The sequence below is a fragment of the Ixodes scapularis genome, unplaced genomic scaffold, assembly GCF_016920785.2.
Source record: "Ixodes scapularis isolate PalLabHiFi unplaced genomic scaffold, ASM1692078v2 PGA_scaffold1__304_contigs__length_218370807, whole genome shotgun sequence".
Classification (NCBI taxonomy): Eukaryota; Metazoa; Arthropoda; class Arachnida; order Ixodida; family Ixodidae; genus Ixodes; species Ixodes scapularis.
This window is the reverse complement of record NW_024609846.1, coordinates 190,916,488-190,988,576: the sequence shown is the minus strand read 5'-3', so window position 1 is coordinate 190,988,576 and position 72,089 is coordinate 190,916,488. Positions and strand designations below refer to the sequence as shown.

The 72,089-nt window shown below is 48.1% G+C and overlaps 1 protein-coding gene across 1 annotated transcript; it reads right to left on the bottom strand.

The window, feature by feature from the left end:
• Positions 1–48,206: 48,206 nt before the first annotated feature.
• LOC115316178 lies at positions 48,207–59,120 on the bottom strand. Its single transcript, XM_029975505.4, is given in 6 exon segments — positions 48,207–49,459; positions 49,757–49,876; positions 54,088–54,192; positions 56,112–56,219; positions 58,194–58,286; positions 58,352–59,120. Coding segments are annotated over 5 exon segments (1,530 nt in total). The 5' UTR covers positions 58,249–58,286; positions 58,352–59,120; the 3' UTR covers positions 48,207–48,317.
• Between the last annotated feature and the right edge of the window lie 12,969 nt (positions 59,121–72,089).

Sequence of the window (72,089 nt, the reverse complement as noted above, 5' to 3'; positions counted from 1 at the left end):
AAACTTTCGGACTTCACGCTGTCCGAAACATTGGTCGTGGATATACACTATTTCTATGGGGTAAGTCACGGTTCCGCCTTTAGATCCAAATATCGAACAAGTCCAAATTATCGGAGTCCGAAAAAAAAAAGAGATTGCGGCAGAGCGAGTTCGTTAAATCAAGGTTATTCAGTGCGAGCGCTTCGTTACATGGAGTTCACAAATACAAGCGCTTTTATGAAGATCGCATTGGGGAATTAAAAAAGTTCGCTAAATAGAGGATTTCGATGTATACAGGTTTGTTACATCCAGATTTGACTGTAGTAAACCGGCCTGCGGCTGCAGCATTGTTGCGACTCACTACTTTGTCGTGTCTGTCCGTGAGGGCCCGGCTCTGTAGTACACAGTGGCATATGACATGCGGCAGCGTCTCCTGCTGGTAACTGTAGGTTCTGCACCGCTGGTCAGCAGCCGCAGCCCATGGGTGTGCGCTGTTCAGGGGTAGTAGATTCAGCCGGGCACAGGCAAGCACAGTGTGCGCTTGAGCAGTGGGTGCAGGGCGTCGTCCAGCCTTCGCCACTCCACCTTTCCCAGGATGCCCGCCCTCATGGTGAAATTGATCGCTGGGAAGAGGAATGTCTTCACTGCATCCAGCCTCTGCCACGAAGCGACCACGGAGCCGAGTAGGCGCTTGCTAGGGTTCACGGCATCGCTGATGGTTGCATCGTCGTGGTGCACCCGGTACCGGGCGGGTCTGTCCAGGAAGCTGTGCCTGATAAAGTCCCCAATGGTCGGGACAAGCTCGTGCTCGATTAGAAAGCTGGTGGGCCTCGTGCCGACGAGTTGCTGGCCGGAGAGGTGGAAAGTCCTGCACTTGGCCGGGTTCTGCCATAGCCCGAGCTGGGAGAAAAGAACTGTCACGGTGTTGAGGCGCTGTTGCAATGTGCCTGGGTTGTTGGCCGAGGAGGTGACGTCATCGACGTAGGCAAGGATTTTTTGCTGCCCTTCGCCTCCCTGCACATCCCTTATGACCCGGTCGAGGACCAGGTTAAACAGCAGTCCGCTCAATGGGCAGCCCTGTGGTATTCCAAACGAGATGTTCATGGGCTCTGTCACACTCGCTTCACCGACGATGGATGTCGTGGTCCTCTGTACAGGCCCTCCACTATGGAGGCAAAGGCCTCCCCGGCACCGGACCCTCACATTGCGTCAACGAGGACGTTGTGGGCAACTGACCTGAAGGTGTTGGCGTTCCCTTCGTTCACAATCACATCTCCAAATTCCTTCGCATTAACGTCACAGGGTACTTTGACCTCCCAAAGTCACGGCCCTTCACATCCCGGCGTTCAACCGCGCCAAAACTTCATCCCCTTCACATCACGGCTTTCAAACTCCGCCGAGAATTCATCCCCTTCACATCACGGTGTTCAACTGCGCCAAGGATTCATCCCCATCACATCACCCCCACCTCCGAATTCACAGACTCATTCACCATCACATTACCAATTCAGTCATTCAGGTTCATTCTGACTAAATTCAACATCACGGCTGGTAGCCCTTCACGAGTTTGCAGTTCTTGCGGAATAGGACTGTGACGCCTTTTTTTGTCGGCCACTTTAAACCAGGACCTGACTCCAATGGGGGAGTGGGGTGTTTTGAGTGCGCAAAACACGAAGCACATTGATAGAGCGCATACCCAGCCAATGCCGCGCTGCAGTCGTGTCACGTGAATGTGCTCCGTGCGCCGCCGCACGGATCCGGCAGGTCGCTTGATATGGTTTCGGCGCCCGATTAGGTGCGCCCGCTCGCGACGGCTTTGGCTTTGTCTCTTTTGAAACGATATATGATTGCGCCGTATACACGAAGCGGTGCCTGCTGCTACTAGTGTCCGCCGCCTTGGTGCCGGCTCGCTGCTTCCTCGTGATCGTATGTGAGAGCAGTGTTGGAACTAACGCGTTTCAAGTAGACGTTACTGGTAACGCGTTAGTTTCTTCACTAACATCCTAACATGCTCGTTAGAATCCCAAATGACTAACAAGTAATGTCGTTATTATTTTAGGGAACCGCCTATGAAATTACGTTACCCGTTACTCGTTACTTTTGAATAAAAATGGTCGCATGATTGATTGAAAACGAAATAGTTTTTATTTTGTACGCTTTGTAAAAGTGTAAAAGAAAACAATGACAAAGCTAGCGATGTATAAGCGACGTCATTTCAAACTCCTTGAGAAGACACTTTTAAACGTTCCCACGACCGGGCTTAAAAGGCGCGAGATTATTGCTGCCCGGGACCCCTAAGCGTCCGCGCTAAGATCACCGTCGTCGTGTACCCTGAGCAGCCGTCTCGCTGGAAAGAGACATTCGTTTAGAAGACAACACTCTGCCGCCGCTCGAAGGATTTAGCCTCAGCGTCTCTAGCTACTCTAGGGGGTCACCTCATTCTCTTAAAAAAAAAAAAAAAAAATCTCGTTCTGTCAACAACACAAACGGTAAACTCTGTTTAAAAGCGCTGACATTCCCATGCTTTTAACCAAAAAAGTGTGCCAGCAGTGGCCGGGTGCTAACATGTTGTTAATTGAAAATGCGACATTGATTTGTGAAGGAATAAAATAATGTTTATCCAGATTAAGTTTGATTACATGAAGTTCTATTTTGCGTCCGTTATGTGGCGTGCATCCGGTCACTCTTTTTAGGGCGGTTTCTTCCCAGGCAGGTGCTATGGGCAAGGTTCAATTTTCCGAACCGCGCTCGCGAAGCGTTACGTGCCCGAGGACGTACATTACACATCCTGCCGACAGTGAATCTTTTATTAACCTGATCAATACAAATTTTATTATTTTGTGTTGTTTTGAATTGTTTTTTTATATTGTTGGTTGCTGGCTTGTGCTGTTTGTGCGAGTTTTCAACGTATAAATATGATCTGTACCCCACTCCTCTGCTGTAATGCTCCGGCGCTGCAGAGTAGAAATAAATAACTAAAATAATTACTCTGAACAAGCCTACTGTTGGAGAAGTTTATAGAGGTGGTTTATTATAAACAGTTGTCATACTAACAGTGAGACACAAAGTAATGACAAACCAACGTAAAAGTAACGTCCGTTAGTCATGGCAAGTAACGACACCGGTATTTTGTTACATTTGCAAAATAGTAGCGGAGCTCTGTAACGCGTTAGCTTTTTTTTCCAAGTTAACGAGTAAGCTATTTGGTTACTCTTTTTCGGTAATGGGCACAACACTGTGTGAGAGAGGTGGGCCGGAGAGCGGCGGCCGGACCGATTGGAAAGTGTGCGCTGCAAGGGGATGGGAGGGGGGCGCTGTTCGCTTTTATTGGTGCCCGCCATGCCAGCTATCTTCGTTCGCGAAGCTCACCAGACTCCGCAAAGCGTTGTTATGGTAGTGTTGTCAAAGGTAGGAAGCTCGCGTCGAGGCGGAAAGACTGAGGAACCCCCTGCCTTTTTTTCCTATCCGTGACTATAAACCGTTCCATAAATGAGTCTCAGGGGCGCGTTGGTTGGTGTTTTCGTAAGTTTCGTGTGAGTGTCTTCCGGCATGCCGCAGTGGTGCGAATTCGCGGCGCGCTGGCTGGACTTGTGTGATCAAGCACGTTTGGATTGTGATTTTTGATACAGTAACTTCCATGCACATCTGTCTTCGTGCAGGCTAGTGTTGGTGGAGTTTAGTGGCACTCATCAAGGGTAGTTGGAAGAGTTTTAAAATCATCGAGAGTAGTTGGAAAAGTTTGCTTTTTGTCTTCCGATGGTACTCTCACGTGATTAGTTTGTTCGGGTTCTCGGTATGCTTGTTTTCGATGTGCCTGTATACACATGCTTGTTTCTGTGAATGACCCTCATGCTTTGTGTGCATGTGCGTCTGGTGTATTTGCCGTATGAGGATGTAACACCTTATATTTCGGTATAAAACGCAGTCTGTTGAGGTCATTGCAACTGAAGTGACATTAAAGTGAAAATGAAGCACTTTGCTTTGCTAAATATCCTGGTTTAATTCAGGACTGTACCCAAGTAGGCAAAACAAAATCTGGCCAACATCAAAAATTGTTGAAGCAATTCTTTTTAAATGCCTGACGACATCAGCAAATTCTCTTTATGTATAAGCATCGTGAGCACAAACCCAGCCTTCCTCGACAAAGGTTATTTGGTATTACCATGATGCCACAATCCCAAATTGGAGTACTTGGTGGGTTTTTAAAGGAAAATGGTAAACCTATACCAGCCCACCTGCGCCATCAGTCCTATCGTTGACTCCTTTATCAGTCGTCAAGAGTGCGACTTCTCTCAGCTGTAGATTATAAAATATCTGCAAAACAACTTTTGACCTGGCGCACTGGGTATGAGATCGGATCAGTAAATTTTTTTCTCCGGCTAACTGGCTACGGAAACCAGAATTTTAAGACTTAATGTCAGATCTTATTTTCGAAAGTTGATTGTTATAATTGCATTTCTGCTAGTTCGCTCGAGTCTCACTAAGCCACATCTATATAGTAAAGTCAAAACTCGGTATGAATTTACCGCAACGGACCTTTAAACCCAATCTACTCTGCTTCGCTTACAAACAAGCATGTACTTGCTGCGCACACCAGGTTTGAGCTCCGCGCTTGTGCAAGAGCGCGGAAATCAAACCTTTGTAGGTCAGGCGCCTGTGCATGCAGCGTGCCTTGGACCTAAAATGGGGTGCTTGAAATCATGTATTTTTTGTTGAAGATTAGTTAATTGTGCCAAAAGTTACAGGAGCATATGAAATCCTGTTGGAGATATAGTGGAAACATCGTTCAAGTACCAAGACAATTTGACACATTTCATTTTGTTTCGTTTATTCACAAACACAAACATATTTGGAAAAAAAACATAAGAAACTACATGAACCGATAAGGTGACTTAAGATGACTTTAAAAGAGTGATGTCCTTATTCGACGCTTCATTCTATTTGATTAGCTCTCACGGGCTCAGTCACCATTACCATCTCATTCACTGTTTACGGGTTAAGGGACGCTCTCCGCGCTCTTTGAAGGGAACTGGTTGTGGAAAACAGCCTTTCTACTGCTCCAGAAGAAGTGGGAACGCCCATGCAGATTGCTGCCAACCGAGCGAGCTTCGGATAGTTTGTCTAATTCTTTTCTTCAGAAATGCAGGCTTTCCTCCTTGGAATATCCAGTTTTTAGATAAGTGTCTAGCTCGGACTGCTGTCCAACCGTCTGAACTGGGTAATGAGGTTCAAAACCTCATGTCATGAACATCCCAAGGCGGTGGAGCAGCAAGAGCAGCTCTTGATTGCGTGCCGCTGCCGCTGGTGGAAGCCAACAGGTTGAGGAACAGTGGGGGCACCGGGATCCTAAGAGAAGAAGAAAACAAAGTTCGAGCAAGGTTGCACGCACGAGTACAAAGCTTTAAGTGTTTTCAAGATGCAGCTGGGTTTCTTATGTCGCATGCCTTTCTTGTAAATCTGACTGGGTCAAAAATAAAATTGTCTGCATCGCTTCTGGAAGGTTATTCTAGCATTACTCACATTTGGCATTTTTACAGGAACTTGTATCGACCAAAGTACTGACGCCTAATTTGGAAGCCTCCTCCTACTTTTACTTAAGTGTTGAGTCATTGATCGAGACTGCAAAGTTTTCTTGAGCAGGTTACGTTTTCAATATAGTCCGTGTTCTAGTACGGCCCGTCACTCACTGGTAAAATATTGTACATGTTGCTGAAATAATTTTTTTAGACTTTCAATTACTCGCTGTTATTTGGGCCATGAAAGTCACTGGACACTACTTCAAAAAGCAGAGGTTACTTTTTCGAATACCTTCCCAAGCCAAGCGAGTATTCCTGTTTCATACGCTGAATATGACCGAAGGATGTGGCTTCCAAACTAAAGTACCGGTTAGCGTTAGATCTAAACGTGATGGCAAGGATTCATCCCTTTTTTTTTTTAGTTTCTTAGTCACATTTATTTGGCTCGAGCGTTTTTTTGACTGTAATAACATTAAGGCATGCCCCAACTCATTGCACATAGTGGAATAGATGTGAGCATATAATACCTTTTCTACATCTTTGAGCAGCTTGTTCACAGCTCCCACCGCATCTGCCTCGTTTGGTTTGTGTACACCTTCCGCGAGCGTTTTCTGGAAGATTCTCAGCTTTTGCCTTGGGTTGAGCACGCTTGCTGCGATGAGGAGTTCATCATGTAAAAGTGGCTAAAACCTTTCGTTCAGCTGCTTGAGAAGCTCGGCTTGAAGCTCGGGGAAACTAGAAAACAAAAGTAGAATATATTAGTGTTTTTTTTTTTTCCGCACGTGGCTGAACATATTAAGGAGACTTTGACATTTGTAATTAAAAGAGCTTTACGTCACGCAAGTATTTTGGAACCTCTCGCTGACCTTCTAGTAAAGGCCAGGAGAGTGACCCCACCGCTTTGAAGCTTTACACTTGAAAGCAAAATAATTGCACTGGCTTCCACTCATTCATTCATCTTAGGGTATCAAATCGATAGTGAACATAAATTGCATTCCGTAGTGGATAAGGCTGTAGCTTCTTTGTGAGTAAAACATGAAAATACTTTGAACAGCCTTTTAAACGTGCAATACACTCAGTGTTATGTAGTTGTTTGGAAAGAGTCAAGCACGCGCAGAATGGGTAAAATCGGGTCCCCCCGCCTCTTAAGTTTTTATGGATCTTTTTTACTATCTTGCTGGGATTACCCTCTTGGCACTACGTGGACTGATCTCGTATTAATCTATCCCACAAGACTAATCAGTATCCCAAAAGCCTTGAGTGTTGGCTTTGTCTGAGCTGCTGAAATACTGTCAGCTTTAAGGGTACTGTAGTGTTTTGTCTACAAAGAAAAAAAAAGTTAAATGGTGTATTTTAGCATAGCTTTTCTCCGCCTAACCAAATATCGAAACCGTTGGCCCCATAATAATCACTAAACCCTGGAAGAAAACGAAAAAGAGCAGTCAATTGCTGCCACCTTGCTGGCCGAGCCGTACCGTCCTAAAAGGAGTCCCGGTTTCGGAACGCCATTGACCCCATTGCTTGTTTCTCAAGCATGGGGGCGGGATCGCGATGAACCCTGCGCTAGAACGTGCGTTGACGCCTCTCGATGTCATCCCGTACGTGGCCAATCAAGCAGCGATGTTGCGCCATACCCCGGCCAGCCAAGCAACGACGAAAGCGCAATGTCGCAATGCACTTTCTGCACCTTAATTGCATCACCGAGCGATGTACTCCGTGACGCAGCAGCCAGCCTTGGTAAGAACCCCTTTCGTAACGTCCTGTTTTCTCTCTCCTTTCCTTCTTACACCTGCCGCCAAAAAGAGGCATGGTTTCAACTTTGAACAGTAATTTGAAGGCGTTTAAGCTAATCTGCCTAACAAAAAGTAAAATGTATGATATTAGTGATGCTGCAGGGCTAATACATGCAAATAACGTGTATTTACTCCCATTTAAAATCCATCTTCCCGTTTTGTATCAGAGGCGCGTCTAATACTTCAAGCTTGAGCGCAGAAAACCCCCCCCCCCCCCCCCACGTAGCGAACCAGGAGCTCCTTTTATTTGCCTGTGAGCACGAGATAAAGATTTGCAAACAAGCAACTATAGGCATTGCGATATCACGTACGCACCTGCGCTATAGGTCGGACTATACTTGAGCCTTTATGTCTCTCGCTTCCAGAACGTGTCGTCTGGATTTGGGCTTGATAACATGCTTACTCTGCACGCACACTGCTGTAACCATATTGTTCGATGCAAGACGCCCACGTCAACACAGCGGTTCGCAACGTACACGTGTTAGCCGGACGCGGTGTCGGCGCTTTTTTGTGTTAGTTTTCCCCAATGATTCCTATGCACCACATACTGTGAACAATATATTTTTCGTGAGCTCAATATTTTGCGATTTTGGTGAAAGCTCAAGCTTTGAAATTATTCGAGGGTGTTAATTTTCGACATGCGGTAGGATCTCAATGTAGCTTCCAATGTGTTTACATTTTGCCGGAATTGTTTGCGGGACCAATTAGGGAGTTTTCATAGACCGCGTTTCCTTCTCCGCTAAACCCTGCGCGCTAAGGGCTTTTCATGTTGAGTTCCGGCCATCTAGCGGGTTGCACAGAACTTTGCGGGACGGCAAAAATAATCTACGAAAACTCCCTATTGTTATTAAGAAATGGTGCATTTGATTGCACTTGACAAACTTAAGTGAGTTGGCGTGTTTGCTAGCTCGCCAGGGTGCAAGCACGTTATTGCCAAAACATTTTTTTTTCAAACGCTGGAGCAAATTTTTTATTTGAACTTAAAAAATTGAAACTTTAAAGATTATATTTCTGGCGTCAAAAACACATACAACGCTCAAAACTATATAATTCTTTTTGTGGGCAGTAGGTAAATGGTAATAAATATATATCTTACTTTTCAGCCAGGTAGTGCTATCTGAAGGTAGCACGTGCTAACGCACAGGTGCGCGATAGCAGTTGTGATGCCGTCCCCTTGCAGCCACTTAGTAGCGTCGCCGAGGGGTTTGAGCAGGCCCTGCGGCTCAGCCAGGCGTGGCAGGGTGAACACGGGAGGCGTTCAATCGATAGGACTGGCCGGGTTATGTCGTCGTATTTCTGAAAGATCAACCGTTGCTCAATAGGCCGCATAATAATGTTCCACAAAATGTCTAGCGCTTTGAACAGCTTTTCACTTCGTAAACCATGTCAGTGCGGAGTCATAATTTATCAGGATGTATGTACTTTCAATATACCGCATGATGTTTACATTATATGCACACTGTTAGAATTAGTCCTGCTTTATACTAAAAAAACAACGCATATAATGTTTCGCTGTCTTTCATAAGGCAGTGCTTGTTCAAAAATCTTTTTCGCTTTTATGAAACCTAAAGTACCTCTTGAAATTTATTTCAAGTAAAGAGTACCATTTTCAAATCAATTTCAGAATTACAATTGATTTTTGTTTTGTCATGTTGGGTGCTGTACATTTATTCAGAAATGAATACATTATTACAGAACTTTGTGTATTAAAGAACCAAGATTGACAACAGCATTGAAGTTTACCCTGGTTTGAGGTGATGCTACATAATAGCGTCAAAAAAGTTTGCTTGGAACACCTTTATTTTTGGCCTTCTCATTGCTGAATGCATGATCAGTTTTTGGCTGACAAGAGTACGTAAGCTCAGATACAAAATGCCGAGGGCGCACCACGTCGGCTTTTACCAATGAAAGTCAAACATAAAACTGGAAAGGGTGCTTATGCATTAAAACCCTGAAAGGGTGCTTATGCATTAAAACCCTGAGCTGCCAGTCATATTTAGCGAAAGGACTTGAAAGCTGCGGAAGTTTTTTGAGCATGTAATCGTTTTCTGCACTTTTTCTGATAAAAACGAGTACTGACAATCTATACATTAGATTTTCGGATACTACATGGTATCAGGACCTTGTTTCATTCAAAGCCACATTTACTGATATGTAATAAATGTTATACACGATCAAATACTAAAAGAAAACCCCAGGGACTTCCATTTCAAGTAGCTAGCTAGTTCATACCTACAAGTTGTGCACAGTTCTGAGCTGTCGACGCTGACCCAGTCTTGTGCCGCTAAAAAAAAACTGTCATCTGTTGTACTTCCATCAATGGAGCACTCAGTCGAGTCCAGGTCTTCATCATCACTTGGCAACTGCCATTCGTCATCGCTTGACTCAGAGTCGGGCGGTATAACTTTTTGCTTGAATCACGTAAGTGCAAGAGGGGCCCACGTGGAAATGCCGCTGTTTTTAAAACTCTGCATTGCTTCCCTTCTGCCAGACACTCTGCTACTTTTAGTCAATGCGGAACAAAAACAAGCTAGAAAACTTCGAGAATACGCTCAAGAGTACTATAACCCTGCAAATTATTGTTTTCTCGCGAAACAACTAAGCAAAAAAGTATTTTTTTGCTCACAAAGTGTCATGACGAGTTATCTCGTCATGAGCAGTTCAGGCCAAGTGTCGCCATGACGAGGTATCTCGTCATCGGCAGTTAAAGGCTTAATCATTGCGAGTGTTGAAACTAGTGGGAACAAATATCGAAACAATATCGAAATATCGATAAATATCGAAAAATATCGATATCGATAAATATCGAAAGTTGAAACTAGTGGGAACAATATCGAAACAGTCACGTTCCGCCACCGTCCATATACCTCCGCGCCGGTGCCGTCGTGTTTAGTTTTAGGTGGCTTGCAGGGCCAGAGTCTAGGCGGCAAGAAGGAGAGAGTTATTTTTTTGCGTCGCTTTTTCTCTTTTTTCCTTTCGCCAACGGTGACTAAGTAACAACCGGCCACATAACTTCTCCCTTTCTGTTTCTGTCTCTCTCCAACATGGAATACGTCGAGAACGGATCGGAACGAGAGAGCATGTATATTTTGAAATACAATCTGTGGAGTGTCTGTTTCATGTAGATCGTGAGACGGGATCTCTGATGCTGATGCCGCGTTAGAGCTAGCCGCCAAGCTCCAAGCGATGGAGTTGATTCACGACTGAGGAACTGCGCATAGGCTTGCATCACGGATTACTTCCGTTGGTGATCGGAGTAAATAAATGTCCCGGAACTCGTCAGTCATGTGTTAGCTCAGTGCACATGTGCCACCCAACGCAGCGCTGCACGTAAGTACTCCATTTATTGAGCTTTCTTTAATTCGAAGTCCGTTTAATTCAAACAAATTTTCGGTCCCCCTCGAGTTTGAATTAACGACACTACACAAGCACACATCAAAACGTGAGGGTTTCATATCAAGGCAGAATTTTGGATCCTCCCTCGAAATTGCTTGTGATTTTTGTGACACACAAACTGCTGCCGGATTAAAATACTGATACCCGGAAACTGATTCCGGTAACCTTTCGTTGCTCTTGTCTTATTTCCTTAGGACCTCTTTATTTTAGAGGCCCATAGTGACTGGAATCTTGCGAGCCGCAAAGAGTTCCGGCTGATGAACTCTACATAGTTCCGAAATCCTTTGCCCAACAAACATTTCCGCAACACACAAGCAAGCTCAAAAAGCTCACGAAGCTGTTAACTTGCCCCGTTCCAATAAGTTTTGAGGATCCACTCTTGTGTTGACGCCATGGAATGTTCGCCGAGTCAGGTACCCGAAGCTCTTGCCAATATTTTGTTTGCAAACAGGCGTTTTAAAGCTGAATGTCAAAGAAACGAAAAACCCTTAGAGATGCGACCAGTTGATCATTACTTTTTATTCAGTTGCTGATAATGCTAGGCTGCATTGTTTAAAATAACTTGCACTGATGCTCCATGGGTTGTTCCTCTGGAGCAGAACTGTAAGGCCTGGACGTCGTTAGACCTGCCTCGGCTGGAATAAAAATGTAGAGACCGAGAGATCTGACTGGGTTCTCATCTTCGTGCAAGATGGTCAACATGGTCTCGAGCTGAAGTGGCGTGGGCATGCCGTCCACGCAGGAAAAGCTCGATCGTCGTGCGTGAGGGAAAGCACTTGATGGGTGACGAGCTTGGTGTTCTCTGTCCAGAAGAATCTCAACAGAGAACTTTGCACCTCTGACGAAACTTTGCGGTGGTACCGCCACCACCTGCATGAGGTACCAGAGACGCTCGCGGAACACTGAGTGAGCCATGGTGAGAGCTTAGCTGTGGGCGCGATCCACACTCGCAGTAATGTCGCGCACAAGGCGACTCCAGATCTTGGGCAAGATTCCTGTCGCGTTGTACTACCTAGTATCTTCACCACGACAGCCGCCAGGAGCGAGGAGGCTGGGTCTGTTGGGCGGTTGACCCACAATGCTTTGCTCTCTTGCTCATTGAGGCGTGCGCCTGAAAGCGAGCCGTATGTCGTGAAAACCTGTAGTGCCACTCCGAGGTCGTCAGTGTCGTGCAGGTGCAGTGTGATGTCGTCGTATGCAGCCTCCTTCAGCTCGCCACTGCCGAGCAGGGATAGTCTGCGCACCAGGGAGCGCCGGTTTATGTTAGTGAGGAACAGCTTGGAGTGACGGGACGAAGACAGTATGCAGAGAGGACAAGACAAGGCCACGACTGCTGGGCTCAAGACACGAGCGCGTGTGTTCTTGTGCACTTCGTTCTTTATTCAATGCCTATTGCCACATCTTTCCTTCCCTTATGGAGGTTAGAGCAAAGTTAGAATTGGGCGAGTTGCATTCACATCGTCAACCAAATCAATTGTTAACAGCACGTACGGAAGCACACACACACACACATATATATATATATATATATATATAGTGTCACGGGTGGTGACCGAAAATAACAAATAAACAGGAAGAAATAAACGTTTAATGTGGTGAACTTGTGCCAAAAATAAAAGAGCACAAAAGATAATAATAGAGCGTAGCAGGCGTCGAAGTCGGCGTGGCAGCAGAGTCGAACGCTGGGGCGAGACTGACTCCGCTCGCCCTGCGGAATCCCTTATGTACCCTCGTGGCTTTCTGGATCGTTCGGCGTGGAAGGTTCGGCACGTGGAACATTCTAACCTCGAATCAGCAAGACTGTTCTCGACTTCACGAGAACATCATATTACAGTGTCAACAAAAATGCGCCTCCGCGGTCAGGAATCGAACCCTGGCTTTCAGCGTGGAAAGCAAGCGCGATAACCGTTAGGCCACGTGCGCGCTGCCTACTTGGCCAGCTGCGCGCGCGGCATTACTCCCCCCTTTAAAAGTGCATCGACCCGATGCAACCCAACACAAAACAAATAAAAATAACGGTAAACTAAAGAGTCATTTGGGACACATAAGGTCCACAGTCCTATCGAGCGTAGTACGGCTTCAGTCGCACGACGTGGACGACTTCCGGTCGTGGAGGGCGGCGTGACGAAGTCAGTGTTCCGTCGGGCATCACCTCGTAGTTCAGATCCCCGAGTCAACGAAGCACTTAGTAGGGTCCGAAGTAACGTCTCAGGAGTTTCTCGCTGAGACCGCGGTGGCGAATCGGTGTCCACACCCACACCCTGTCTCCGGGCTGGAAGTGGACGCCCCGACGACGAAGGTTGTAGCGGCCAGAGTCGACGCGTTGTTGAGCCTTAACACGGAGTCTGGCGAGCTGACGGACTTCTTCTGCCCTTTGGGCAACCACCTGGGCGTCGTCGCTTGCGTCCACAGCCGGTTCGTGGGGTAACATAGCGTCCAGCATTGTCGTTACTTTGCGGCCACACACCAGTTGAAAGGGTGTCACTCCGGTGGTCTCTTTTGCGGCCGTGTTGTAGGCAAATGTGCCGTACGGCAACACCTCGTCCCATGACTTGTGCTCCATGTCGACGTACATGGAGATCATGTTGGCGATGGTTTTGTTGAGTCTCTCCGTCAGCCCGTTGGTCTGCGGGTGGTATGCCGTGGTGCGACGATGGCTGGTGTGGCTGAGACGAAGGACTTCTTGCGTCAGCTGGGCCATGAATGATGATCCACGGTCTGAGATCAGGATTTCGGGAGCGCCGTGCCGGAGGACGATGGACTCGATGAAAAACTTCGCGACTTCAACAGCCGTTCCTGATGGAAGGGCTTTTGTCTCGGCGTACCGCTTGAGATAATCGGTTGCGACGATTATCCATCGGTTTCCTTGCGTCGACGGTGTGAAAGGTCCCAGTAAATCCATACCGATTTACTGGGATGGGGCAGGTGGCGGCGCAATAGGCTGAAGAAGTCCCACCGGTCTCGTCGGTGGCTTCTTCCGTCGTTGACACTCGTGGCAAGATCGGGTGTAGTGGTGTACTGTCTTCGCAAGCTTGGGCCAGTAGTACTTTTCGCGTATCCTTGCAAGAGTCCTGCTGTAACCAAGGTGTCCCGCCGTCGGGTCATCGTGGCAGGCTTGAAAAATTTCTTCTCGAAGACTGGAAGGGATCACCAACAGCCACGCGGTGTTGTTGTCGCTGAAGTTCTTGTACAGCATGCCTTGTCGGATGGAGAAGGTTGGCAGTGTTTGTACAAAACCGCGGGGAACGCCGCTTCCTTGTCCTTCTAGGTGCTCGATGAGTGCTCGGAGCTCAGGGTCGTCTCGTCGGGGTGCTGCCATGTCGCTGACATCCAGAGCGTTGAGGAAATACTCATTGTCGTCCTCTTTGGTGCAGGCAGGACCGGCCTCGACTGGGGCCCTTGACAGGCAGTCGGCGTCATTATGCTTCCGTCCGGACTTGTACATTACGGTCATGTCGAACTCCTGCAGTCGTAGGCTCCACCGAGCGAGGCGTCCGGAGGGGTCCTTCAGATTCGTCAGCCAGCAGAGCGAGTGGTGGTCTGTGACCACGCGAAAAGAACTTCCATACAAATATGGGCGAAACTTGGTTATTGCCCATACGACAGCGAAGCACTAATTTTCAGTCGTTGAATAGTTCCTCTCCGCGTTAGACAGCGTTCAACTTGCGTATGCGATAACTCGCTCTGCTCCGTCCTGCACTTGGACTAATACCACACCCAGTTCGGTGTCACTGGCGTCGGTGTGGATCTCGGTTTCAGCAAACTGTTCAAAATGGCCAAGAATCGGGGGCGTCTGGAGTCTTTGTTTGAGCTCGTCGAATGACCTCCGATGTTCTTCTGTCCACTCGAACTTTACGGCGTCCTTCGTGAGGTGTGTCAGCAGTGCGGAGAGCTTGGCGAAGTCTCGAACAAAGCGCCTGTAGTAGACACAGAGTCCGAGAAATCTTTTCTTGGCCTTCTTGTCAGACGGCGGCGTAAATGCAGCTACGGCGCGGGTCTTCTCGGGGTCAGGTAGAACACCCTTGTTGTTCACGACGTGCACAAGGAACTTTAGTTCCCCATAGGCGAACCGACACTGTTGGCTGGAGTGACAGGCCGGCGGTCTTGATGGCTTGAAGCACGGCTCGAAGTCGTCTGTGTTCGTCGAAATCTCGTGAGAATACCACGACATCGTCCAGGTAGACGAGGCAGCTCTGCCATTTCAGACCTGCCTGCACGGTGTCCATGATGCGCTGGAAGGTTGCTGGTGCTGTACAAAGTCCGAACGGCATCACTTTGAATTCGTACAGTCCGTCGGGAGTGACGAAGGCAGTTTTCTCCCGGTCACGTTCGTCGACTTTAATCTGCCAGTAACCACTCTTCAGGTCCATCGACGAAAAATATCGGGAGTGGCGCAGTCGGTCTAACGTATCGTCGATGCGGGGGAGCGGATAGACGTCCTTCTTCGTCACCGCGTTCAGTCGACGATAGCCCACGCAGAACCGCAGGGTTCCGTCCTTCTTTTTCACAAGGACGACTGGGGACGCCCATGGGCTTCTTGAGGGTTGAATGATGTTGTTGTCGAGCATCTGCTGGACTTGATCTTGAATCACTTTCTTTTCCTTTAAGGAGACTCGATACGGCGACTGATGGACAGGAAGTGCGTCTTCGTCGGTAACAATGTGATGTTTCGCCATTTGTGTTTGGTGAATCTTCGATGTCGTAGCGAAACAGTCACTGTATTTGGCAAGGAGATCAACCAGTTGCCGGCGCTTCGTAGCTGGGAGCTCGAAGTCGATGTCGAGCGGCGGCGGCGTCGTGCTGTTCTGCTGTGGCGACGAGGTTTCCTCCGAGATTGCGGTGACCACGGCTGGCACCTGAAGCTCCTCGACGTGGCCCACGGTGGTACCCTTCGTTAGGTGCTGCGGCTCATCTCGATGTTGGTCACAAGAACAGTTGTTCGTCGTTCTTGGAGATCCGTTACGCCTCGTGCGACACCAATTCCTTTTTGGAGGAGCAGTTGGACGCTGCCCTCCAGAAGGGCCTCACCGTGCATGGCTGCGTCGGTTATAACGGTGACGAAAACACTCGACCGCGGCGGTAGGTTCACATGGTCGGCGATAACTTGGATCGCGGTTGACGTCGTGTTGGTCTCCACCGGCGGTAAAACAGGTTTTCGCAGCGTCAACTGGTTTGCCCTGAGGTCAATGACGGCGCCATACTCGCAGAGAAAGTCCATTCCGAGGATAACGTCCCTCGAACAGTCTTGCAGAACGACGAACTTCACAGGGCACGTTTCACTGTGGATCTCGACGCGAGCAGTACATCTCCCGACTGGCGTGATGAGATGTCCTCCGGCGGTTCGTATTTGGGGTCCATCCCACGGCGTCATGACTTTTCGCAGGCGGCGAGAGAGCCTCCCACTTAAGACTGAGTAGTCTGCTCCGGTGTCCACAAGTGCCGATGCGTCGTGGCCGTCGATTATAACGTTTAGGTTGTTGGACACCGATGCAGGGACGTCTTTGTGATCCGTAGCTTCGAGAGAGTGGGAGCGCTCTGTCGTTGTTGGAGGCTCTTTACTACGGTCGTTTTCGGCAACGCCACCTCCAGGCGTTGCCACACTTAGTTTTCCCGGCGACGCAGGGGAGACACGCTTTCTCGGCGGGGTCGTGACACTAAGGACGCTGAACGTCGTGGCGATGGGGAGCGGGCTTCACGGCGGAGAGACGATACTGGGGAGGGCGAGCGTCGGAGATACTCCTCGATGTCTTGGGGGCGTTCACCGTACCTCAGGCGTGGGTCGTTCGGGTGGAACCCACGCAGGCCCATTTGCCGGTAGGGACAACGGCGGTAGATATGGTCTGCCTCCCTGCAGTGGTAGCAGATGGGTCGTCAATCCGCTGTCCTCCGCACGTCGGTTTTCCTTGGCGCCGGCTGTTCTCGGCGGTCGTACTGACATACTTTGTCGTTGCGTCCGGGGTACGCCTGCGTTGGTGGGTCTCGTTGTTGCGCCACCAGGTATTGTTGAGCAGTTGGCGTCGGTCGTCGGGCCACTGCGGCGTAGGTCAGCGTTGGCTCATCGGCTGCGGCCACGCTGGCAGGAGTCTCCGGTTGAATTGCCCGCTGAACATCTTCGCGTACCACTTCGGCTATCGACAGCGAAGCCGGCTGGTTAGCAGCAGGCAGCAGCTTCCTGAGTTCTTCCCGGACGACGTCCCGGATGATGTCGCGGGTGTCCGGGAGGCTGCAGCTGGACGGCGAGAGGGCAGCGAAGCCGGGAAGTCTCTGGTAGTGTGAGGCCCGTGCGTGAAGGGCACGTTCGATGTTGGTGGCCTCAGTAATGAAACCTTGGACAGTCATAGGCGGGCTCCGCACGAGGCCCCCGAAGATGTTTTCTTTCACGCTGCGCATTAGGACCCGCAACTTTTTCTCTTCGGAAGCCTTTGGGTCGGCGCGGTTCATGAGGCGGAGAACGTCTTCGACGAAGCTTGTGATGCTCTCGTTTAGTCCTTGGTGTCTTGCTTGGAGGAGTTCTTTGGCACGCTGTCGTCGCTGTTGGTTGGCAAAGGTGCGTCGCAACTGGGCCTGGAACTCTTCCCACGTCGAAATCGACGCTTCGTGGTTCTCGAACCATTTGCGCGCCGTGCCTTCCAGAGCGAAGTAGACGTTCTGAAGGCACTGCTCTGGTGTCGACTGGTTATGGCGGGCCACTCGTTCGTAATGCTGTAGCCAATCCTCCACATCCTCATGGGCCTCACCATGGAACGGCGTCGGGTTGCGTGGGGCGACTGGCATGAAGACGACGGATGGAGTGGTCGAGGTTTGCGGCGACTGGTTGTTCATCGTCGTCCTGTTTGACTGCACGATCCTGGGTGGCAAAGGTCCAAATTCCGGGTGTAGGCTTTGAATTCGGCGACTTAATCGAGTCTTGGTAGTGTCTTCGTCGGGTCTTCGGGAGCTTGGTCTCGGACTTGCACTGCGGGCCCTGGGAGGGGTACGCTGCAGGGACATGCGTTACCCCGCACCTCCACCAAAATGTCACGGGTGGTGACCAAAAATAACAAATAAGCAGGAAGAAATAAACGTTTAATGTGGCGAACTTGTGCCAAAAATAAAAAAAGGAAACAGAAGATAATAGCAGAACGTCGCGGGCGTCGAAGTCGGCGTGGCAGCAGAGTCGAACGCTGGGGCGAGACTGACTCCGCTCGCCCTGCAGAATCCCTTATGTACCCTCGTGGCTTTCTGGATCGTTCGGCGTAGAAGGTTCGGCGCGTGGAACATTCTAACCTCGAATCAGCAAGACGGTTCTCGAATTCACGAGAACAGCACGTTACAGTGTGAACAAAAATGCGCCTCCGCGTTCAGGAATCGAACCCTGGCTTTCAGCGTGGAAAGCAAGCGCGATAACCGTTAGGCCACGCGCGCGCTGCCTACTTGGCCAGCTGCGCGCGCGGCAATATGTATATCTATATATATATATATATTGATATACATAGATATATATAGAAGAACAGCGAGACAAGGAAAGTGGTGTAACTGAAGGCACTGATACGAGTCAGATTTTATAAAAGACCCGCGCGATCCTGGTTCTTCTTTCTGGTCTCCAGGCTTGTCGTCTTTTTCGCTACATTTGCCCCACGCTTAGGGGGCTGCCATCCTGGCAGCAGTAGTTGTAGAGGGGGCGGTCGGGTCGGGTGGTACATACGGTCTCATTCGTGATACATGAACGGTCTCTTGATGGTGACGGCGGTGACCGGTGGGGAGGGGAATGGGTTCGACGCGGTAGTTGACTGGCGAGGTAGCTGTCAGCACTTTGTATGGGCCATGATATCTTCGAAGAAGCTTTGAAGATAGTCCAGGCTTCTTGATGGGCATCCAGATCCACACTAAATCCCCATCGTTGTAGGTGACAGAGCGGTGACGGGCGTCGTAACGACTCTTTTCGACGTTCTGGTGCTCAGATGTGCGACAACGGGCTAACTGACGACATTCTTCAGCTCGGCTGATTGCTTCATCAAAGGTTATGTGCTCCGTGATATCTGGCCGATAAGTTAAGATAGTATCGAGCGTACATGATACTTCGCGGTTATACGTGAGCATGAAAGGTGAGAAGCCTGTCGTAGCTTGAGTAGCGGTGTTATAAGCGAAAGTAATGTATGGGAGAATTCGATCCCAGTTATCTTGATCCTGAGAGACATACATCTAAAGCATGTCAGAAAGGGTACGATTAAGACACTCCGTAAGTCCATTTGTTTGGGGATGATATGAAAACGTGCACAGATGAATAACGTTGCATTCTCTCAAGATGTCTTCGATGAGTTGTGATAAAAAAAACTGTTCCTTGATCACTCAGTAGTTCTTGAGGCGAGCCGTGACACAGTATACACTCCGTGCGGGAACTATAAGGGGCGCTTTGAAAAACGCGCGCAGCGCCGCTAGCGGAGGAGCAGGCGTTCGACTGTGAGGCGCGTTCAGCAGCCGGCGGCGCCTTTTCGTGTGCCAAACTGTGGCGGCGGAAGCGCGCACGGATGAAACTTCTGCTTTTTGAGCCCATACGTTGAGGGTCACGTTGCATGAGTGCTGGGGCAGAAGGGCATTTAGCTGTTCTCGACTTCTTACATATTGAATTTGAGTCGTTATTAGGGGTAATTTCTCTAGTTGCGGCCGAAAAAGGAGTTGGAGCAATTTTCCGAAAAGCAAGACGGCCGCCACCATAATTGGTGGCGGCCGTCTTGGACTGCTTGAATAGCAGTTTTAGGACTGCTGGAACGGTGATATAGGAGGCGAGCGAGATGTTCACTAACTTTGTGCTCGAAGTGTGCCAAGTTTCATTAAGACAGCAGGTGTGAAAGTTATGTTTCTAACGAATAAAGAATAAAGCTGTTCGGGATATCCAATATTGGACCCAAAATGTTCTGTTATAGCGGGCTGTGCAAATTGCGGATTTGGGCACACAGGTGCTTGGACTTGACAGTAACATGACACACCACCTATTATACAAAGGTGGCATAGAAAAACCAGGTGGAAATTTGGTTTGGGCGGCGTAAGTGAATGGGAAACGGTTTTGACCGTGAAAGGGCTGTCAAGAGAATACCACTTGTCGTGGGAGATGGAGACTTTACGGGTAGGGACTAGTGCACTGTACTTCCAACTAAACAACTTTACGAAAGGTGGTTCCAAAGCCGAGAAAACAAACTTGTCGGCCAACACACGGTTTGGCCGCCAAGGGCTTTTGCGGTCAGCTGTTGTGTAATAAACCTGTTGTGCGTAGTGCTGATTTTCGGCGCACAGGTACTTTGACTTGACCGTAACTTGGCACAACACTTATTATAACGAAAACAGTTGGCGTAGCGAAACCAGGTGGACATTTAGTTTGGGCGGCGTAACTAAATGGGAAATGGCTTTGACCGTCAAAGGCTGTCAGATAATACCACTCACCGTGGGAGGTGCACACTTTGCAGGTAAGAAGGGACTAGTGGACGGTACTTCCAGTTCGAACCACTTTGCGTTAGGTTGCTCTAAAGCCGAGAAAAAAAAATTTGTCTACAGAACTTGTGGTGTCAGCGTTTCCACATTTAAAAGGAGGTTGATCAAGAGAGAAAGCACACCACATAAACTTCCATACTCAAACGTTGATCCAGTGATCCTGATTTCATTGTTGTTTTCTTTAGATTTATATTTGTCACTTTTTTTTTTTTACCGTTCGAATCTTTCTTCATGAAGTACAGATTGCGTGCCATACTGGTCCGGAGACATCGACGCGTACGATGGCGACGAAACTTCTTTGGAGGGCATTCCTCCAACGAAATTGGCACTGCATACCCGCGAGTGTGGGATGGCATTTCAGTTCGTCCCATCGGCGCTGACACATGTAGGCATTACTGGTACGAAAACAAACGCAGAGCGCAAAGTGGCACTGTAGAATATGTCCGCTGTGTCGACACAGTGGCAGACATGATTGGGAGACCAAATTTCTCGCGTCGTACGGCACAGGTCCATCGTGTTCTCTGTCCCACACAACATCGGCGAGGTGAAAAACTGTGAAACTTTGTACCCCGAGATACGACGCATAACTATTGAAGCACTTAATGACGCAGCACAGGTAGCACTTCATGCTGTGAACCCAGCGCAACCGCACCGCTCCAACTTTAATGCGTACCAACGTACGCGGCGTGGTTTCGGTTTCGTTTTCTCTGGGGTTCTCACTGCCTACCTTCGGTACCGGCCGCGCGGCGGCGCGCCAGTTGCGTCGCACGGAGTGTATAATGTTTAAGAGAAAGCTTGCAACTTCATGAGAACCTGCGGTGGGCAGGGTGGCAGTCTCAGCGTATCGCGTCAGATGGTCAATTGCGACGACCACCCAACGGTTTCCCTCAGATTGTTTTGGTAGAGGGCCATACAGATCGATTCCGACTCGTTCGAATGGCTTGTCGGGACAAGGTATGGGTTGGAGCAAACCCGGCGGACTCGGAGGTGGTTTTTTTCGTTGTTGGCACAATAAACAGGAGCTGACATATTTTTGCACAAAGTGACACATGCCGGGCCAGTAATATCGGCCACGTAAACGATTATATGTCTTCAAGACCCCAAGATGTCCCGACGTTGGGTCGTTATGGAGGCACTGTAGCAGCTCGGAGCGAAGCTGTCGTGGTACTACTAAGAACCATCGCTGACCGTCTGCTGAATAGTTACGATGAAACAAGAGGCCATCTCGGACAGGAAAATGCCGTGCTCGTTTGCAGAACTTGCGGTTGTTGGAGATAGCAAGGCCTGTAATATGTTGCACCAGGGTCTGGGTGTAGGGGTCTTGGAGATGGTTTTGTGCCACAGCATCCAGAGAGAGAGCAGCGAGTGTAATCGGATCTTCGTCCCCGTCAGGAGCAATCGTTGGCAAAGGGCAACGTGAGAGGCCGTCAGCATCTTGATGCTTGCGTCCGGACCTATAAGTGACGGAGAAGTTGTACTTCTGGAGGCGGAGAGCCCAACGTCCCAAACGCCCCGAGACGTCTTTCAACGACGTTAACCAACAGAGAGCATGGTGATCTGTGACGACACTAAAATGGCGTCCGTACAAGTATGGTCGAAACGTAGAAATAGCCCAGATAATAGCTAAGCATTCTTTTTGGGTTGTAGAGTAATTACGTTCACACTTTGACAGGGTGCGACTGGCGTATGCCACAACTCTCTCGGGTAGGGGTGGTTCGCGTTGTATTAGGACTGCGCCGAGTCTATACCCGCTGGCGTCTGTTTGGATCTCTGTATTGAGTGAGGGGTCAAAGTGGCATAAAATTGGATCGCCCGTCAGGAGAGCAGTTAGCTGATTGAAGGCAGACTGGCATTCTGGAGACCATTGAAAAGGCTTTGTTGTATCATGTAAGGCGTGTAAGAAGGCAGCGATCGTTGCGAACCCTTGGACAAATCGGCGAAAATAGGAGCAAAGACCCAAAAAGCTGCGAATTTGTTTAGCTGTAGTTGGGATGGGAAATTCTGCGACTGCTCTAATTTTGTCAGGATCGGGTCGGACACCTTCCTTCGATACTACATGTCCGAGAACTCGAATTTCTTTTGTCGCAAAATGGCACTTCTTGGTGTTCAGTTTCAAATTTGCGTTTGCAGTACACGATAGAACAGTGGCCACACGTTCGAGATGTTTTTCAAACGTCTGTGCAAAAATGACAATATCGTCTAGATAGCAAAGGCAGATTTGCCACTTCAGACCTCTAAGAACAGTATCCATCAGCCTTTCAAACGTGGCCGGAGCATTACATAGTCCAAATGGCATCAGGTTAAATTCATAGAGACTGTCTGGTGTGATAAAGGCCGTTTTAGGTTTATCGGTTTCTTTCATTGGGACTTGCCAATATCCAGACTGTAAATCCAGGGAGGTAAAAAATTCAGCGCCCTGAAGGCAGCCGAGGGCATCGTCAATGTGTGGCAATGGATATACATCTTTGGCGGTTATCTTGTTGAGTCGTCGGTAATCTACACAAGCGAATGCCGCCGTCTTTTTTTTTTTACTAGGACAACAAGAGAGGGATAAGGACAAGACTCTCTGATTACTCCTCGTTGTAGCATCTCTGCGACTCTTTGTTCTATGAGTTGCCTTTCTTTCATTGAAACCTTGTAGGGTCGTTGACGAATAGGAGCTTGGCCTTGCGTGTCGATGGAATGTTGACCGGTTGAAGCGGCGCCCAAAGGTGTTTCATGTAAGTCAATTACGTCTTTGTACAAGTTTAGGAGAGTTGTCATTTTTTGCCTGTGAAGATCGGTAAGATTCCTATCGATGGTAGAGGAAAGCCGCCCGGATTCATCATCATCTTTGGTGTAGTCTGTTGAGAGTATGTTGTTCTGAATATTGAACGGGCCGTCGAGGGAAACTGTATTAATGTCAGTCGCTAATGTGACGGTGGCCAGAACGGTCTGCTCCGGGATCAGTACAGCCTCTGACGTAACATTAATTACGATGATGAACGTTGGCAAGAGACCAATCTTGGCGAGGCCATGGGGAACCAGCAAACCTTTTTGTGTCAATAAGTTACCTGTGGGTGCGATGGAATAGTTTCCTGGTGGCAGTGTAGAGCACGTAGTGGGAAGTAACGATGAGCTATGAGGCGTAATTATAATTTTTTTGTAATGAGCGGAGTTTGTTGTCTTGTAGAGTGGCATCTTCCACGGGTCCAGGCAGTTCGTGAAGAAAAAGCTGTGCGCTCCCGCAAAAAATAATTGCATCAGTAGTAGAAAGAAAATCCCAGCCAAAAATTATGTCATGCGTGCAGGATGAGAGTACGACAAACTGAACTAAGTACAACGCACCTTGTAAAAAAATACGAGCGGTGCAAACCTTAACCGGTTTGAGTAGGTGGGATCCTGCAGTTCTGAGGTTACCTTGATACGGTGGGACGACTTTCTTGAGACAACGACAAATATTCAAATGCATGACTGAAATCGCAGCACCCGTATCAACTAAAGCTTGAACATTCTGACCTTGAATTTGAACTATGACGATATTCGAAGGGGATGGATGAGGACTTGAGCGGTGTGATGATGTCGCAGCTGGTGCCTCAGAAGCTGCGGTTACAAGTTTCCCCCTTGTGCTCGAGGAGTGGGCTCTGCTCGTAGCATAGGCGATGTCGATCGCGGGCGCTGTGGTGAAGGCGACTGTCGACGTGGTAGGCTTGCCGAACTCCCATTGAACCTTGACGCTGGGGATGACGATTGACCGTAGCGAGAAGCCTGGTAGTGAAGGGCAGAGTTCCCAGCAGCAGTGTGTCTGAAGCTTGCAGACGACTCGTCAGCTTGGTGACGACGGCCCACGCGGAAAACATGATCAGTTGGTGAGCAGACTGCATGCGTGGCTGGGAGTAGCCAAATGGCATGCCGCCCGCAGGGTAGGGGGGGGGTGTAAATGTTGGTGCAGCTATTTCCGCATGGTTTGCAGCGGCAATGAAACCTGCGACGGAATAGAAGAAGCCAGCTCGGTTTGGATGAGTGACCGCAGTGCGGTCACTCATCCAAACCGAGCTGTCTTCTTCTGCTAGTGTCGGGTGGAGAGCTCGACACACCTCCTCTCGAACAATTTGCTGAATCAATTCGCGCAAACTGGTGCTATTGATGTCTGGGCTTACTGGTGGGGCGGATATGCTGCTCACCTCAGGGAGACGTTGGACTGTGGCAGCAACAGACAAGTGCTGGGTTTTGAGTTCGTGGAACTGCTGGCATATTTCTACAATCTTCTTCACGGTTGTCAAATTATGCACGAGTATGACTTGAAGAACGTCCTCGGCGATTCCTTTCAAGAGATGACGCACCTTTTCGTGTTCCGGCATGTTTATGTCTACTTGACGGCAAAGATCCTGCACGTCCTCAATATAGGATGTAAATGATTCAGTTGGCTGTTGAGCGCGCGAAGCAAGCTTTTGGTCTGCTGTAATCTGTCGCATCGTAGGTCTTCCAAACACTTCCCTAAGGCCGTTGGCCAACATTTGCCAGCTTTGAAAGTCTTGTTCATGGTTATGTAACCAGAGTTTTGCGACGTCGGACAGGTAGAAAATGGCGGTAGTCAATTTAGTGGCATCGTTCCAGTGATTGTAACGACTGGCACGATCGTAGGCGTCAATCCAGTCGTCGACGTCTGCGTCACCAATACCGGAAAAATATGAGGCTCACGTTGGCGAGTGGTGAGTAGCGACTGGGATCCAATGTCTGCTTGGGTTGCCGTTGAGGTGATTGCGGAACTCGTACTGGCAGTAGGGGGTGTCATCGCTGCTTTCAGTGTGAGAATACGGCTTCTCAGCTCCAGACTTGATGCCGCGGTGATGGAGAAAGGCCCGCACCTCCACCAAGTGAAGCGAAGAAGAATAGCGAGACAAGAAAAGTGGTGTAACTGAAGGCACTGATACGAGTCAGATTTTATAAAAGACCCGCGCGATCGTCATTCTTCTTTCTGGTCTCCAGGCTTGTCGTCTTCTTCGCTACAATATATATATACCGTAATATCCCGAGTCATCGCCCATCCCCGAGCCATCGCCCACCCCATTTTTTGGGCCAATATCGATTTCCGAAAAAACACCGAGTCATCGCCCACCCCTTCAAATACCCCAGCGCGGACTCTGCGATCCGCGAACACTCATCCTACCCGAATGACGCGGCCGCGGACCTTACAGTTGGAGGACGTCCGTGACAAAGTAAAACGAAGGAGGGAAAGACACTTCTTTTTGTTTACGCATTTCCTCCATGAGCGACCCCAAAGTGGTCGTGTATCCGTGCGAAAAGAAAACGATGGAGATAACAAAATAAGAGTGTGTTAATGTAACCGCGGAGTGTTAGGTCAAAGTCTGTCTCCGCCGAAGTAAGGTCACCGCGAACCCGCTCCTTCTTCCCGCCCGTCGCGACCGCGGTTGTGCAATATTTTAGGCAAAGCCAACGCGTAAATAAAGCTTTGCTGGAACGCCCTACACAGACGTTTGCAGAGCGTCCCAACCGTGCATTGATAGCCCGCCGTGCACGGACGCACGTATGTACGCACCAAACAAGAAAGTTGCGCAAGAGCTTGCAATTGACAAGGCGCCCGACTTGGCCCGACGCCAAAGTATTTGCCAACGCGACCGCCGGCTTTCCCGCTTTCCCAGCAATGCTCTTGGTCGCTTCTTTGGTCAGCTCGCTCGCTCGCTCGTTGCGCCTGGTCGGTTTTTCTATTTTCTTGTAGACTTTTCTTTCTTTTTTTTTACTAACTAGGAGAACATAGTGGTGACATTCTGTCACGAAACAAACGTTCGCGCTATATGCAGATCGGCGGTGTTTCTAGCGCGTATGCAAGCAACGGACTTCGCTATAGTAAAATATTCTTTCGTGAGCATTTTTTTCTATAAAACAATGAAACTAAATCGAGTTTTGAGTTTGATGTATCTCTTGTGCATCAGCGCTAGATACGCAGAGAAAAATAGGCGGTTTTTTCCGCTTTTTTACAAGTGTTTATGCTCACCCACCGAGACATGGCCCACCCCACTTTTTTAATGAATTTCAGGTGGTAGGGGGGTGGGCGATGACTCGGGATATTACGGTATATATCTATAAACGAGGTGTGATCAAAAAGTTCCGAGTCTGATTTTGTAGCTTAAAAGTAGAGGGCAGCACAGTGATGAGCGCGCAGCAGTCGAAGGCAGAGGTCTTCCTGCGTCATTATGACAAAGGGCTCGGGGAAAATTCGTAACTGCGCTACACGAGTTTGTTTTACCACGTCTACGAGCATAATGGAAATTTCTCCGTAGACTCCAAACTAAAGCAAGAGCAAACATAAATTTTGCATGAAACTGCAAATCTAAAATGAAGACCTGAAATAATTTAGAAAGCTTGTGTCAAATAAGCGAGGTGTCCAATGTGTTTTCAGTGGCACTCACACTTTGATGGTGCACTAAACACCAGAAAGTTCTGAGAGCCGAGGGTGAAAGACGAGGCAGAGGGCACGTGACAGGCGGTCGGCGGAAAAGCCACGAGTTGGCGCGAGACAGTGCGTGCTGAGTGAGGTTAAAGCTGGGCAGGAACGCCGGAGCCAGGCTGCCTGGCCTGGCCCATGGCGAACACCAGAGTAGTCCAACAGCGAGGTCTGGAGCAAGACTGGTGGAAACGGCGAGCCCTGGCCACATGACCTGGGCTATGACTATCCCGGGGTGGTTCCGCAGCGAGACTCGGACATTGGTGGCCCGGGACAGCCAACCTACACAGCGCTGGCGTGGGAAAGGGGATCCGCAGGCCTGGACACGGACTCCGACTGTGAGCTCTGATCGACGGGCGACAACAAGGGTCGGCGGGCCTGGACTGCCGGCTCTCGACGATGGGCAACCGGGAAGTACAGGAAACCCATTTGCTGTCTTCTCGTTGTATTATGTCACTCTCTGGGTGACGAGCGGAGTGCATAGCGATCGGGCGGCGATTATTAGTAGAGGGACATCCGTAAAGAACCCCACAAAGTCTACACGGAACCGATCCATTAATTTTAGCCGAACTAAAACTGAACTGAACCGAAATCTTCGCCGACATCTTGTAACTGAACCGGAAGTGAACCGAAAAAAAAATATAACGGTAACTGGTTTAAAACTGTTCAAGGTAATCTTTTTTTCTTTCCTTGTTAGTATCACACAATTAATATAAAGGAGTAAAAATTGGCAGCTGTAGTTCTATCTATTGATTAAATTGTCATATAAAGAATTCCAATGTATGATAAATTTTGGGTTTCCGTGGTGCTTTTGTGGCACTGTGTCACATAGTCATGTGACTTCAAAGTGTCAATACATGCCGTCAAGGAATGCATATAGTGTGATGATGTCACGTGCATACCATGTTAAACTGTTTAGCTTTCTGGTGAAATGCGATGTTCACAAAACTAGCTATAGATGTCCTCGTTGTAAAGTTGTGCAGTATCTTAGCAGCAGTCTTGCGATGATATACGGCAGCCTAAAAGAATGTTAAACCGAATGACTGTTAAAGCATAGTGTTGTAAAGTGAGGGCCCAAAACAAGTGCAGGTAAAACCGAATATAACATTAGCCTCCCAAGGCAGTTTTTCGCGAAGTTTTGAGCTCATGCAAGCTGATCAAATGTGGCTCATATTATGATTTTAAGAATCTTTGTCCATGCTATTGATGTATAATTGGGAATTTCATTGCATGCATCTTTATGCATATCTTTTTGCAGTACTACATTCCGTAAGGGGTTATTTAGACAAATACCGTTATCTTTCTCTTGCACAGTTTATTTATTTGTCTTGCGATATATCATGTCAGCACCGAGTCCTTTTTGGCATACCCTGCATCCCGATGTTTCACACTGCCTATGAGCGAAGTAAAAACATGTTTTTAAACATGTTCTTGAAGCTTAGGCTTCAAGAATTCGATAAGACGGTTGAATCTAAGTCCCCTTGTGAATGTCAAAGGAAGGCCGTCGACGGCGATAATTTCGGCAAGGAGTCTATTGAAGCCCTCTGGAAAGCGTCTGAGGGGTCAGCTTCCTCTTAGGTTGGCGTTGCTGCTTGAATACAGCAACAGCACTGTCTAGTTTTTTCTGCTTCTTCCTCTGGGATTCACCATATGCCGCCTTGTGAACCAGCTAGAAGCAAAAAGAGTAAAGTCATATTTGTAGCCAGTGTGCATGGCGGATGCCTGCCTGGTCACTCATTAATCGCACGATTGCAGCAACATGTTGCCGCTGAAAACAACGACGTGTCTCGACATGCAAAGAAAAATGTCTTCTCTTTAATGCAAACCCATCTGCACCCTGCTCGAGATCTTGTGCTCCAGCAACTAGGTCTGGACATTTTGCCAGCACCCCCAAGTGGAGCTTGCCGCCGGTCATTTGCAAGAGTGAGAGCGAACAGCGATGTCACTTGGGTTTCCCTTTGGGGAGACAAGTATTGCGTGAAACTTCTGCCACGGTTCTGGAACGGCGCTCTGCTTTTCGCCAGACATTAAATGCTGTCGTGAGGAAACGACAACTCGGGTCGACGGCCTATCGGTGGTGGCAGATGAACCTATCACACCAGGATGGCATGTTCTCACAATGGCAAGCCTTCTGCAGCACCTCACTCTCGGTCATGGGGTTGAGTGATGGCACCATCACCGGCTGGCTACCACTTTATGAAGAGGTGGGTGGTGTCTGCCCAGCGGGACTCCCAAAGTTAATGGAAGTGAGCCTTCACTTCAGCCATTTGAAGTGGCACACCAATATAGGTTACTAGCCAGACGACCTGCATACTGTTTCTCCAATAGTCTCCTAATGACTTCTAGATCTTCGCTCATGGGATATCAGAGTCATTCCACTCCTTCCAACAAAAGATACTGGTCAGAAAGGTTTTATTAACACAATGACTGGTTTACTCAAGCAAAGGCAAATGGTGACCGTATTGAAACAAAAACTGGGAACATTACAGCTAGACTGATCGTCGTATCCTACATTGAAAAGTTCTCCCACGGTTTCAATATGCAAGAAAGTGAACACAATTTGGCACATATCTGTGAACAGCACTAAAAACTCCAGATCAGCTTTGTTTAGTGCAGAGAAGAGGTATACTTCTCGCTTTCCTGTGGCAGACCGGACGTTGTTTCAACTAATAAGTATGCGAGCACATCGCCAATGCAAACCTTTGACAACTAGAATTTCACTGCCGGAATTATGGGTGTGCGGCATGTCTACACATTTGCACTAAGCTAAGGATGCATAACCAAATGACCAAAGAGATAATTTTGGAACACCTCGCTAATGTCGGAGGGGTCCTCGGAGAGACTGCCGTGTGCAACACGCGACGAGCGGTATCCTCCACTGCGGTCTGCACGAAGGCAATAAAGTATGTGTAGGTCCTCTTGGCTGGTTGCGGAGCAGCTGTGCAGCAACAGAACGTAGGATGCGTGTTACAGATATTGGTGGTGGTTACGAGACACTGGCAAGTACTCCCGACATGCGGTGTGCGCACCCCTCCACATTGTACAGGGTCACGTCCTCGTAGGCAACTATGCGGTGGTCTGTAGTGTTGCCCTGCAACTTCCAAATGTAGGGGTCCTAGACCAAATTGAAGAGCAAACCGCATTTTGATGGGATCCGTGCAGCCGTCTTTGGTCACATTGCTGCTGCTGCTCTCGGGCTACATGTCCTGGACCAGCTCCGCAAATGCCTCGCCTGCACCCACTCCCCGCACCGTGTCAACGATGGCTTTGAGGACGACGCAGCCAAACGCATTGCTGAAATCCAGGAATGCTGTGCAGAGATCCCCGCTGACGGTTCGTGCCTCGAAAAGGCGCCTCTGCAGTATTTTGTTGTTCTCCAACACACCATCGTACGACAGGAATCTTTTCATCCTGCTCAAGACATCGCGCTCCAGCAGCTACGCCTGCAGACCGGCTGCCAGAACTCCCGAGAATAGTTTGTTGGCCGTTCTCTGGAGCGAGATCTTGTGCCAACTGGTGATCTCAGCTGGGTCTCCCTTCTAGGGGACTAGGATCGTGCGAGACTGCCGCCACGAATCTGGGATGGCCCTGTACTGGAGGCAGATGTTAAACGCCGCTGCGGAGAAACGACAACCTGGATCGACAGCTATCCAATGGTGGTAGGTCAGCCTGTCATCCCCGGGTGCCGTGTTCTCGCAGCAACGGGCCTTTGACAGTACCTCATTTTCCGTCATGTCGAGCCGCAACTTGTCGCCAGCCGGCTCCCGCTTCACAAGGAGGCTCGTGTCCGTCCAGCAGAGCTTCCGAACACCGTGGAAGTGGGCTTCCACCTCTGGCGATGGTATGGCGCACCGGGGTTACTGGCCATTGGTTGTCAGCCACATGGCCTGTCTCGTATTTATTCGATATAGTTGCTTGAAGCTCGTGGATGCTCGGGGTCGATGGGGTGCCGGGGGCCATTCATTCTGCTTGGTCTTGTCTGGGAGCCTTATTGTCTTGGCAGCCACCAATGTTGCCTTCTCTAGTATCGTCTGGAATCTAGACCAGGATTCTGGGGTCTTTGGTAGTGACTGCAGGTAGAGAACTGCAGTTAAGTGGACCACCAGTGTGTAGTCGACCTCTGCTGGGCCGCGGTCCGCTGATGGCGCTGGTTTCAAAGTGTCGTCAGGCGGACATGCAGTGGCACTGTGCTCTGTGTAGTCCTGGCAAGTAGCCACTTAGCTTGCGTAGCCGTTCACTAGCTTGACTCTCGATGCTTCCAGCGGTAGCAGCTCCCTCTGAGTCATCAGTTGTGGATTTTTATTATTAATGCTTTTTACATAAAAAATTTCATCGCCAGCGCTTGTTGTTGACATAAAGTTACATTTAAGAAGAAAAATTAAGACAACTCACAATAAAGAGAAAAAAAAAGGATTATAAGACTGGCATGGATATTGAAGCATGGTCGACAATCCTCAATTACCTCCATCGTGTGTGGCATAAATGTACCTTGAATGCGCAATTGTCTCACACATGAGGAGTCTTTGTGGTTCGCGCACATGCTTTGCTGTGGAGGCGTCGCATCATCCTGTCATTTGCGGAGTCCCACGACCTGAGCGCTCCTACTAACACAGCATCCACCACTACCCTCGGGAACCGCCGCAGCAGAAGCTGCCGCACCGGCTTGTGCTTGTCAATCTTCTGCTGGCGAGCTTTTTCCAGTGCGGCGCGACGGTTTTTGAAGGGGCAGCAGATGTCGATAATTAGGGCTTCCTCGCCCCGTGCGAGCAGCAGGTCGGGTCGTTGGCTTGTGTCGCCAACAAGCCAGTTCTCGTGCGTTATACTAAACCGGCCTGCTGCTGCAGCCTTGAAGTGGCTTACGACTTTGTCGTGTCTGTCCGTGAGGGCCCAGCTCTGGACCATACAGTGGCAGAGGACGTGCGGCAGCGTCTCCTGCTTTTAGCCAGAGGCTCTGCACCCCTGGTCAGCAGCCGCAGCCCATGGGTGTGCGCTGTTCAGGGGTAGTAGATTCAGCCGGGCACAGGGAAGTAGTGTGCGCTTGAGCAGTGCGCGCAGGGCGTCGTCCAGCCTTCGCCACTCCACCTTTCCCAGGACGCCCACCCTCATCATGAAATTGGTCGCTGGGAAGAGGAACGTCTTCATTGCATCCAGCCTCTGCCACGAAGCGAGCATGGAGTCGAGGAGGCGCTTGCCAAGGTCCACGTCATCGCTGATGGTTGCGTCGTGAAACACTCGATACCCGACGGGTCTGTCGAGGAAGCTGTGTCCGATGAAGTCCCCGACGGTTGGCACAAGCTCCTGCTCGATTAGGAAGCTTGTGGGCCCTTGCCGACGGGGTGCTGGCCGTAGAGGTGGAGGGTCCTGCACTTGGCAGGGTTTAGACGGCCAAGTGCAGTGTTCCAAAGGGTTTTGACGACCTTGCATTCATCACACTTCTGTCGCAGGACTACTGCCGCCACTTGCTGGGTGGCGACAGTGTGATTCGGGTCGCAACCCCAGAATCATTTAGCACAAAGAACATATGTTTTGTGTCTCCAAGATCCTCACCTGATGGCCCTGCTCCAAGTGTCTGGAGCGACTGCCGCTGTGATGTCCACGAAATGGATGAGTACACGGAATGGTGGTCCTCCTCTGTGCATGAGAACGCGTTCGATACGGGGGAGAGGACTACCAGTGTGCTGTCCTCTCTTGCGGGCTGACCCTGACAACCATCATCCATCAAGGTAGACTGGCCTTGCGTGACTGGCTGTGGACTTCCCTAGGAGTTTGGGAGGCTAATCGTCTCCGAGGACTTCTTGTGCCCCGCAGGGGGCACCTGTGAAAGCAGGTGTTTGGTGAGTGGTGTCACCACGGACCCCTAGCCATGCGGGTTCGCCCGCCCACGTCTGGCTGTGCGTGGCTTTCCCGTGTCCGATGCAAAGGGCATCCTGGTGGTTGAGCCGAGCCCGGGGTAGTTTTAGACCCTTCGGGGCCCCCCCGGGTGAAGCAATACACCACTTCGGCCACCGCTTCTTGTAGATGGGAGTCCTGGTGAGGCCCGGCCAGGATGATTCAGCCTAGTCGCCATTTCTTCTACTACCCCTACCGAAAAAAACAGTATGATTTTAATCGGGAAACAAATTGGATTTGTCAAAACCCAGTTTAAACTAACCAGGGAACATGCTGATTTCCACTACCCAGTTTAAATATTTGGAGTTTCATACTGTGAATGAAATCGGAACTCTAAAACCCAATTTGGGCATGCTGGGTTTTAATCGGTAAGTATATATGGTAAGTCAAAACCCAATTTGGGTATCATGGGTTCCAACTGGAAAGTATATATGGAAGTAAAAACCCAATTTAGGCAAATTGGGTTTTGGCTGGGAAATTTTATATTTGTGAAAACCAATTTCGGTAAACTGGGTATTAACCTGGGAGTACAGCAGTGTATAACCATTTTTCAGAGAAACTGGGTATGAAGTGGGAAGGTGGGCTGGTTGACTGATGACTATAATAACTCTAAAAGATGATATGCATGGTGTTTTTCTGTAAAGAAACAAAGCAATGAGTAAAATCTAATAAAGTTTGAAGTGAATGCGTGTGTAGAGGCAAAGTGGTTGTACAGGCACTAACAGTTAAGTGTGGGGAGACGAGCCAGGAAATCACGAATGTTCAAACACAGATTATTATTGAGCGAACCACATCCTTAAATAGATAACAAAGTAAAAGAGCCGAATATACCAAAAGAAGACTCGGATAACGCCAACTAGGACACACAAACCTAACTAGGCGATGACATATTGATTTCCCAAACCAGGCTTCACTACAAAGAGATGGCAGTGTACAGTTCGATACAGACTAAATTTAGGGTTCATGGTCACGATAAAAGTACATAAAATCACTAAAAGAGAAACCATAGACATTGACCAGGCGATGACACATAAACCCCAAAACCTGGTTTACAACAGAGACATTGACACTCCATGACACGACAAACTTTGCTACGTAAAGCCGGTATCTTTACCACCTTATCTGACTATAACCCGTAAGCCACTTCCTGTATAGGACAAAGGTCAATGCAACAAACTTTTCAACAAAAAAAAACAAAAAACGAGATGGTCCTTCACACGGAGTGTGCGGGAAATTTCCAGGGACGCCCCTTGTGGAGACCACCAATGTCGCTGGATTCTCCAATCTCTTCAAGAATTCGCGAAATTTAGGAGTTGCGAATTTTGTGGCCTCGTCCACAAGAGTTTGCAAACTTACTAAGTAGACGCATATATGTACCCTTTTCCCCAATTTGCGAAATTGAAGAGCTTTACAGCAACTGATTTGGAATACATGTCCAACTGTATATTTAGTACATAATGCTCTGCGAGAAGCCAAACATTTTTTTCTACGGTTCTTGAGGTAAAAATAAGTTTAGCTTAAAAGAGGAAAAGACTAGAAAACAGCTGTTATTAAAAAAAAACAGACCACTTACTACAGCTATATACACCAAGCCATTTATACAGTGCCAAATGAAGCTCAATATGATGCTCAAATTCAAACATAGTCGTCTTTAGTCACATTCAATCTCTTTTGGTAGCGTGCAAACATAGCTGGACACATCATAAAAAGGCATGCTGCCTTCAGATTATGAGGCTCCAGCACATGTAAAGTACCAACCATGGATACAAAGCAATCCTTAAAGGGCAACTCCGGCCAAAACTCAAAATGAATTAAATTACTGGTATCGCTTTAGTGACACGAAATACGACCCCAGCCAAAATTTCACGTCCGTGGGACGCCGCATTCTCAACTAATGCCGATAATTAAAACGCGACCCGCCGCGAGCCGCTGCTCCTTAGCGGGCGGTTAGCGGGTTGCCGATCGCTAAAGCAAGATTGGGCCGTGATGTCAACATCGTTCTCTTTTTTTCCTCCGTTCCGGACGGGCGCACGGCGCAGGCCGTCGCGCGCGCTTCTTTGTGCCGCTATTACCGCTACTTCGGCTTGTAATTGCGTGTTTAGCTGTTGCTTTTACCTGTAGCCCATGTAGCTTTGATATAGCCTTTTGTTTATTTGCTTGTGAGGACTCCTAGACTCGTTTTAGCGAGCAACTCGGTGCGCCCAAGACTGCCCAGCTATTCCTCGAAAGATGCCGAGTACAACTTAAAGCGCTGTGGGCTGCTTGCTCAAACAAGCCGCTCCGCAACCCGGAGGTGCTTTTTCACAAGTTTCCAACGGATCGGAAATTGGAGGTGTGGGTGAACGCTGTTCGACGAGTGGACTTTGGAAAGCCTTGGACGTCGACCCCCAGATCGAAGCTCTGCTCCTATCATTTTTCGCCGGAGAGTTACGAACGAAACCTAGAGGTGTTGGTTGCTTGTGGCTTGTCAGCGAAGGGGTCGAGGCTTAAAAAGGATGCCGTGCCGTCGCTCTTTGCCCATTGCACACGTACAGAAAAGGTAAACATGATAAAAGTATCCTGATCAATAAATAAAACAGTCATTGTCAAGTGCAGTGTTGAAGATTGAGCATTCACGCTCCATTGAATGTTCGTTGAATGGGGAATGGTGGGCATGTAGAGTACAACCACTAACTAGCTCCACACACTGAAGTTTGTAATGAAAACGAAAACAATGTTCTGCTTTGCGTCACTGCTTGTTTACTACGCAATCTAGTGCGTAGTATTCAGGTCCATAACGACTACTAGCGAACAGACGGCACGTGAAGCTCATGCGATATAAACATTCGCCTCCCAATTGTTCGAACCCGTTACGCAGCAGTATTAATTAACATTGCGCTTGTGAATACCACGAGGGACTCTAAAAAAATCGCGAAAGTTCGGATTTGTAAGTTACAACTCTCTAATTTGCCCGAGTTCAGCTGGAGGTAAATATAATATTTAAAAATGCAAAAAAATAAATAAAAACACTTGCTTTAGTCAAAAGTTATGAAGGAAAACTTAAAATCTTATGTATTCTAATAAAAAAAATTGTTGTGAGTGGGGGTGGGAATGCGGAAGGGAAAGAAAGTGTTCTCACCTTGCTAACGTTCTCTGTTTTCCTTTATCACCCACGAAAACTTTTGCTAGCTTTGAGAAGAAAATGACTGCCCAAAAAACTTTTTTTAGTGCGGGAAGTTTTTTTTTTGTACAAAGATTCACCACCTGGACGAACTTACGTGGTGAATTAGTGTCGTAGCTTACAAATTCCGCTTTTACGCGCCTGAAGAAAAAATAACGAAAAAACAGACGTCTACAGCTTGACACACGTCTGTTAGGTTATCGCGGAACGCGCCGGAGAGCCTCAAAGCTTTGTGTCTGGGACTGACCCGCCGCGCGAAAGCGCCAGCACTGTACGTCAATGGCAGCGCGGCGTAGGGCAACGCCGCTTTATCCACGGTGCCCCGATGACAATTTAGGCCTAGCGACGATTGCGGGAGACCGCACGCACGCCGACACCTGTTAAGTACGGCACCAAACAAGTTCACTCGTTTTCCAGTCGCTAGCTTTTGGGTATACAAGCAACGAATACGGCACGGCATAGCACACGCGCGGCGGCGGCCGCCGAGTACGCCACCGAACGAGTTGACGGGTTTTCCAGTCGCTAGCTTTTGGGTATACGCACTAACTCTTGCTACATATGCTGGATAACTACCACGTATAGAGAATTAAACAAAACCTTCTATCTTTAGACGGCTAGCGCAACAGAGGTAGGTGCCGCTTGGACTGCGTACTCGCTGAACGAGAACGATCTTGGTGTCACGTCCACATAACGGCTGATTTCCAGTGTTGCCGGAACCTCGAGCAGCTAGTTTCGGTTTTGTCGGCCGCGCCCCAAACAAAACTTTGAGACGTCGATATCTTTAAAACTACGCACAATAACGAGAAAAAAATTGCACCTTGCAATTCAGGAGCACTAACTGCTCTAGAAACAGCCATAATCCCAAAATTAAAAGTATGGACCGGAGTTGCCCTTTAATATGTGAAGGAAAATGCCCACTTTCTATAAGGGTAACTTTCTTGCACAGCAAGAAAACCCTTCCACTGAGAGAAATGATCTTTGTTATTACAAAGAAGTCTCTTTCGTTTGTCTCAATGACAGATGAGTCAGACTTTGTGGCACGCTTGTATGCTGTGCTGTGGAAAATCTGCCGTCTGTAAACCAGCCGTGAGTATTCCACACAGGTCCCAGGACATGGCTGTCCTGCAAAAGCAGCCTGAACTTCTTTTGGAGTCTCTAGTTGCCTAGCATGGCCAAGCAAACAAACATCCCCAGCAAAAAGAAAGTTTTCTAGCTTTGCATATCCCAGCATTTCTCGGCACAAGCTTGCCATGTGCTGAGAGACCAGTGAAGAAGAAAGAAAACACTCCAGTTGTTGAGACATCACTACTCTGTCAACATTTTGTAGCGGAGCACCACTGGCCCCAGTCACCAGCTTGACGAGCTGTCCACTTCCACTCTCGAAAACAAACGCTGAGTGAGCCCAGAGAGGTCCGAACCGGCGAGCCACCTCTGCCAGGTGCAGCATCTGATGGACGTTAAATGTCATCGCTGTCGATCCATACAACGGTTGCGTGTCAGCAACGAAGAGCTCCAGCAAAGTGTCTGCAAAGAGAAAAATTTTAAGTATTTAGTTTTATTTCAAGGACAAGTGAACAATATTCATAAGAGCCACCCTCAGATCATGGACTTGTTGATTCCTGAACGTCAGACTGTGCTTGAGTTTCCAATCTCCGATAACAATGCAACCCATAGCATACATACTAGAGTGTTGCCCTCTTCTCCGTGTCAACTGAGATGATCTACAGGCCGCACACGTGAAGCGCAGATATGCAACAGAGCTGAACACAGATGTTGGCAGAGTGGGCGAAAAAAGCTGCTCTTGAGTGCGGCTGAGCATGCGTTCTTACCAAAACCGATGTGGTGGATGGCACATGCTTCCTCCAGCTTTTTGATTTTCTTATCTTCAGTTTCTTTTCTCAACACTTATTAGTTTCTTTTTACAAAGGCTTTTAATTACAGGCTGGTTTCCCTCACTTGGTCACATGATAGCCCAGCTAACTTTTGTATAGAGTGTAAGGTATATTTAATAAGATTAATGGAAAGAACATAACAAAACTTGCATGACAGAAGTGCAAATATGCAAGTTGCATCACCACCTCCACGTTTATTAAGGCGAAAGCCTTATATACCTCACCGAACAGTCGACCTTCAAAAAACATTGGTGACACAAAGTAACCACCCCGCAGGGGGCACCTGTGAAAGCAGGTGGAGAGCGGCGTCTCCACGGACCCCGAGCCCCGCAGGGGGCGCCTGCGCCTTGGGTGCTAGGTGCTTGGTGAGTAGCGACACCACGGTCCCCAGCCACATTGGCTACATTACAGACCCCGAGTAAAAAGTGGGTAAGACCCACCCACGCCTGGCTGTACGTGGCGAGCCCGTGTCCAGGGAAAAGGGCATCCTGGTGGTTGAGCCAAGCCCGGGGTAGGTTTGGACCCTTCGGGGCCCCCCGGGCGAGGCAACACACCACTTTGGCCCCTGCGTCCTGTAGACGGGTGTCCTGGTAAGGCCCGGCCAGGATGATCCAGTCAGTCGCCTTTGTAATGCTTTCTTTCACTCAGTCTCAGCCGAGATGCTGCTTATAGCAAGCCGGCCCAGATGTTTTGTCACGGGAGCCGGCGAGGTCGCTTGAGGTCAAAGCGGACACGCCTCTGAAATATAACTGAAAGAAAAGCACAGCAATTCTGCCCAGACTTGTGCCCGTTACTTGAAAAATATAATAGATTACAATTGCAAATTACCAAGCCTCAAACGTTATGGATTACTATTACACATTACTTTAGCTGAGGAATAACGGATTTCTTTATTCGTTAAGTTAAATTACTTACACGCTACTTTTCCCACTCTTATCGAGAAAACAATAAAAACAATTTCATGTTTTCATGAGCTTTTTTCAGCACTGCTTTTTTATTTATTTTCTGCATTATGGTTGTTATTGTAAAAATAAGATAATATACTCCAGAGAAAGGATGTTATGATAATGCAAAGGTGCCAGCGAGCTGGAGAAAAATGACGGTAATAATCCCTGGAGAAGGGAAACATGGGGTACAAAAGACAAACACAAATCTCCAAACACAGCTAGGTGACTGGTGTGCGACCGAAAAACTCCGCCTGGTCCGGCTGTCGAGCCAGGGACCTCTCCATTTCCAGTGGAGCGCTCTACTAACTGAGCTAATCAGGAGTTAGACGTCAGTAGAGCAAACGGGTTTTATCAGCTGCCACCAGTCTAACACCAACAAGGATGAACGGCCTGCATTATAAGGTTATTATGATAGTGCAATTCATGCAAAGGTGCAAGTGAGCTGGACAAAATGACGATGATAAACCCTGGAGAAGGAAATATCATCCAGGAATAATAATTCCTGGAGAAGGGACACAGCTAGTTGACTGGTCTCTTAGCGGAGACCAGTCACCTAATAACAAATATCAAGAAAACAACACCTACTTGGCGTTGTCTTCTTGATCTTTGTTATTCACATATTTGTAAATGCCTTGCATGTTTTTCTATTGGTTCTGGTGACCGGTCACACAGAAAATGGTGTTTACATTTGGTTATCTATTGTTGAACTTGTTGTCTTTATGCTAGTGAATTGCCTGCTCATATTGCTCCAGTTTCTGTATTATGTTCATATTTTTAAAAAAGTCCTGAGTAATTAAAGTATTCCGTTGGAAATATTTGTAACGAAATAAGGTTAAAAATAACTGCCGCAAGAAAGTAACGTCGCAGTTACAAATTATTTGAAAACCCCGAATTCATTCATTCACAAGCCGCCACAGGAGGGGCCAGAGAGTGCGCGATGGACGCGCCTGTCCGGCCGTGCAGCACCGGTTCCTCCACAGCGTGTATTTGCTCGCGGCGAGGAGGAGGTGGACGAAGACGCCCGGAGGGCATCGCCCGCGCAGTAGGTAAAGGGTTACGCTCGAACCACAGAAGCTGGCGCTCCATCACGCATTCCTTCACCATGTGCATATTTGTTTCGAGCTCCCCGCAATTTGTGCACTCATTTGTGCGCGACATTCCAGCGGAGCAGGCGGTCTCTGCTGGGGAGGATGCTCCAGCTGCCTGCCATTCGAAGTCCCGTAGGTGCCCCGGGAGATACGAAGAAGTAAGGTGGGACCAGCTGGCACCTTTCAATTATAATTATAGATTTATTACTTACGTACCATTTTGTTGTGACCATTAGAGTGTCATGGCAGAAAGAGTGTTACATAAAGAATAAAGAAAAAATTTATTCGGTTAGTGTGCTGAAGGAAAGAGTGAGAAGGAGAAGGAGTCTGAGTTGCGCCAGCATGGGCGAAATTTACGGTTCCAGGAGGACCTCGGTGAGACAATCCGTCGGTGTCTCCTTGACGTCCAGCTGGGGTGCCTGCTCTTCCAGAAGTTTGAAGAGCCGGATTGCCCTTAGGTAGTCTTGCAGTGGGATTTCGGCACAGGGGCTTGGCAAGCTCGGTGCTTTGACTCTCACGTCTTGGCGGGAGTTCCCCACAAAGTAGAGCGCAAGGGATCGGGCTGGGTTGTGCTCTCATGTAAGATCTTTAGCATGGTCTTCAGCTGAAGCACCACGGGCGCGATGTTGACACAGGGGAAGGCCCTACCTCCACACTTGTGCGTAAGGCAGAGAACCGTCTGGGTGACGATTTCTGTCTTCTCTGATCAGAGGAAGCTGAAGAGTGTATTTTTCACCGGTCGGATGAAATGTCTGTGTGGGAGCGTGCAGCTTGCGCCAGATACCAGAGGCGCCTGCCGATAACAGAGTAGGCCAGGTATCGGTGCTGGGCCGAGGGAAGAGCGTAGGAGCGAGCGCGGTCCACTTTTGCCGTGATGTCGTGCACCAGGCGCATCCACATGTCCTCCGAGACTGCCGATCTCGATCTTGGCCGACGTCTCTGCCGGGATCGATAAAAAGGGGTCGAACAGGCAGTTGACCCAAATCACCGCTCTCTTCTGCTCGTTGAGGTTCACTCCGGACAGGGACTTGTAGATGTCGGAAGATCCGGAGTGCCGTTCCGAGGTCGTCGGTGTCCCACCGGTAGAGTGTGATTCCATCGTCGTACACAGACACATTCACCTTGATGTTTCTGGGCAGGGGGAGTCCGCAGACCTGGGGGCTCCTGTCGACGTTGGGCAGGAAGGGCTGGAGGGTACGGACGAAGAGCAACGGCGAGAGGGGGCAACCGCGGCCGATGACCCGGGTGACCGGTAAACTGGCCTTCACGCTGCAGCTCAGACACAGGTCGCCCTTTCTGTAGTTGTAGAGCGTCTCGAAGAAACAGACCCATTTAAGGGGAAACCGAAAGTGGTGAGTATGGCTAGGAGGAATGGGCGCTCCGCCCAGTCGAATGCCTTTTCTTGGTTAGGGGGAGGCGATCAGGCCTCTGGATCGGCGAGCGTTCGTGTACTGCTCCACATTCTTCGCAACTGACGTCAGGTCTAAATGTTGCAGCCGGCGACCGAGCTAGTCTGGAAGCGTGTTGTGGAGCTAGGCATTGCGCGATGATGGACGCATGCAGCTTGTAGCTCGCGTTAAGGAGCGTAATGGGATGCCGCACGCTTGTGTCGTCGGGGTCTCCTCCCTCCTTAGGCTCGAGGACGACTCTGCCTCGTTCGAACGACTCCGGAAGGCGGTGCTCAATAAAAAATTCCCGGAGCATGGCGCAGGGGTATTTTCCGAGCACGTCCCTGAAGGTCCAGTAGAATTCGGCAGAGAAGCCATCTTGGTCTGGCGCGGACCCGATTTTCATTCTTGACAGGTCAAGGAGCACCTCTTCGGGGTTGGGGGCTCGTGCAGGCACGTGGCTAGGACTTTGGGAACTTGCGGGAGGTCGCGCAGGAAAAGGGTGCACCACCAGGGTTGTGCAATTGGCTGCCGATTTGGTGTTTGCCAGTGCCTGGAAGCGGGCGCTGAAACCAGAGTCCGATGGTTGGCCTGGTTTTGCTGGTACACCTGGGGGGTCGGCACAGAAGGGACGCGTCGTTCCCACACTCCGGTGCGATGGGCATAGCACAGCACTCCGGGGTGAGTCGAGGGCCCAACCCGTCCTTAGTAGGCTGTGGCGGTGTTGGTACAAAGCTGTAGCTGCCGCTGGTACCGGTCGAGGAGCTGCAGCAGGTAGCCATGCATCAGCAGAGCTCCCGCTCCCCCCCCTCCCCTGTCCCTTCCGTCACACAATCTGAATTCACAGCGAGGTGTCTCGGAGCCGTACGGCATGCCGCCGACGGAGGGCATGACCCTCCATCAACTCTCTTAAAGCCGGTCAAATGTCACCAGGTCCAGTGCTGCTCCATGAAGGGAACGGCGCAAGGCTTTTCTTCGGCCGTTGCGGCTTGTCTTGTCTCGTAGCAGCCGGGTGTTGAGACACCAGGCGTGTAGATAACTGGCTGCGCTGTTGAAATGGAGCTCTACGAGTACCGGACGGTGTTCGGAGATGTGCGCAATGGAGGGAAATAAGTTCATTGCGCAGCAGGCGGTGACAAAGTGGCCCAGAGACTGGAAGGTGTAGCACCTGTACCAGCAACTGCTCGAGTCTCCTCGTTGTCGGGGTGACTGGCCATTGGTTATCAGCCAGACGGCCTGTCTCCTATTCCTCTGGTACAGTCGCTGAACAGCTCGTGGATCCTCGTGGTGGATGGGATGCCGGGGGCCGTTCTGCTTGGTCTGGTCCAGGAGCCTTATCGTCTTGGCAGCCAAATCAATTGCCTCCTATATTATCGTCTTGAAGCTAAACCAGGATTCCTGGGTCTCTGGTCGTGACTGCAGGTGGAGAACTGCAGTCTGGTGAACCGCAAGCAAGTAGTCGTCCTCTAATGGGCCGAGGTCCACTGATACCGCTGGTTGCAAAGTTGTCAGGCGGACATACAGTGGCACTGTGCCGTGTGGAGTCCTGGCTAGTAGCCACTTAGGTTGCGTAGCTGTTCTCTAGCTGGACTCTCAATGCGTCCAGCGGTGGCAGCTCCCGCTGACTCTCTTCAGTTGTAGGGTTTTATTGCATGTTATTTACGTCTACCGAGAGTATGGGAAGCTGTACAGGTCGTAACGTTACTAAAAAGTTGTAGATTGACTAGATAAATAAACTATACAATGCTAATGAAACAATGAAGAGAGAAATTATACAATGCTTCGAAAAGAAATTATACAAGGAAAAAAAAGAAAAAACATTTTACTTTACAAGCGCTTCCCAGCTATGTGGCTGGCATATATGTCTCTGGAGCATGCAATCGCCTCACTCACAATAAGTTTCTTCATCAGTCGTAAGTACGACTTGCTGCACAGTCTCCTGAGGGTGGCGTCATTGTCTGGGTCCTAGGACCTTAGCGCACCCACGATCACGGCGGCAACAGTGTTGCGTTAGCAGTGGCGGCACAGATACTGCATGATAAGCTCGTACTTCTCAATTTTTTGTTGCCGCGCTTCCTGCAGTGCTGCACGCTCTGTTGTCGAAGCGGCTGGCGACGTCAATGATGATGGCCTCCTCACCACTTTTCAGCACCAGGTCTGGACGCAGGCTAGACTTCCCGACTGGCTGGTTCTCGTGCGTCACAGTGAACTAAGGCGTTGCTGCTGCCTTGATGCAGTTCACAATGTTTTGACGCCGAGTCAGGGCCTGGCTTCGGGCCATGCAGTGGCAGACGTGTGGCAAGGTTTCTTGCTGGTAGCCACACGCCCTGCACCGCTGGTCGACGGCCGAGGCCCCTGAACGCGCTCTGTTGAGTGGCAGCAGGCTGAGCCGCGCCCGGTAGATGAACTGCTAGTCGGTGGTTCATCCGCCGTATATCGCCCAAACTGCGTGAAGGGAGAGCTGGCACGGTCAGCGGCGACACACCATCGCCTTGCCATGGCTGGGTTGTTTGTGCAGCGTTGGGTCGTTCGCTGCTGTCATGATGCTTCGAAGTTTCCGGATTACCTTGTGGCGATGCTTGGGGGAAATGATGGCTCCTCCGCTGGCGATCTTGGCTCCTTAGTAGGCTGTGGCTCCAACCCGTCCTTAGTAGGCTGTGGCGCGTTGGGAGGCTTTGCGGGCCTCCGTCCACACCGACTAGAGCTGCGTTAGTGTTGCTCTAAAGTCGCCTTCGGTGTTTCCAGACAGGTAGGCCGCCACGTCTTCTGCGACTGTTCTCCTGAGCCGCTTCTCCGTTACCCTGGTCACCGCCTGCAGTGCCACTTTATGCACCTCGCTGGCTTGCGGCGAAAGCAGCTCGAACGCGCCGTCAATTAGGCACGCGTCGCTTATGTCTGCTGCTTCCGGAATCCCTGCGGCTTCTGCACCTGCACTCACGTAGAGGTATTTGTTTAAAAGTTTGCTGGCAGCTACAGCGTTCGTTTGATAAAGGGCCACAGGGTGTTGTCTAGGTGGCGCCAATGGACTACTTCCATAAACCCCAACATGCAACGCTCCGCCCGTTGCATGCTGGGAACTAGTTGGCCAGGGAGTGAGGTGGAGCGGCGTGCCGTATACAGTTCCGGTTTCGATCACGGCGTCGACGTGAGCCGCGCTCCGGAGTGCCAGCCGACCGCGAACTGTGCACGCGACCTGGAGGTTACATCGCAGCGTCCATGCAGTAAGTATCCTTTTAATTACTCAATAGCCTGTAGTGATAGCTGTAAATGACCCGCAGACGTGACAAACCGGGATCTCAGACAAAAACAGAGGTCGAAGTCTGTGCCGGAACCGATCGACACTTTCGTTTTACGAGGGGATCTGTACTTTTCGTGTTGAAACGTGTCATTTACGCGTGTCCAAAGGATGTCACTCTGACAAAATTATCACACAAGCTGCAGGGAAGACTTCCTGTAAACTTAGAACAGCGCTGCAGCGGTTTTCATTTCCCAAGCACCAAGTGGGCGCAGCAGTTGTCGATACGATGAACCACAACCGCATTTCACAGTACGCTACTAAGCTCTTTATGAACATTGTAGTATGAGCTCCATTCTGCATAATTAAGTCTAACAGAATCGGCAAGTGATTGAAAAACAAAACAATTAGATTTTAATCACTTACCGATCGCGTCGGGTAGGTCCTACGCCAACGCGATCGGCAAGTAGCGTTCGACGTAAGCGGAGCGTAGACTTGTGTTCAGGTTATGAAACGGGCAGCGAAGAGCGAAGATTAATTTCAAACACCTTGGCGCATTCTTACGTGCGCAATAGAAGAACGGAAAAAAAAATATAAATAAAGACCTTGGTACATGATCGCAATCTCATATCGTCGTACTCCGTGCGCGTGTACCCGGATTCGAGCCGCCTGCGATCAGCTCGAGTGTCACCACAGAACCACCAACGCGGCTGGCATTTGAAAATAAGACCTTCACGTGGATCACGGTTATACGCATCCGGTATGCTGTGGGCCGTGTGTTCTTAGTAAGCTGTAGTGGAAGGCTGATCCGCAAGCCACGACCCCCTAAAATAGCAGAATTAAATGTGATTAAGGAAGACCTACACCAAGCGATACTGCCGACCTGCGACGTTTACTATGCATTACATATAGGCGTGATTCACAGAAGCAGACTGGAAAAGCACACAATGCATGCATGCAGTTGACTACCTCCCCTGTTGCTGCACTGTCTGCAGTACAGCTGTGATCATACATATGTATTATTTTTTGTTAGAATGGTAGCCTTAAGTGTCATTTTATTTTTTAGGTGCGTCACCGCCACTCCACCACAGCTACCAGCAGGACCATGGACAAAACAGATAAAAAGCTTCCCTGCAATGTTCTGCGAGGCCTCAATTTTGGACTACCAGTCTGCTGCTGGTGCTAGTAAGCACTACACCCAAGGGTATCGTATGCACAAAGCAGAGAAGGTGCACAACGTCCTGCTGCATCATGGAGTGCACGACACTACGGTAAAGTCGTATGTGGAAGCTTCGTTTACTTTGAGGAAGGAATATAAAGTTTCTGTAGTGATTTCACCAAATGCGACAGTTACATCTGGTCGTTGCACGTGCCCAGCTGGACTCGGAGGTGTGTGCAAGCACATCGGTGCTCTTCTCTGGTTCCTGCTGGATGTTGTACGTGCAGGACATCTCTTCATCCCAGACACTACTGCATGCACAGAACGACTGCAACAGTGGGGTCGTAGTAGTGGGCAAAGAAACCTGCAGCAAAAAGACTTCTCGAATCTCCTGTTTCACAGGCATGTGCCAGGGAAGACGAAGCGGATGCCAATGCAGAAAAGGTCTCAGCCAGCTGCAAGACCTTCAGAAGCCGCATTAAAGAGGCTTGCTGACAGCATCAGGACCAGGAAGGAATCTCAGATGCATGCCATGATCCTGATAGAGTCAAACTACAAGCCTGTGGAAAAGACAGAGCAGCAGCCTAGTGCAGCACCACTGGAAGCACCCTTGAAGCTGCCCACAGCCGCGCTTTGGGAACAACACAGCAATGCACAGGCATGGCAAACTCACAGCTTGACCTTAGCACAAGCACAAGAGCTGGAAACTCGGACACGAGGACAAAGTGCCGTCCAGCTGTGGCGCACTGAAAGGGGCAACTGAATCACTGCCTCACATTTTGGGGACATCATCAGAAGAAAGAGTGACCTCAACGAGGCATTTATTTCGAGTGTTTATTCAAAAGCAGGATTCCGGCCCACGAAGTACATGAAAATGGGTACAGAGAATGAACCTGCAGCCATCAGTAGGTACCAAGAAGAGCAAGGAGTGCAGGTTTTCCCTGTTGGCCTCTGCATCAACCCGGGGATTGCAATCCTGGGTGCGTCGCCCGATGGGCTAGTGTACGACAAAGCCGTTCAAGAGTACGGCCTTGTTGAGGTCAAAACACTGGCAAAGGCCAAAGAACAAAAAATAAGTACAACAGAAGCAATTTCTCGAGGAATGGCTGCATCACTTTTGAAGGATGGCCAGCTCAAGACTCACCACAACCATTACTACCAGATACAGGGTCAACTGGCTCTGACTGGACTTCTGTGGTGCGACCTTGTAGTGGACAGTGGCAGCGGAAGTCCATTCGTCCAGCGAATACAGTTCAATAAGGACTTATGGGAGCTAACCATGCTGCCTGCTCTATTAGACTTCCACAAGAGGACGAGCGTAAACAAAGAAAATGAATGCTCCTAATTTTTTAAGTGAATTTGATCAAGATTAAACATCTATTTTGTGGAGTGCATAATATTCACTCCCACAATTGAGGGTAGAACAGCCAAACCAAAACCACTTCAAGGTTTAACCTAGTTCTGTGACATGATACTAATATACATACTATGGTAATCTCACTCAGCTATACTTCGTTTCACCTTATAAGGGACTGGAGTGGATCCTTATAGCCATTCCAGACAATCCCATACTCTAAGCGCTTCACGTCTTCACTCCTCACAAGCTACTGCATGTCTCCAGAGGGTCCATTCCACTCACATGGCCTTGAATTGGCTTAGATGGCCCGTTGCGTCCGCTACAGTCCGTTGCAAGGTGAAACAATGTATAACAGGCGGGCCATGATTTTTCTGTCTTCTTAATGCCCACCCAGCAGGTGCACCGTGAAACATCACCGTGCGTCAGGAAGGAACAGTTTGTTGCACCACGCATGCACAGCATTTGCAAGCGCACCTGCCATATGGGCACTGGGAGGATAGAAAAACTGCGGCCACCCTGATAAAGAAATGCAATTACCATAGCTCCACAATAAACGCGACAGTTAGGGACCATAAAAAAAATGCACGAAAACACACGTTTCAAAATACAATTAGAAGTACTATTATCGTGGTCTCTCCTTGTTTGTTATTTCATGTAAAGGATGGGATCAGGCCACAGCACAATGCCCGCAAAACTCGTTGGGACCAATGCAGTACATGCACCGTAATAATAATAATAGTGTATCTATGAGGTACCCCATATGAACACTTGTTCTCGGAATGGTAGCACACAAACATTAAGGAACAGAAACGATGCTGCTCTGTCAGTCAGAATAACACACCAAGCCCTTGGTTAAAAGGTACAGACCATACAAAATAAGCACAGAGCAGAGGCTGTATAAGAATAAATAAAAACGAAACCCACATTGTTAAAAAATAAATCTCTCTAATGGCGACGTTTTCTCCGGAAAGGGGAAGTCAAATATGCAATAGTGCTATAAATGCGAGCCGGCACACAAACATTTCTAGAATATACAAAGTCACTATCAAAATGGCCATGAACCAACTTGTGTAAATATTGCCGCAAGATACATGCAAATCGCACAATACAGCAAACAATATTTAGATGGTTTATAAATGCAAAAGCATTAACTGTCCCATGGAGCGAGCCAACGTCATCAGCTTTGAAGCCGAGCCAAACAGCAGCTAAATTCCCCCCCCCCCCCCCCAATGGAGCAAAGTGAAGCCGCGATCTGAAGCCTCCCAGCTTTCAAGCCGCGTTAACCGGCAGCTAAATTTCCGTTTCAACAGAATGAACTGAAGCCACGAAGCATGAACGACATTCATGCTTTCGCATTCAAAAATCGTAAGAAGTGCTTAGGTGTACCTCGAGCCTTTTAAAAAAGCATTCTTCTTTAGAAAAAACAAACAAACTTTGCTTTACATATTTACCACAAATGAAAAACTTAAAACATATTTGTGGAGAGAAATGGATGTGTTGTGTATCAAGCAATAACAAAAGAAGCCAATTATCTACATAAAACTTGGGAAAATACACAATGAAAAAGACATCGGTGCCAACATTTTGACTGCACAAGCCGGAATCGGGTTAGCGCAAGTCCTCAGACCTATCGAGAAGTGGGTCGGAAGTAAAATTGCACAGCAACGTGCATACTTTCCAGGTGGGGTTTAGCAACTGGGACATGGAATTGCGAAAAACAAACTTTAGAATTGTGAATGACTTCACTTGAGCAATAACTCGCTCCACATGCACCCGAACTTTAGCAATTTTCCGTGTTTTCATTTCGTCCTCTCAGGACAGTTGGGGTTTTCCGCTGAGGAAAGGTGGAATGTTTAACTCAACATTCCGCTCCTTCAGCTCTTCCTCAATTAGGAAACCTCTATCGGCCATAACAGAATCTCCTGCTTCCAGGAGACGGTAAAGTCCGCTGTTCTGCATCAGCATCTTGTCAGACATCCTTCCCGGAGCCAGGTCACTGACAAAGCTGACAAATCCGTTCGGTGAAATTCCTAATAACCCCTTTGCTGTATTGTGCGATTTGTATGCTGAGAAAGTATCGCTCTGTGTGCGGAAATCACTGGGGGCTTCAATGTACAACTCTGTACAATCCAAAATGACACGTGTGGTGGGATAAAGTTCCTTAAATACCGAAGGCATGCATTCATCGACTACTTGTCGGGAAGGCCAGACGGGGGTGCACTCTAGATAGTCGGCTAGAAACTGGACCCAAAAGGTACATAACCTGCTGATGGTGCTCAGGCTAACCTGATAACGATAAGCCAGGTCCTTTTCAAGCAGCCCTAGTCGCAAACGACTGAGAACGAGGATCAGCTGATCCTCAACTGAAAATGTCGGTGGCCTACCCTTTCCGGTTTGGCCCTCCTTGTGCACCTTGTATCCATCAGACACAAACTCAACAAAACGCTGAAATCGTTCAACAGAGCTGAAGCCCGTGTAGAACCGGAGCCTTTCAACGTCCGACATGAGCTGCACGGTGAACGACACATTTGTTTTCTCAGAGGTCTGCTTCACGCCTTCTGCAAGCCTGCCTTCGAGGTGGCAGATACGCAGCTTGTGCTGCTCGTTTTCTTTGAGGAGCTCTTGAACCCTCTGTTCGTGACCATTACGCTCCTTTGCCAGGCTTTCCTGGAGCCTCACGATGTGACGCTTTTGCTGCTCGATCGTGCCTTCAAGTGTTGCAACCTTTCTTTGGTGAACACATTGCTCAACTGAAACAAAGAATGATCAACAGTCGTTCAGTTCAGTTACATACTTTGAGCTTGTCGCACGGTAATGAGCAGGTACCTTCGTTAAATAATTTTTTTGTTTGTAGAGGCCTTCTTCACTCGGATAATTCATACATGGAGTGCCGTCATGTGAGAGTCGACATGCTATAACGGGCCATAAGTCACTTTAATGAGAGATATCCTTGCTCTTTCATTTTGACAATTTTTTCCCTGCACATATGCTCCTCATGCTTGCAACAAATATATTTTGCAAGAAAAGCTCCTTGAAAGTCACCCTACCTTGCTTCACCGTTTCCCGACCACCTTGCTTCTTCACAGGATGTTGACATTCTTCTGAATGAGGAGCTGTACCGTCTTGTCCAACAGGGGTGGATGATCGAGGCTCTGTACCATGCTCTTCTGAAAACAACATTGCAACACTTCAAATTTTGTGATTTTCTATGTATATTGCCGAGTGATTGACGCCCTTGAAGAGGTAACGCAAATGTATGGAGGGTAAAAAGCCCTGCCACTGCCTCACTTTGGGGGTTGTAAGGGCACAGGGGGTGCCACAAAATGGCAAAGCATAGGTCAGAACCCCAACCGTTTCAAGTGCTTTTATGTAATTTTAGTTTATCCCATATTGCCGCGCGCGCAGCTGGCCAAGTAGGCAGTGCGCGCGTGGTTTATTGGTTATCGTACCTGGCTCCCACGCAAAAAGCCAGGGTTCGATTCCTGGGAGCGCTAGACATTTGGTTATTCCTGCAATTTAGTTTTCTGGTAGATTCGAGAATCATGTTGCGTGTTCGAGGTCCGAATGTTCTACGCGAAAACCTGCTCCATCACCGGAGGAACCCAAAGCGACGTCATCCGCGGTACGAATCCTTGCAAACCACGTGAACCTACCACTGCGGTCAAGTGCTTTGTACCCGTCAGGGTTGACGAGACTTTCTGCGGCGACATTTTGCTCGAAGGAAACCTCCAGTTGCTTCTAGGAAGAGGGATCGGCATCGCAAGAGGCGTCATGGAGCTCCAAGACGGACACACTGTCGCACTCATAACGAACTTCCGACAGGAGGCTCAGCACCTTACGAAAGGCACCGCCGTGGGTCACGCCGAGGAACTCCCGGACTCAGCCGCAATCGCCGGAATATCAGAAGACCTCTCTTCATGGCCACCCAAGACAACGCCGCCTTCGCAGTTTGACATCGACCTAACCCTGCCTGCCCCACAACGACGACAACTCAGCGACCCTCTCGCCGAGTTCATTGAGTGCTTCTCCACGTCATCATAGGTGCGCCAAACGACCGTTGCGAAACATAGAATTGTTACTGAAGACGACACGCTTCCTGTTCATCGGTCACCGTACCGTTTCTCTGTGAAAGAGAGAGAAGTCATCCAGAAGCAGGTCCAAGAAATGCTCGATGACTACATTGTCCAGCCCTCAAGCAGCTTGTGGGCCTCACCGGTAGTCCTCGTGAAAAAGAAAGACGGGACTCTTTGGTTCTGCGTGGACTATCGCCGACTGAACGCTATAACCAAAAAGGACGTCTACCCGCTGCCACGCATTGACGACACCCTGGACCGGCTGTGCCACGTCCGATACTTTTCGTCAATGGACCTGAAGAGTGGGTACTGGCAGATCGAGGTCGACGAATGAGATCGTGAAAAGACTGCCTTCGTCACACCGGACGGTCTGTACGAATTCAAAGTGATGCCCTTCAGACTATGCACAGCACCGGCGACGTTTCAGCACGTAATGGACACCATTCTTTCCGGCTTGAAATGGCAAAGTTGTCTCGTCTATCTCGACGACGTCGTGGTATTCGCCAGCGACTTTGACGAGCACCTCAGACGTTTGCGAGCCGTGCTACAGGCTATCCAGAATGCCGGACTGACACTGAAGCCGTCAAAATGTCGGTTCGCTTACGGTGAGCTCAAATTCCTGGGCCATGTCGTGAGTGCTCAAGGTGTAAGTCCTGACCCTGCAAAAACATCCGCTGTCGCCGAATTTCCGAAGCCATCAGACAAGAAAGCCGTACGAAGATTTCTTGGGCTGTGCGCATACTACAGACGTTTCGTTCGCGATTTTGCCACGATTTCTGCACCGCTCACGCATCTGACAAAGGACGACGTGAACTTCCAGTGGGGGGAGGAGCAAGAACACGCGTTCAACGAACTGAAGGAAAGACTCCAGTCGCCCCCTATCGTCGGACACTTCGATCCATCAATGGAAACGGAAGTTCACACATACACCAGCAACGCCGGGCTAGGTGCGGTGCTCGTCCAAAGACAAGACTGAGCAGAGAGGGTGATCGCTTACGCAGGCCGGGCACTGTCCAAGGCAGGGAAAAATTACTCGGCAACCGACAAGGAATGTCTCGCTGTCGTCTGGGCGTTAACCAAGTTTCGCCCGTACCTGTACGGGATCCCGTTCCGCGTTGTCACAAACCACCACGCTCTCTGCTGGCTCGCTGGAGCCTTCGACTGCAAGAATTCGACATGACCATTGTGCACAAGTCTGGCCGCAAGCATAATGATGCCGATTGTTTGTCTAGGGCCCCATTCGAATCTCCTCTCGACAGCAACCGACGACGATGATGACGCCCGTTTTCTTGGAGCAATTACAGATACCGACATGGGAGCACTTCAACGAGACGACCCCGAACTTCGCGCCATGATCGACCACCTCGAAGGTCAAGGAAGCTCAGTTCCGCGAGTCTTGGCCCGAGACTTGCAAAGCTTGGTTCTGCGGCGAGGCGTGCTCTTCAAGAAGAACTTCGGAACGAGCAACCCTGCCTGGCTGCTGGTTGTTCCGGTCAGCCTGCGTGAAGAAATCTTTCAAGCATGCCATGACGACCTGACGGCTGGACACCTTGGCTACAGCAGGACATGCTCGCCCGGATTCATGACAAGTATTACTGGCCGAGACTCCCGAAAACAGTCCACCTGTACACACGGTCGTGCCATCAGTGCCAACGACGTAAGAAGCCTCCGACGAAGCCAGTAGGACTCCTGCAGCCGATACCTGCACCGACTACGCCCTTCCAGCAGGTCGGAATGTATTTATTTGGGCTGTTCCCAGCATCGACGCAAGGAAATCGGTGGATTATCGTCGCGACCGATTACTTTACACGATTTGCCGAGACGAAAGCCCTGCCATCGGGAACAGCGGTAGAAGTCGCCAAGTTTTTTGTTGAGTCTATTCTCCTTCGACACGGCGCACCTGAAGTGCTGATCACAGATCGCGGGTCATCCTTCATGCTGACTCAAGAAGTTCTTCGGCTCAGTCATACCAGCCATCGACGAACAACCGCTTATCATCCGCAGACCAACGGGCTAACGGAGCGGCTCAACAAGACGATCGCCGACATGATCTCCATGTACGTCGACGTAGAGCACAAAACATGGGACGAGGTGTTGCCGTACGTCACATTTGCGCACAACACAGCGGTGCAAGAAACCACGGGAATGACACCGTTCCAACTGGTACACGGCCGGACGGTTACCACAATACTCGACGCCATGCTGCCTCACGTGCCAGCCGACGATGGCAACGACGATGCTCAACTGATCTCGCAACGCGCGGAAGAAGCTCGCCAACTGGCAAGAATCAAGATTCATGACCAACAGCAAGTCGACGCACGCCACTATAACCTTCGTCGCCGGGACGTTCACTTCCAGCCTGGAGACCGGGTGTGGGTGTGGATGCCCATCCGTCGCCGCGGCCTCAGTGAGAAACTGCTGAAACGGTACTTTGGCCCATACAAGGTACTTGGTCGCCTCGGCGAGCTGGACTACGAGGTGATGCCCGACGGAACACGAACATCGGCACACCGCCCACCACGACCTGAGGTCGTCCACGTCGTGCGCCTGAACCTGTACTACGCTCGATAGGACTGTGGACCTTATGTGCTCCAAAGGACTCTTTAGTTTATCGTTCTTTTTTATTTTGTTTGTCTTGCGTTGCATCGGGGCGATGCACTTTTTAAAGGGGGGAGTAATGCCGCGTGCGCAGCTGGCCAAGTGGGCAGCGCGCGCATGGCCTAACGGTTATCGTACCTGGCTCCCACGCAAAAAGCTAGGATTCGATTCCTGGGAGCGCTAGACCTTTGGTTATTCCTGCAATTTAGTTTTCTGGTAGATTCGAGAATCATGTTGCGTGTTCGAGATCCGAATGTTCTACGCGTCGAACATTCTACGCCGATAATTCCAGAAGCTCATGCATGTACATAAGGGCCGCAGCGTGGCGAACCGGACTCAGTCTCGCTCCAGCGCTCGATCCTGCGGTTTAGCCGACATCGACGCTTGCGACGCTCTCCTGCTTTCTTCTGTTTCCTTTTCCTTTTATTAATTTGGGCACAAGTTCGCCCCCATTAAACGTTTAGTTTACTTCAGTTTTCGTCGCCTCATCACTTGTCATCCGTGACAATATCACCTCATTCAAACGCAGAACTAAAAGGAAGCCCCGAGTGCTTGTTAACTACATTTGGCTATTGCATCGCTTGACCTGCATGTGAGGCAGAATTTATATAATAGGACAGATTGCGTTAACAACAAACAAGACAAAACCAACCCCGTATTTGACGGAAGCATGGATGTTGACTTGCCAAAAAGCTAAGGAGACTCACCCGAGTCGTGTTCCCCAGCACCAGGAGCTCTTGAGGGCACATCTTCACACCTTGTCATTTCAAGTGAAACAGGCATGGGAAAGTCCATGGAGTCCCACAGCAGTCCTGCAAATGGTTATATAAAAATATGGCAATGACTACAGAGGGCAAAGCTCCTGGACCTGCAGCAAAAAAATGCATTTAAAAGAAGCATAGGTAGCTTATTTATGACGTTCTACAAGCAACATCACAAGTAGAAACCCCAAAATGGTTGATCTCGTTTGATAGGAGCGAGATTTACAGTGTATACCATGCATGGTCCCTCTCAACAACATTCTTTATATGGAGTGCCTCAAGGTATTAAATAACGAGCTAAAATCAATAAAAAAAAAATAGGCGTAACGACTACCATTTTCACCAGGGATCCATTTTGTAGGTTCATTTTACAATATAAAATCTCAAGGCGTAACTTCATTCCTGTTTCAAGTTCGTAACGCTTTTGCTCCATTCCTGTGTACTCCAACACAGATGACAGAGCCTACCGGCGAAAAACTTGGTTGTCTATGGCAGACACATGTTTTAGATCTCTGAGAATGTTGTTCTAACCTTTAACAGGAACAGCTATGATTTCAGAGGGTAAAATGCACCTACAAAATACACCTCTGATAAAAATGGGAGCTTGTGACATGCAGGTGCCAACTTTAAGGGTCGACTTTAGTGCATTCTTCTCTAGACTGAGGCACCCTATATGAGTTTTAAAACTGGAATATACACTACCAGGTGTAATAAAGAAAAAAAAAGCATGCTTTTTGAATGAAAAAGAAAACACTAGGATGCACACACGCACAAAAATAAAACTAGCATAACTTACATGAAATAATAGACTTAGAGGTTGTTATTGAAACATTCTACGGTCAAAAATAGCTTGCGACCACAAGAAAGGCAGTTTGTGCTCAATTCATAACATGGGTGATGTCTGTCATCTTGCAGTCTAGAAGTTTTTGCACAACACAAGAGACAATCACAAGGCAGTACACACGGACTGTCCGTGTCTACTTCCTTGAGACTGTCCCTTGTGTCGCACAAAAACTTCTAGACTGCATCATGAACCAACTAGGGCGATACGTTTTAATTGTCTGTCATCTTAGCTACAGATATCCAACTAGCACTAAGGGCTAAAAAAGAGCAAAGCAGACTTATTTTAGTACCATTATTTCTATTTCTCTTGATCCAGTTAGTTCAATGGCCATGGGTAAAAGGTGTGAGCACCTTCCGTGAGCTCACAGTGACGAGTTAAGGTTGACATTGACTGCACCATTGAATGTCTAATAGTATGGAACAAGACAAGTTAAGCTGTCTGGTGAAATGCTGTAATGAAAAGGTCAACTGTTGATGACGACATATGTTTGTTGCATTGAGAACATGCTTGATAGCATAAGAGTGTATTCTCGCAGTGCTGCCTTGCAAGTATTCTGATCTTGCCATGTCCAATAAAAGCAAGTTCTACCGATGTCCCAAGCTTTAACTGAAGAAAGCAAGGCTGGGGCCCGCAATTACGAAGATGCCGTGCAAGCCTGAACCACATTTTTCCAGGAAGCAAAAGATACCTTCCACATGGTCGCTGATGCAAAGGTTGAGAAGGATCATTGAAGAGGTATTCTTTTCAAGCCTAATTCGGGAGACTAGGTGTTTCTGTCTACTTCCACCATGAAAAATTGCAGGCTTCGCAGAAAAAAAGGTGGTAACAGTGCCCGACCAAAGAAGCGAAAGGCCGGCACTGCAAGTGGCTAGGCCACCTGGAAGCAGACTGCAAAAAGAAAAAAAGGTTTGAGTTTCGTCCAACTGACTTCGTTGCATCAACAGCTACCCGATCTATCTCAAAAGCGACTTGAGCATGTCCTGCGACATCGTGTCAAATCAGCAGAGATGGTGTTCAATAATAAACAAAGTACAATAATCCCTATATCTGTCTTTACTTAGCCTTGCCTCTTCCCGTATTTAGAGCAACCTGTGTTTTGACTTGCCAAAATGCTAAGAACACTCACTTGTGCTCTGTTCCTCAACACCAGAAGCTCTTGAAGATGTATCCTCACACTCCATGGTTATTTCGTGCGAAACACACGTTGGAAAGCTCACGGAGTCCCAAAGCAGACCTGCAAATGGCAAGATAAGAATTTATTTCAATGCCTATGGAGCGCAAGACAGGCGAGGTTGCAGATCATCGACAAATTTGTCGATGGTGTGGTTGACGTCTCTTATAACAGGTGCATAAGTCTATGCTCCAGGGCGCAGAGGCTTGGTGCTGCAGAGCACGTACAGACGGGAGCAAAAGTGTGGATACCACGAGAGCTGCCGCAAAAATGCATCGCTGCCCCACCTCACGTTAGCACCTGCTATCGAGAGCTATGCTTGGCACGTTCCTTTTGCATGTTCTGGCAAGGTGCTGGTTCTCTTTCGCCAAGTTCTTTCACTCGCTTTCGGCTACCTGAGGCGGTGACATTCTTACATCGTTCAGTGTCACGACATGTAGAAAAGATAATTGCAGGTGCTTTGTTCGACATGCTTTAAGCCTCCTTCCCATTATCTGCAAGTGCTCTTAAATTGTTTAAGGTGAGACGTCACCAAATCGTGTGTCAGCGTGTTTCAGAGAGCACTCACACTGCAGAGCAAGCTCCTGAACGAAGCGAGCCCTTTAGCCGTATGCATCGACAAGCAATTGCATGCCAGTTTGAAGCAGGCAAACAAACTTGCCAGAACAGAGTCAGGGCCCAGTGAAAACATGCAAAAAGAGTGTGCCGAGCGTAGCTCTCGACAGCAGGTATCACCTTGAGGTGGAGCAGCGATGCATTTCTGCAGCTTCTCCCGTGGTGTCCACACTTTTGCCCCCGTCTGTACATACATTTTGTTGAAGCGTCAGTTGCTTCTAAGCAATCCGTGACATTGCTGTTGCTTTCTTTTTTATATAATAATAATTTTATTGCAAATGAACAAAACATATGTTAATTCAGATCTGGCTAAGCTACATTGGGCTTGACTGGCAGAGTCTTACAATCACTGAAACAAGCCGTTTGCAAAATGAAACATGTAAAACAAAATCCACACAAAGAAATTAGAATGACAAAAGCAAACTAGTGAGTACTTACAAACTAATATTTCTCAGGGCTTTCTTGAGCTTGTATTTGTTTCTTAAATTTAGAATACTAGAAGGTAGTTTGTTCATAAATGCTTGTACCCATAGTAACTCCGAGTAACTTAAGCTGGTTTGAGCTAGTTAGCCTTCTGCGCATTTATGAAAAAGGATAGGTGCTGCATCTAGGTATGCCGAATGTCAAGAACAGCGCGAAAACCTGACTTCAAAGTTACCAAACTACCCAAAGTGCTGAAGCCGCAATCCTGCCGTGGCCATTACCCTGTCAGCTGCTACTCAAACCAACGCCTTGCAGTTGGTGGGCTTCCAGGTGCTCCAAAACATGTACTTTTTCAATGTTGATCTGCCAAAAACTTTTAAAAAATATGTTGGAGGTCGCGGCAAGTATCTCTGCGTAGCACCGTGGTAAAAGACAGAGGTGCGCGACTTGTGCAGTTCGCGACTGATGGATATTTGAGGAAAAGGCGCAGGGTGCTCCTTGGCCGTAATGGTCGAATAGCTGGTGCACTACGAGTATGAAACTTAGAGCGTCGCAATAAGGGTAAAGGATCGTGGACTCACTGCGCCATATTGCTTGTGCAGTATATGGTGAAGATGGTGAAGGATGGCACAAACCAGAAGCACAGTAAACTTTAATCACTGATAAAAGTATATTTAAGCATCTATGTCTGGTAATCACTAAAATGCACCTAGATTTTTTGAAACAAAACAAATATAGATCAATATCTACAAATTCTTCCAAACAATAAACATCGATAAATCTAAGCTCGAAAGAAAACCTTCGGTGACACAGAAAGAAGAGAAACGAAGCAGTGCCGTTCGTCACCATTGGATTTCCTACAGGTTGTCCCTGTTCACTCTGGTCATTGCCTATTAAGTTCTAGAAAATGAACCATTGACACAAACTAAAGTGAAGTGCGGACATGCCTCAAAACCAGATGATACCTTTTTAAGTATGCTGTTCACGCAAAGGACTTACCGACTGAGTCGTTAGTTGTGGTGCTGCTCACACTCAAGGCTGGCACCGGGGACATTGGCTCTGCCGCAGCGGCAATGACCTCAGTGGGACTTTCTGTAATGGGCATGAAGGATATAAATTAATAAAAACGCTGAATCTTAGCACTGACAAGTACATACCTACAGCTTTGTTGGTGACCACAGAAAATGTGCCTGGCTCAAGGAATTGGGGAACTTGGATTGAAGTGGCAACCACAGACCTTGTAGCTAGGCTTAGGCTCCCAGCTCTGAGGTAACACTGTCTTCTCTACAATGGCCTGGATCCACAGCTGTCGAATGTGGCTGTCTTTTGGAAAGATGTGCCATGATACGTTCCTATTGCACATGTTGTTGTGGTGGCATCCTGGAATGCAGCACGTAGTTCCACTTTTTTGAACTCCTACCCATTGCCCTAGGAAGAAAGAGCAGAGGTTACTCACCCAGGTCACAACCACGCAAGTGCTGCACAGCACAGTCGTGTGCATTCACATATATTAAATGGAAGCCGTACCCGAGTAGACACTTGTAATGTGAGGTCTCACTCAACCAACAGAACTGTACATCATAGCAACCGATCCCGGTTACCTAGACTGTCGCCTCGTCTGATTAGAGAAAATTCCCCAGCTACATATAAGGACCAATATTCAATGAGGCTTATAGTGTGAACACTCAATCCTTTAACGTCATCGGACTGTGGGATGTCCAAGTCCACTTTCCACATTCCCCAAATACAATATAACTAACATATTTCACAACCATCTTCGAAAACGAATTCGTTTCAGCCCATATCCTATTACACGGGGGCGTTCTGTGCGCATAGGCTGGATATCTGGAACCACACGTAGTGGGAACAGCAAACTGCAGGACGATCAGATGTGACGCGCGATTGGAGGGTCCACACAAGCACACCTGACCGAACCAGCTCTCAGATCCGATAAGCGGTCTCCGCAGCGTGACGCGCGGGGGAGGGTATACACAAGCACACCGAGCGCACCTGACCGACCAAGCGCTCAGATCCGACAAGCGGTCTCCGCAGCGCTTACGTTCGCACCGCCTGTCGAAGCAAGTCGATATCAACTCCAAAAACGCCCCTCACTTTCGGTGCACGAGCTGTACCTCGACGGGCGGTACATTTATGATCCCCACTCACGCCACAGCAGCGGGTTAATACATCTCAGGTCCTGTAGTTACATGTAGGTGGATACGTGCAGTTCGGCTAACATTTCACGCGTCTCCGCTGTTTAGAAAATGCGTCTAGAAAGTCGGATCGCACGTTAGAATAAGTTCGAGTCCACAAGGCTTAGGATGTTATTACGTGAGCAGCGTGAGATAGCGTTTAACAACAGCTGCTAACCCGAGAACGGCAACAAAAGTAGTGAAAACATTGCTTACCTCTTGGGCGAGATCTCATCTGAGGGTTGTCGAACAGGAGAGCCGGCGATAGAAACTGCGAGGGATCGAGGGACGTATACGGGCGAAACCAAGAATCCGACAAACGATGCCACAAAACGACACGGCTGAACACGGCTGCTCGAGAGATCGGAACCGAAACCTCATGGGCCAACTAGTTCCCAGAATTCCTTGCGTGGAATTTTGTCGCAGTGGGGCGCCTCGGTTTTGGAACAAGTCCATTCCTCCTTTTCCATGGCCCCAACTCTCGTGGCAAAGTTCAGGGTTGGGTAAAGGAATGTTCTAATGGCGGCCAGCCTCTGCCAGGGAGCCAGCATTGATGACAGCAGGCATCTCCACACGGGGCGGCCTAGGAAAGTGTGCAGCTCGAAGTCGGTAATGTGGGAGATTTCTGCTTCCACGATGCGGAACATTGTAGGCCTCGTGCCTACAGGATGCTGCCCCGTCAAGTGAAGGGTCCGGCACGTGAATGGGCTCAGCTAGAGCCCGATCCTGGAGGACAGCGCGGTGGCAGCGTTGATTCTTGTTTGAAGTTCTGTAGGGATGCTTCTAATAGAAGTGAGGCCGTCGGCATAGGCCAGGATTTTATGCTGCCGTTGGCCTCCCTGCACCGCCCGGATCACTGGGTTCAGCACAAGGTTAAAAAGGAGCCCGTTGAGTGGGCAGCCTTGCCGAATCCCTACTTTGACGGCGACCGGCTCTGTCGTGTCTAAGCTCAAAGTGTTACTGGAGAGAGAAATTTATTTACAAGTTGGGACAACAGTACACAAATAAAAGGAGGAAACGTGAGGCACAAAGAGGATGCTTGCGAACGTAAATAACGACTAGATATCGACCTTCCGGGAGCGATACAATTATGTACAGTGTTTATCTGGACATGGACGACAAAAATGGATCACAGACACATAGAAAATAAATAACAAGTAGACTAGGGCAGCTCCAACCGCTGCACTACGAAAAGGTGCGTGAAAACATAATTAATCAATTCACCACCAAACTTGTAGCACCACTCTGCAGCCTGCAACGCCAATGAAGTCCGCATGCCTCCTCCGGGGAAACTCCTCCTCCCCAAGGGTAAAAAGTGCGTCCTCGAGGTGGGAGAGGAGCAGTGTCCAGAGCCGACGCAGCAACGGGAACATCAGACCGAGATGGCGCTGGCGGCCAACAGCCATGTTCCTCTGTTGCCACAAGAAGTAGCAAGTGGCAGCAAACACCAGACCCACACTCCGGTGTCTAGCGTAGAAATGTCTGCTCAGTGGCAGCGCAAAGATGCAACTCACAAGAGTCCAGAACGTTTTAGCTACAACACACTCAGCTACAACGCACTTAGCTACAACACACTGTATCAGTCATATAGATTGTCTAATGTTATTTCACCGCCTACTCGTATAGCGCCTCTGCATGACACGTTGCTCGATTTATTCTGTACGAATGTTCCCACTACAAAGATACTTGCTGGCATGATCGGGGTAACGATTAGCGATCGCCTTCGATTTTTGTGATTAGTAATGTAAATTTCAACAAAAAAAAGACACTGCTGCTCAATCGTTTTTAGAAACATCAGCACAAAAAACTTGCAACATTTTGAACAATGTATAGTTTTTGCGAACTGGAATGTGGTGTTGTCTAGCGTATCAGCTGACGAAGCATTTGACTACTTTCTCGATAAGGTTATTATGATATATGACCGTTGCTTCCCCTACCAACTCCGAAATATTTTCCGCAAGTCACGTAACCCGCCGTAACCCGTGGGTTACGTCAGAAATAAGAAAAATGATAAATAAGAAAAATACTCTTTTTATCAATTCGTATGTAGCAGAGACGTTAGCGTGCTGGGTAAATTTAAGGAACAAAGAAATCAATGTGCAAGGGCCTTAAGGCAGTCAAAACATTCTTATTTTAACAACTTATTTCAAGGTGTAAACAGATCTGATGTTATATGAAAAAAATTGAATAGTATACTTAAAAATGGGCCGCACAATCATGAAAATTAAAACTGAAGTCGCCGATATAGAGCTTTAGCTGAGAAATTTAATCAACAGTTTGTTAAGCCCGCTCAAAGTGTGTGTTCTAAGATTGCCTCCAGATACATCCTTAGTGTTTCTGACAGCTTATTTCTTATCCCAACCGACGACGAGGAAGTATTCTCAGCGTGTCAAAACTAAAAAAAAAACAGCAAAAGCTTCGATATCTACGACCTTTAAATAAAACCGATTAAACATAATTGCGGGCGATTTTACTATACTTAACACACATATTAAATTTTGCACTTATGTATGGTACCTTTTGAAAAAAATGCAGATAGCAAATGTGACGGTAATATATAAAACCGGTAATAAGAATGACTTAGGAAATTATCGACCTTTTTCGATTTTATTCATATTTTCCAAGGGATTAAAGAAAATCATACATCAAAGGCTTAATAATTTTTTTGAGAAATTTTCAATCATTTTGCTTTGTCAATATAGATTTATGAAAGGTCGTTCGACTGAGAATCACTTTTAAAACAAAAGAAACTACCTTTAGGCAACATCGAAGCGAAGCTGGTAACACTCAGCATATTCATTGATTTCACGAAAGCCTTCAACCGCATAAATCATGAAACATTACTTACGGAACTATACCTTTATGGTGTTCGCCATCAGTGTGGTGAAATGAATAAAAAAACCGATCATATTTCAGAGCACTAACTGCCGTTGTACCACAGGGCAGTATTTTAAAGCCACTCCTCTTCAACTTGCGTATTATTGACATTGTAAATATTGACAATAATGTGAACTGGATTAATTATGCGGACGGTACGAGCATATATTTTTTTCCGGTGTTAACATATATAAAATTTTAAGCAATGCAAGCCATTATCTTTATCAATTAAATGCTTGGGCATCATCAAATTCCCTGCAAATAAACGTAAATAAAACGAAGCTTTAGATCTCGAAACACAAATTGTAGTCCTAGGTCTGTAATTTTGCTGGGTACAGGCACTATTGATATAGTTAAGAGTGTGAAAGTCCTGGGGGTAATTTCTAATCAGTACATGACTTGGAATGATATGGTGCAATAGACATCTAGAAAGCTATCGAAGGCTGTGGGTATAATATACAGATATCGCCACATGATTCCTAGTTCGGCCATGATACTTGCTCCGCAGGGGCACCTGTGAAAGCAGGTGTTTGGAAGTGGCGTCTCGACGGACCCTGAGCCCCGCAGGGGGCGCCTGCACCTTAGGTGCTAGGTGTTTTGTGAGTAGCGTCACCACGGACCCCAGCCACGTGGGACACCATACCCGCACCCAGGGGGCACCTACTTGGTGAGTGCTTGGTGAGTGATGTCACCACGAACCCCGAGCCATGTGGGTTTGCCCACCCACGTCTGGCTGTGCGTGGCTTAACCCGCGTCCGGGGAAAAGGGGACCCTGGTGGTTGAGGTGAGCCCGGGGTATGTTTGGACCCTTCGGGGCCCCCCGTGCGAGCTCTTTTCTTCTACACTCTCATCCTTCCTTTTTCACCTTAGGTGGCAAGGGCCAACCTTGAGTGGAAACAGGTCCTGTCCCTGCAACCACACTAGGGTATAGTGCCCGTACAGCACTGGTAGAGTAATTGTGTCAGCCAAGCCTTTCTTGCTATGGCACATTATCTACTCCCTTGTTGGGCTCCGTGGTGGGCGGTGCACCCGAGCACTGAACTTTCCCATCTTTATGGGTCTGCAAAACAAATCCTTCCTCGATCGGGCTTCGAAAAGAGTGTGCACCGAAGCACATACACTTGATGTTCCAGTAGTAGTTACTCTGCAGTATCCAAAGTTTTTGGCGATGCACTCAGAAACTGAGAAACCACTAAGTAAACTGTCCCCTTTTCTTGTCATGAAAACTCTAGAGGGTGTTGTGGGAAAGACTTTTCAGGCCAAGAGGATGACATCAGGTGACCTCCTCGTAGAGGTTCACACAAAGATCCAGAGTGATGCTCTTCTAGCATTGACCTCAGTCTCCGATTACAACGTCAGCGTAACCCTTCACCGCACACTAAATACAGTACAAGGCGTAATTTCAGATGACTTGTTAGAAACTCCAGAAGCAGAAATCGTAGAGGGCCTCTCCAGCCTGGGTGTGATCGGTGCACGGCGCATCACACTTCGACGTGACGGCGTGGAACACAAAACAAAACACATCGTACTGACTTTTGCAATGACCATCCTTTCACAAGCTGTCAAAGCAGGTTACCTGCATTGCCGCGTTCGGCCATACGTACTGAATCCGCTGCGCTGCTTCAAGTGCCAGCGGTTCGGCCACGGGTCGCGGAGCTGTCGTGGATCTGACACGTGTGCGAGGTGCTCTAGCAAAGAGTATCTCACTGATCACTGGGAGAATCATCCAAAGTGCACTGATTGCGAGGGGAAGCACGCGTCATACTCTCAGTCTTGTTCTCTCTGGAAGCAAGAAAAATAAATACATTGAAGGTCCAAGAGAACATTCCATACATAATTTGCACGTATCGTAAGACTTTCGTTCCAGAGAATGTAGTTTCGAAGAAAAAGCTGTCCGCATGTTCTTTTATGTTCACGATATGATGATGCGTTTTTGTTATCTAGAACTTGTATGTACAAACGCCTTTTAAACAATAGAACATCAAAAATTGTCTCCTTTAGAAGCCACTTTAGTACCTTTTAAAGGGGTATGGAAACAAAAATTGAAATATTCAAATTTCCTTCGGAAATGAGTCAAGCATGACGAATAATAACCGTAAATGAAAATCGCCCGTTTGAATTTTGAACGACTGGCTATATTTTTCGTTCCAAACGGTGCTCTCGAGCAAGCGCTCGAAGAGAAGTGAACGGAGAGCGCAATACGTCATGGGATATCCGGCGCAAACAAAAACAGAAAGGAAAGATTCCCCGCAGTCGTGACGTAGCAATGCTGGCGTGGTTATGAGTTTTGCAGATGGTGGCATTGTCAGCGTTGTAGTGGTGTCAACAGCGTCAACGCGTTACAACCGAGCCGTTCGAAGTACCTGTGGGTTGACGAGCGTGTGGCTGGCCCAAGGAGCACGTAACTTCCACAACATTGTCAGCTTAGGTCTGAACAGGGTGGGAAAAGCAACTTTTGTCCGAGTTTTGAGCGACGGACTTATCTTCTAGGGGAAGAATGGCTGTATCCAAGTGCAGAAAGGAGGGTCCGAGAAAGAGGGGAGTCCTTGTTTTCCGTCTTCTTGGACTGTTTGGTACAATGCGTGGGAGGAAAGCTAAAAAGGAAAATGCTGAACTTTCAAAGTGCAGCGCTGCTCTGAAAGAACTTGCTTCGTCATGACAACGTAGCAAGTTCCCCAACGTTGCTAGATTACCTCCCAAATAGGCTTCACACGCATCCACCAGGTGCACATTGAAAGATTGTTTAATTAACTTCAAAATTAGTTTGCTTGCGCCTTTCAACGTAAGACTGGTATTTTTGAGGTTAGACTGCAACATGCAACACATTATAGCTAAAAACTAGCGCTGTAATTTCCTTTCCCTACGTTCATGGATTCGAGAAGAAAAGGTAGGCATGTAAATACTATGAAATGAAGTATAGAGTGAAATGTGAAATGCTTATTACCTTTAAAGGATGCTCTGCTAAGATGACCTGGAACTGTAAATAACTTAAATTTTAACCGATTATAAAATTTTGCGAAATTATGCAATGCATAAATGCCACAGACTACTGCAGAAATCTTAGTTTTTCCCAGAACTTATTTTTCAATTTCCCAAAACGATAGGTCTCGTGAACAATTCAAGAGCAAAAGTCCTCCCATTTTGCGAAAATTAATACCTGCAAAGAATTCTAAAACTTCAGAATTAGCCCAAATCGCGAAATATATAGACCTAGAAAAAACAAGTCGTTTACAGTATAACATGGTATCTACAGGGCGTTTGAAAATAAAGTTTAGACTCAAACTGCCGGCAAAAGTCAGGAGCTCGATGTACCAAGTAGAATCTTATCTCGGATACATCTTTTACTGGTCTGGTTTACGCATTAAATGTCTCAATTCGAAGCACAAAAGAAAAAAAACTAACCTTAAATGAGTCATTTTTAAATTTTTTTTTACATATTTTGTATTTGTAGTAGACACTTAAACTACACTTAGATTTTTGGTGTAGATGGGGACTTGTAAAATATATATTCGAGATAAGTTACAACCTGATAGGTTCAGTCGCTGAATTTTGATGGGTCATGAATTGTGGCTTGTAAATTTATTGAGACCCTAACAGATAAGCAGCTCAACGTAATTTCAAACTTGCCTCAAATGCACATTTTACTAGTCTCATTTACATATCTTACCCCGAATACATATTTTACTGTCTCATTCACCCATTAAAAGTTTAAGTCTCTACTTCAAGTATGGAAAAATTGACAATAGAAAATCAAACCCACGTAGAAGCATCGGTCATTTTATTAGTACTTTGTACTCGGAATTGAGAGTTAAAACTTCAGTGCTCAAATCTGACCAGTGAACGACATATTCGAGGTAAGTGGTCTCTTGATACGTCGAGTTCCTGATTTTCGCGGGCGATTTTAGTCTCAACATTATTTAGAAACATTTTGTAGTTCTATTTTTTTGAAAAATAAAGCATAATTTGTAAGTCGGAAATATTTAAATATCTAATGCGCAATCAAACCCCTTAATTGCAATAGCTGGTTACATTCAAAATTGCTTAGAATTATGCTAGAGAAATGGTTTCTTCTGTTCTAGGAAACGCTACAATTAACCTGCACTCCAACAAAGAATTGTCTGCGCCATAAAGATCACAGGAGCTACGGTATTGTGATACAGACAACAAAGAAGAGTGTGTTCTAGCTCGTGCTGCGGCGGCCGCTCTGTAAATATTTAAATGTTCTTTCCGCAGCTGGCCGGCGTAAATTTTTTATCTTAATTATAGCACCGTAACACTATATTTAAGAATCTGTAGTCAATATCTTAGCTTCTCTGAAGAAAATGCTTTTGAAACATTTCCGAAGTAATCTCTAAAATACTGCCGACGTTTCGCATGCTCCAATTGTCTCATGATATATTTTCCTTTGATCACAGGCGCATGTGACTACTTGAATGTCGCTTAAAATTAGTTCACACTGCAAATGCTGGGAAATGTGTGACTCCAAACGCAGGTTTGCTGGTGAAGTCTCCTCTACTGACCAAACTGTCTCCATGGCTGTTGTGTGGAAATACTAATGATGGAGACGTAAAAATAGTGCACTCTTTCAAAGTCATGCATGAGACTTGTGTTCTCACGTGTCATTATCTGCTAATAATCTTACTAAAGCAGGCTATGGAATTTGGAATACACTTTTATGTCATCTGTCTCATATTCTTTCGTCTGTTTGCGTGCTGTTTTCTATTTAATGCCGGCCAACCTCAACTGCATGCTATTGACATACTACGAAAGGAACATAGTAATTTAATTATCCATTAAACAAAATCATTCCAACAATACATTTGTGGTAGTGCTGAACACTCACGGGGGGCTGGCAGTCTCTGGAGTGTGTGTTGCTGGAAGTCTTGTTGTCTTGAGATCCCCTGGCTGCTACTGAAATTAAATTAAAACAAGAGTTATTAACTGTACACTCTACCTACCTTAATATTCTGAGCTATTGCTCATCACCAAGACATCGCCCACTTCACTTTATGGGCAAGAAACACATCTATTAAGCACAGATATTGTCCACCTACAAAAGCTGCGTCCTCGATACTGAGATAGCAAGATTGAGGGAAGTGACACATAAAAACGAAGGAGATTGCAGATAGCTTTCCTTCGTTCATCCTCCACAATTATGGCAACCCCAAGACCAGAGGATGCTAGTGCCAAAAAAAATTTATGAGAAAACAGAATGATCTGTTCTCAAACAAAACTTTTTTTTTATATCCCACCAAAAAAAAAAAAAAAAAATGGAACGATCATGATGTACAAAAATCATGGCTGAGTCGCTGCACAGATTCTCGTTGAAATACAAAGAATTTAGCAGTGTCTTCTACTTCGTAAACGTTTCTACGTAACTGCTGTGAAATTTTCCTGAAACTTTTTTTTGTTAAATTGAGATGTTTGCAGTTACGTGCCTTTATGTCATGTAAGCACGTAAATTAGTTTTAAGATTAGTGCTAATCGTGTGTGATCATTACGCGACGCAAAGCCCCTTAATCATACGTGATCGCGGGACAACTCATCCAGGGAGTTATCCAGATTTTTAAATTTGGGCGGGGTGAAGCAAATTTATCAGGGGGGGGGGTGTTGATTGGCGTTCCCTTTTTTCAAAGCTTGTGCCGACGTTCACTTCTCCGCGCCTTCCTTGTGCTGCCTGTTGATTGACGTTCCCCTTTATTCTTTTTTTTTTTTCAAGATATTGTGCCGACGTTCGAATACACGAAAGTTGCTTTTTGGCTTGTTTCGCGTATTCGTGGCTCTGGACACAGCCCACAACCCAGGGACCAACCAATGTGCAAAGTAAAAAAGGGTTCATCCAAAAATGCTTTGCATTTAATAACAAACCATTCTGTAGATCGCGAGGTCAGCGAACGCTCATTTTTCAGGAATGTTGTCAGCGCACAATACCCAAGAAGGGTTGTACCCAAGAAGGGTTGTACCCAAGAAAAGAAAACCTTAAGTAGCATGCCGAAGCTTCTTTTTTTTTCAAGAGGAGGGTATGGGGTGGCATTCAAAACTCCTAAAATCAAAATGCCGAATTATCGGAATGCCGAAATTTAAAACACCGAAAATTCAAAAAGCCGAAAAAAAGCATAAATTTCAAAAAGCTGAAAAGTCAAAACATCAAAATGCCGAAACATCAAAATGCTGGCTTCACCTAGTTATAGTGTAAGATAAAGTTTCTCTGTAATGTGATCCAAGTTAGGGGAGACGTTTCGCCGGCCAATGTGCACACACTTTCGCACTATTTTCTAGTAGCCATGAAAGGTTCTCCCCAAGTATAGCTTCCCCCCGCATGGTTCAAGCCTTCAAACAAGTAAAATTTTATTTCTGCATATCTCGTCGCATTGCAGAGCGATTCCTTCTTTATTGCATTTCAGACAGATAAGTTGTGTGCAATTCCTCGAAGAAAGCTTAGAACGTGGACATTGTCCCGGTTGCCCAGAGCAGCTACTAAGCGATTTTCGCGCAACTTTTGCTTCTTGCTTTGTGAGCGGCAGGCTTGGCCTCTGATCGCTCCTTCGATGTCGTCTTCGACCCTAGCTTGCTCCCTTTTCATGGTGGTGATGAGCCGCAAGACGCTTACGTGATGTCCGCCAACCAATAACTCCCATCGTCGGTGCCATGCCTCAACGGCGTTGTTGGCCCTTGGAAATCCGTTCTGAGCGAGGGCAAGCACATTCCAGAGGGATGGCGGCAATACCGGAGGACTTCGTAGGATCTTGGCGGTGTTAGCTCCGGCAACACAGCGGCGTGCTTTCCCAAGCAGGTAGTTGTCCTCCCACCATCGCAGGAGGTCAGGGGCTTCTTGCAAGAAGAGTGGTTGCAAGGAACCATAGGCATCTCATACTTCTTCGGTGGGCAAAAACGAAAAGTCTGCAAGCTGCCTCACCTTGATGGCGAAGCCACCTACATAATTTTTGTAGAGCACTGCCAGTCCTAGGTGCTGCACTCTCCTCCATACTGATCGGCACAAATGGAACAGACAAGCATGCACATCCGACGACGAGAGCAACGACCCAATAGGTTTGATTGCTGCCAGTTCGAAGTCTATACTCACAGTTTTTGGACTGATATGCCTAGCTTTACGACCGATAAAAAAAAATTACATCAGTTTATTCTGCTGATACTGGTGCATTTGCAGAACGAGTTAAACAGGCTCGTGGCAGTGGAAAGTTATCTGGCGGAAAACGAAAAAGTGATAGTCACGAAGCACGTCATTTTTTGTCACGTGGTTTTCGGCGTTATGTGTTTTAGGCATTTTGATTATTCGGCATTTTGATTTTTCGGCATTTAAATTTTTCGGCGTACGGACGTTCAGCGTTTTCATAATTCGGTCTCTTGATTTTTGGCGTTTTGATAGGGACCCGAGGGTTTGTATATTACTCACCTAAAATACACTGAAAGATGTCTTGCGTAAAAAATACCCTCAGCGAACAAACATGCATTCTTCTGGGATCTCACAAGTGCGATTTGTGCGGTGAAGTAACATCGTTGTCAGAAGAAAACAAATAGGACGTCAGTAGGAGGTGTCATCTACACTGCTGCAGTGCAGCCTGCCACCAGTGTTGTATGCAGGCTGCACACACACCAAACAAGGAAATTTGCGGAAGAGCCTGCAACTCGTATTTGACAAGATGACCAATTTTTCTCTCCCAGCTTGCCACTCCCTTTTGATTATAGCTTTGCTGACTTGATTTGCATTTTATTCTTCCTACTACGATTTTTGGTGTGCAGGCTCATCGTTTAACCCCGCAGGGGGCACCTGTGAAAGCAGGTGTTTGGAGAGGCGTTTCCACGGACCCCGAGCCATGCGGGTTTGCCCGCCCACGTCCGGCTGTGCGTGGTTTTCCTGTGTCTGGGGAAAAGGGCATCCTGGTGGTTGAGCCGAGCCCGGGGTAGGTTTGGACCCTTCGGGGCCCCCCGGCCGAGGCAAAACACCACTTTGGCCCCTGCTTCTCATAGACGGGAGTCCTGGTAAGGCCCGGCCAGGATGATTCAGTCTAGTTCTACTATCCCCTCCCTTCTTTCACCTTTGTTTTCTCCTTCTTTTCACTCTTCTCATTTCTCTTCTTTTCTTTTCAACTTCTTTGGCGGCAAGGGCTAACCTTGGGTGGCAATAGATTCTCTTGTCTTGAACCACACTTGGTTATAGCGCCTTGGTAGTACTGGCAGAGTAACAGACTCAGACAAGCCCTGACTGTTATGAGGTGCTGCCTGTCCTCTTGTTGGGCTCCGTGGTGGGCGGTGCGCCACGGGTGTTGAATTTTCTCTGCCTTCTGTGGCGTCCTCTACCAAAACCTCTTCAGGACAAGAGTCCAAGCGGCCTTATCCTGAACTAACCAAAGTAAAAGATGTTGAACCTGCAACCTTCACAAGATTCTTTGTTATTCATTCTGAAGATGAACAGTGCCCCGTGGGAAAAATGTCTCCTTTCGTTGTGGCAAAAGTTCTTGAGAATTTGATTGGGTATACAGTTAAACCTCGATGTAACGAAGTCGGTAAAATTCGCAATTTACTTCGTTTCATTGAAATTTCGCTAAATCGAAATTTGGCTTTAGCATGCGAAAAAAAAATTCCGAAACATTTTACGGGTATGAAAACTCACCGAAACTGACATTTATTTTGGGGCAAAGTAGTCCGCGAGTTTTGCTTGCACCTTGTCCGACAGTAGCAGCGGCGTCATACGGCGTTCGAGCGGCCAGAGCGCTTCTTGCTGCCCATGCGACGCCGTGTACCTCCTCAGTACGTCCATTGCGTCGAGCACTTCCCGAGTGCTCGTGATCTCGGCAGTTTCTTCAGGATGGCGTCCAAAACGTTTGCTTTCTCATCCAAAGAAAGAACTTTAAGTTTCCTTATGGCAGCAAGCACGTGAGTGAACCGCCCGGTTGACAAATAAAGCTGTTTAGTTTAGGCGGTGCCAATGTTTCCAACCTACACAGCACTCTTGACCACGTGCTCTTGACCGCACAGTTTACTCATAGCATCTTCGATCAACTCGCACCGGAATCGCCCTGAAACCAGCACAGTGCACAGCGCTCCTCGGTCGTGCAGCGCGATGTCGGTGCAACATCGAGGACAAACTGCGCCGCGCCGGTGCACCGCGGCGAGCTCCACCTTGCGTCACTTCGCGTTTTGTTCGTTTTTTTCTTGCGTAGGTCAGCGCACGGTGCCCGTCTGCTGTCAATTTCTTCTATTGTTTTACTCGCGGATTTGACGGTCCCACAGAAATAAACATCGTGGACGTGATTGTCGATGGGTTCACGAAGCGGGTGACAATTCCACATGTATATGTTGGCCATCATTATTAGTTCAAGAAAACGAAACGCCAGATAATACCGTACCTCGCTGTCATCGAAACGCCTCGCGCCGCTTTCCACGAAGTTCGTGCTTTTCGGGCGCTCCTTGCCACCGCAGCAATCGCCAGTAATCGCGGCGATGGTGAGAAGCTCGTCGTCTCGCCGTCAGAAGACCCGAGGAAATCATCTAGTGCAGCTGCAAGGCGTGTTCGTTTTTGCAAGATCGCCATCTCGATAGTCTGCGCGTCTGCTACTCCCGCCATCTTCTCGATTCCCGCTTCCGGCCGCAATGCCTGATGGGACTGCACCCCGGCGCACCGCCGATTTTCTCGGTGCGCGTTGGGGCAACGAAAAGCCGCACCGGGAGGGTGCGCTTCCTTGATCGAGGACGTACGGTGCGCACCGGTGCACTTGATCGAAGATGAAGGGGCGCACCTCAGTGCCCCGGTGCGCACCGGTGCGGATGATCGAGGATGCTATCAAGTTTACTTGCCCTCTTGCGC